Genomic DNA, 66,399 nt, shown 5'->3' with positions numbered 1-66,399 from the left:
CAAAGCTGATGAAGAGGTAGGCATAAGCATGCAAGCACCAAAAAACGGTGCAATAAGCTACTTCTGCAAGTGGTTGACTGCTGGTTTTGGGTTCTCTTTGTTCCACCTTTCTCTGTTTTGAAGTCAGTGTTCCATTCAGAACAATGCTTTAATATTGTAATAGGAACTCTGGACCAGGGTGAGGAAGAGAAACAGAAACAGAGTCAGAAGGACCTCCTGAGCCATCTAGTCTGACCTCTGGCTCCACTCATGACATGCCTACCACATGCATGTCCAGAACATACCTTTCTTCCTGGCCAGGGCAAACAAGAACTATTCTGTAGCCTTCTTGGTAAGAAGTTTGGGGGGGGGGGGTGCTTACCAAGTATGCTTGTAAGCTGCCTTGTTTGTGTGTGTGGGTGTTGGCCTTCCGGGAAGAAAATAAAAAAGCACAGCCGTTTGTATTATTTAATATGGGCTGACCTTTCTTTAAGGACCCAAAGCAAGTATGATAGATCTAGCTGGAAGGATTAAGGAGGCCCAGCAAGTAATTGCCTCATATGCCACAAACACAGGTCATGCACATAGGGCAAGATTCAGAAACTTAATTAACCATACTAAAACTGAATATCTCACAATGGAATTAGGATACATTAATTCAGACTTAGGCATCAATACACTCAAAGAGTTGCATACCCCAAGGTGTACAACTGTTCATGGTTGGTGGTGATCCCCTTCTTTGGAAATAGCACTACAGGAGGATTTTATTCTTGATTAGATTAACAGGATTTTATTTTTGATTTACAAGAAGAATCCATTTTGGTTAGATCTATTATGACTAGTATCTTGGCCAGGGCATTTTTGTTTGGTTGTGGGTTTTTTTGTTTTGTTTTTTGTTTTTGTTCTATTCATTAAGCAAAAGAGAACCATCAAATTCCCTATTCCATTTGTCTGACTCCGTATCATTCTTATTCACAGATATTATTATTAAATTACATTTATATTCTGTCTTCTTTTGAAGAACCCAGATCAGCTTACATGATCCTGATATTTTAGCTTCATAACATCTCTGTGATGTAGGTTAGGCAAAGGGTCAGTGACTGGGCCCAAAGTGACCCAGTAGATCTCATAGATGAGCAGGGACTAGAATCCAGATCTTCCTGCTTCAACGCAACACTCTGACCATCACACTGCCTCTCAGTGGCACTGTTACCACTTGATGTATATACAATACTCAACACTGTGAAGGTGGGGTGGGTGTTGTTGTTTTTTTGGTGTAACAAAAGTAAACAAAAACAAGCTGACACTTATTAGTTACCTAAGTATTTACCTGCTTCACTGTGACATGCCTGATTGAGCTCTGGTGCAACCCAATGCCTAGCTTACCATAAATTGTTGAATAGAATCCTTCTGTGTTAAATTCTGGTGCCACATGATCTCAGATTAAATACATCCATTTCTGGAAGATCCCAGAGTTGCTCGCGGACATATCTACACAGCATCATGAAGATCGAAGAGTTATCCAGGGAAACGTTGTGCCAAAACATCAAGGAAAAGCACACAGCAAACATATGGAAAAAATTTCCCTGATCTTATGAGACCAAAATTAAAATAGGATTTTATAATTTTTAGCCGAGAATGCACCGGGGGTCTTTTAATAATTTTTGTTAATTGTTACATTGTTATTGTTTATGTATTTATATATCCTTTGTGAGCCGCCCCGAGGCTTTGTTGCGATGGGGGTGGCATAGAATTGTTTTAAATAAATAAATAAAATTGAACTTTTTAGCTTTGTCACAAAATACTATGCGTGGCACAAAGCCAACAGTGTTCATTTCCTGAAGGTACCATCCTCGGCATGAAGCATGGTGTTGGCAATTATTTCAATTCCAGGTTGTTAACAAAATGTGAAGCGGTTAGCATGTTGGACTGCAGACCTAGAAGGCAGGTTCTAGTCAGGAAATTCATTGGGCTACTTCACTCTCAACTTAACCTCCTTCACAGGCTTGTTGTGAGGATAAAAATGCAGTGGAGAACGATTTAAGCTTCCTCAGGTCCTTCAAGAGGAAAAAGGCAGCTTATAAATGCAATGTAGAAAAATGTGGAAATGTCAAAGGGCAGTGTATTTGCAGTGCTTCTCCAAAGAACTGTATTAACCTTACTCCACAAACAAAGTTTAAGAGATGCCCATGTGTCTATATCCTGTGGTATAATCAACATCAAATTTAACTTGATCATTTGGGATATGTCTCTAGGGATGAGTATTCCCAAGTAGGCATTAAAATGTGGGCACCACTGAAATTGCCAATGAGCAATCTATAGATGCTTTCAATCCCTAGTCTCTTCCTCCTTCCTATAAGGCTTAGAAGCCCGATTTACATAGCTTCAGTCCCAACTGGCAGAACCAGGCATGTGCATCTTTAACTTCCTTCCTAATCACAACATTCTTTGATGTAGACTTCAAGTGCTCCTTAAGCTAACTTCACCAGCCCTAGGTGTGGATTTCTATGGTGTACAGTTCTCTGTGTAATGTTCAATATAACTAAGATCATTTGTTGTTTATGAACTGATTAATTTCCTGTTGAAATTCATACTGTCTCTTATCTATAATTCAGAAAATTTGTATATTTGTGTACATCACTGAAATGAAACTGCTCAGACATACCTCTGTCAAACAAGATCCTTTTATATATTCATTTACAGAGGATGTATATTAACAAGTTGAAAATGGAAGCTAAAGTGCCGAATCTCTTCATGTCATGCCAGAAGAGAATTATTATTATTATTATTATTATTATTATTATTATTATTATAACATTTCTATGCCGCCCCTTGCCGAAACCTCGGGGCGGCTTACAACATGATAAAATACATTGAAATACAATAGTACATAATAAATTACCATTAAATATAACAATACAAAAATACATTGATTTACAAATACAAAATTAAAATTATCAGTATAAAATAAAAATATAGGAGGAGAAAGAGAAGGAAGAAGAAGTTGCCCAGGCCAGATCATATGTTTTAACAATTGAAATGATGTTTAAATAAAAAGGTCTTTACCTGGCGCCGAAAAACCAGTAACGACGGTGCCAGGCGGACCTCTTTGGGGAGTGAATTCCATAGGTTGGGCGCCACCGCAGAGAAAGCCCTCCTCCGGGTACTTACTCTCCTAATTTCTTTCATGGAGGGTTCCCGGAGAAGGGACTCTCCCGCAGATCTCAAAGGGCGGTCGGGCATATACGGACGTAAGCGCTCGTTCAGGTAGCCAGGACCCAAGCCGTTTAGGGCTTTGTAGGTCATAATCAACACCTTGAATTGGGCCCGGGCTTCAATGGGAAGCCAGTGAAGCTGATGGAGGACTGGAGTCATGTAGGGGGGACACATGAGCCCTAGGCTCATGGTTATGATGCTAAACCATAGAGTCAGTGTTTGCCACAGAATACATGAAGTTTAGTGCATAAGATTGCATCTATCAACCTTCTGCTTACAGCATGCAACACAGCCATTTTTCTTTCATCACCTCCATGGTGCTAACCAAGCAAGCATTGTAACTATGGATACTTAGAATATGTTTTGAAAGGTGTAAATTACTGAATAATGGTGGAAACAAGACTATAAAGCAAAAGTTTTATTCCAAGTTTTAGCATTCAATCACACTGTCTTTGTGATCTAACACAATATAACACTGTCTTTGTGATCTAACACAATAGCAAAACTATTTTCACTGCTTTTATAAAGTTACATGATTGAAAATCTGAAGATCTTTACATTTTATATAGATATATTGCATTAAGTTAGCAATCCTATACCCACTGAATTATTTCTGAGTTGATATGAATAGTTTTGCAGAATTTTTAACAATTCTACCTTAATAAAGCATTATACATGACCTAATAAAGCACTATGTGTTGTTATCTCTTTGACACCAGGCAAGATCTTTTCATTTTAATTTAATGTCATTTAAATTTGCCAGGCTTATTCAAAAGCAAATGCATCACTGGATTTAGCACTGGATTTGTTTTTGTACTGTTTCATGTTTTTTGTAATTCTGTATTCAGCTTGTTGTTCCCCATCTGTATTTTCTTATCTATCAATTATGTGCTGACATGCTACCTAATTAATCCCCTGAGCATATGTTTCAGAGTTTGTTTCAGAAGTCCTACTGTCAATTCTATGCTAATAATTGTCTTTTATAGTACTCACATATTTTGAATTAGACTTTTTCCTCACCTTTTTTTTTCTTTTACATGACAGCTAGTAAATTGTATTGTGTCTATTAGAATGTCAGCAGCGACTGTTTTGTTCTTTAAGATACAATCCCACCATAATGCTTATAAGTCAGTGCAGACTGTGAGAAGCAGAGATGGAGATCTTTGTGTCCCCATCATCCTGCCTTGCAGTTATCACTAGATGACTATTTCTGTCCACCTCAGAGCAAGAAACGACAAAACTGAGGCTGTCATACTTCAGACACTTCATGAGAAGGCAAGACTCACTGGAGAAGACAATTATGTTAGGGAAAGTCAAAGGCAGATGAAGAAAAGGAAGACGAAATATGAGACAGATTGAATCCCTGAAGAAAGCCATGGCCTTGAACTTGGAGGAGCTGAATGGAGTTATTTATTAAACTTATATTCCGTTATATTGGCCCGAGGGCCCTCTATGCAGAGTTGTCATGAAGAGGGCATTTTGAAGGGCTTTCCTTCATAGGGTCACAATAGGTTGAAGACATAACAACAAAAAGTTGGGGATCTGAAATGGCTTCAGGATAACTTGTATACTGGCCTCTTAATCGACTTTCCTCTCTGTCCACCAAAATGCATCCTTTTATCCTTCTCTGAGGTCAATTTTCCATCCTTGGAGAGCAGCCCTTTCTACAGCAACAGTGAGAAAGTGGGGGAGGAAGGTTGGAATTCCAGTTCCCTGTTCTTAAGTCAGAGCACCTCTGATCTGGAAATTAAGAATAATCCTAAACCTCCTCAAGATGCTGACTGCGGGTGATGGGATTGTTCCCTTGAACCCTGTACTGGGAAGTACTGCGCTAAGAAAATGTTAAGTGTTACATCGCTGCTACTGTCCTATTTCATTGATGAAATAATGTTTGTGGGCCAATATGCTAAAATCTCTAAGCAGTGTGTATATAAAATATTAAACATCACAAAAGTATACTATTAGTAATCAATTACAACTACAGGAACAAAATAAATAAAGGAAAGCAATACGAAAACAGTAAAGCAGAGCAGTGGGAGGGTTGTTTGTTTTTTGTTTGTCTTTTTTGTTACTGGTTCAGAATGAGTTTTCAATTACCAAATTAGGGCCTTTCCAATTCCCAAAAATAGCTAGTACATTTATAGCAATTAGGATTGCTAGGGTTTGTCCTCAAATACACTTTGACACACTTGAGGCTGAAATAAGTTTATAAACACCATTGTTACTATTTATGCCTTGTCTTTCTGCCTCTTGCACAGAAATCACATTGGCCTACAAGTTCTCCTTTTCATCCTCACAACTGTGTGAGGTAAGTAAGGCTGAGAGTCTGTGACTGGCCCAAACTCCCTCAGCAAGGTTTATGATTAAGCTGGGTTTGGAACCCACATCAGCCGAGCCCCAGTCTCTGTAACCGTCATGCTACAACTAGCTCTCTGTTTACTTCTGGAAAACACATACAGAATTGCACTTAATATACAGACTGCAATCCTATACTCTATTTTCCAAGAGTAAGTTTGTATTCAGTGGAACTTTCATAGATTATGTATAAGATCCTGTTGTCTGCAGAAGTCAATCCAGTAACTGGTTCAGCCTGAAAGCTGCTCTGGAAGTTTTGGGTGGGGGCTGAAGAATGGAGGTTAAAATACTGTAAATAAGATGTTGATACCGGCTACTTTCTAAACAAGTGCATTATTAACTACACCCAGTATCCCTTTTGACACCCTATGCCCCATATTCAAGCATTATACAAAAGCTCAAACGACTCTGGACACGCAGGAGTGTGAAAAGTAGCTTGCGAAGTGGTTTGGAAGGCTGATGGTATTTAAATCCAAAGTAATTTCTATAATTTTAGCTATCATATCTTTATGCCACCTATTAACCAAGTCCTCTGTGCAGTATACAAATTTAGCAAAACCGGAAAAGGCAACACCCTGCACAGGTTTAAGTGTGTGTGTGGGGCGGAGGGTCGACTAGTCCTTGTTATGCCCGCCTTGCCCGTTACCCTGCTACTGCAGCCCGTCGCCGGCTTAACTGAACCTACGCAGGCTCCACCTTGGCCGCCTGCTGGCCGGGTCCTTCCTCCTCCTGAACTCTGACGGGAAATTTCGCACTCCCCGGAACAGACGAGAAAGCGTGGTTCTAGTCATCGGGGGCTTTCCTGCTCTTTACGCGCGGGCGCACCCAAGCCACCCGCAGAGCACGGGGAGGTGTTGCCCGCTCTCCGGGCAGGCGGGCGCCAGTGGATTCTGACGGCCCGTGGGAAAATGCGGTGGTTGGCGGCCGGGCTGCTCGTGGCCGCGCTGTTTGCGGGGGTAATAGACTGGTATAGCCCTTCGGGGCCACAGCAGGGGAGCGTGGAAGCCCGCTCTTTCGCCGCCGAGCCGGTGCCCGGAGCTAAAGCCGACAAGCTCTTTTGGATAGTTCAGGCAAGTCCACCGATTGACTAGCCCGCTACTTCCGGTAGAAATCTGACCCGCTGTTGGTAACAGAGGTAAAACCTTAGCAATGACTTAAACAATCGGGCAACCGTGATCTTACCTGTTATCCGTAATAAAATATATAGCTATCCAAAAGCCTTACTGTATTTTTCAGACATTGCTTTTAATTTTTTAAACAAGAGAGATAAGCGGTGCTTGACCTGGTTGTTTGCAACAGGAGAAAGGTATTCAATATGTAGTGTGCTGTCAGAAACAAATTTGTCTGCAAATATTGCTTGAGTGTGTCTTGCTGTAATGGTGAATATGTCAGGTGGACTTTGGTGGTATTAGTGATAAGGTAACTAGTTCTTTCCAGAAATAAAAATGTAAAGCTAATGCTGATTTTTATTTTAATATACATGCATGTAAAGGAGCTGGGTCAGTACTGCCTTTGGGTTTGTGAGACATTCAAAAGTGCTGGTTATGAAATTAAGCTTTTTTTTTGTAGGTATCGGATATTCACATCAGTAAATTTCTGGACCCTAAACGAGTTTCTGATTTTGAAAGGTTCTGTGTGGAAACAATTCCTGTAATTCAGCCTGCACTTGTTTTAGTAACAGGTGAGGTATAACTCTTCTCCCTTTACCTCTATTCCTACTCTAATTTATTTGTGGAATGTATTACAGTTCTCTGAGCTTGAATCTTGGACATAACATAAATAATGCTAGCTAGTCCTGGATTTGAAATAAAAACTCCAGCCTTGTCACTTAGGAATTTCCGTTTAGGAATGGGTGACTCAGATAACTGGCCAGGGAATTCCTAGACATAGGAATTAATCCAGACATATTTTCAGTAATCATTCCTATGCTTCTCTTTCCTCCACCCCCTCCACCTGTTCAATCTTTGCTTAAGTCTTATTTTCTATTGAATTTCAATGTCTGGGTTCCCAACCCCTTGTTGGTTTTGATGATTTGCTGAGAGGCCTTGATATTCTCAAGTTTCTGTCATAGTTCATATGGCAATCAGAAAAAAGGCTGAGACACCTTGCCTGGAGAGGTGGCACTGGCTGTCTTCCTGTACTTCTGGTTGATCCTGGACATAGTATCCTTGTGGACCTAGTCGCCTCCTCTCCTCACCTCTTTAGCCTTTCTCTGAAGTCAGTCTTACTACCACAGAGTAAGTAATAAGATGGACCTCGTAGTTCTTTCCATGCTGGCTTGAGGGGAAAGGACATTCAAGCATGGAATTCCAACTCTAATGTCAGATTAGGAATCCAAAGCATCCAACAGCTCTGTAAATGCTTTTGTGGGTGCATTGGATGGCTCTGCTTGTTGATTTATTTTTAACGTATTTATAACTTTCTCTTTCCCATGGATTTAGGGCCACTTGCAAGTATTAAGTCTGGATAGCTTGAGGAAAGAGTGTGAAACAAAAATACAGTGTTATTTGCTTAGATGTAATTATAGTTAAACATACAGTGGTACCTTGGCTCATGACTCTGGTCGCAACCCAAACTGGTCGTGAGCCAAGTCAAATTTCCCCATAAGGTTCAATGTAAATAAAGTTAAAATGTTCTGTAAATATTTTTTTAATCACAGGGAAGATCAATGCACGATCACGATTGTCACCCCATGCGAAGTTCACAACCTGCAGGAAAATTTTTATGAAATTTCTGCTTGCAACCTGATTTGGTCATGAACTGAGGCATTTGTGAGCCGAGGTACCACTGTATCTTGTTATAAGTTGGTTTGGGGGTTGCATCAAGCAGAAAACAGGATTTTAAGAAATAGACACTGAGTAAATTAGGATGCAAAATCAGACATGATACAAAAGACTTGGGTAATGATGATACTATACAGTACTTGAAAATGGGCTAACATATTATCTTGCTATATGAGACTGAATCACATCTTAGTGGAAATACCCGGAGATAAAGAACAATTGCTCACCATTTCCTGCTAATCTCAGAACTAGAAATATGTGTTAGTTAAAAGACTGTTATTAAAATGGGACTGTCACCCTCCCCTCAGGGACCTAATTGAGCCAGTGTGGCACAGTGGTTAAGAGCGTGGGACTGGGACTCAGGCGATCCGGGTTTGAGTCCCTGCTCGGCCATGGAGCCAACTGGGTGACTCTGGGCCAGTCACAGACACTCAGCCCAACCCACCTCACAGGGTTGTTGTTGTGGAGATAAGATGGAGGAGGAGATGTAAGCTGCCTTGAGCCTTTTGTAGGAAAAAGGCAGGATATAAATCGAAATAATAAATAAATAAATAAATAATTCAGCCAAGGCACCTCACTTTACATTTGAGAATATTTAAGAAACAAAACTGCCTGTGTCAAAGATGAAATATTGAATTTATTGAATATGATGACATATGGCTGCAAAATAAAAACAAGAGAAAGAAAGCCTATATTTCTCTTTTCTGTGGCTGTATTGGTTCCCTGGATAGGCCAGAGATGCTCCATGGGCCTCCAAAGTTGTCTGGGTGAGTGATGTGCCATTTTCTCTCTCCATGCTGGGAATGAAAGACAACACCTGTGGCCATTGATTTTATAGTGTTGTTTGCTTCCACTATGGCCAAACCTGTCAGTATGGAGGGAGGCCTTCCTGGAAGCATAGCTACTTCAGGGGGCAAACAGCTTCATGTTTACAGCAAGGGCATCTTTTATGTACAGAATGACTGGGAAAGACAGCTTCAAAGTAATAATCTCTGGTCTTCTCTGTAGGAAGCTGAAGTCCATAAGGCCTTGGTGTGGCTTCAGTAAACCATCTTGGCTTATACACACTGGGAAATTCTACTTGTTGTACCTTGAAGACCTCTTCGCCATTCTTCTGGCAGAGTTCATACATCCCCTTCCCCACACCATACACAGAGCTAGGCACCACCATAGTGATCTGAGAAATACTGTTGTGCAATGGGTGAATGTGCATGGGCCTGGTTCACAAGGCATGTCAATATTTACTCATCCTGCAGCATCTGGGAAAGCTGGTTGTGGCCTGTGGAGGTATAGAATATATGAATGTCTAGATAGCATACATTAAGATCTTTTGAGAGGGTTCTTGGCAATATCAGTTGTAGGTCAGCACTGCCTGTACAGGATCTAAACACTGCTGGTTACTTGATCAGTATTTTCTTTACGTCGAATTCCTTTGCTGTGCATTTCTTCCATGTATTATGCAGATTGTGTTCATTAACAGGTGATGTGACTGATGGAAAAACAAAGGATCAACTTGGGTCTGATCAGATTGAGGTGGAATGGCAGACTTATCAGACAATCCTAAAAAGGTCTAAGGTCATGGAGAAAACCAAATGGATAGACATAAAAGGGAATCATGGTAATTATTATCATTGTTATTTTTACTGCTACTACTACTACTATTATTGTAATATTTAATGTATGCAGTCCTTCTTACAGCAAAAAGCAGTCCCAAAATGACTTACATTCATTAACTCTATACTTGATATCATAGAGGAAGATGGAATTACTATAAACCATAATAAGCACACTAATAGAAATAAAACTAAATATTGTAAAAAACATAATCCAGACCAATACCTTATGAAAACTGTTCCTCCATTTATTTATCTATCTATCTATCTATCTATCTATCTATCCATCCATCCATCCATCCATCCATCCTCGGGACGGCTTCCAACATAATAAATAAACAATCATATACATAGATACATATAAAATCTGGAATCACCCTGGCTATAAAAATTTAAAACCAATAAATAATATTAACAATTGTTAAAATATCGTTTAAATGAAAAGATCTTGGCCTGGCGCCAAAAAACAAATAACGACGGTGCCAGGCAGACCTTTCTGGGGAGCACAGTCCATACGTGGGGCGCTACCGCAGAGAAAGCCCTCCTCCGGGTACTTACTCTCCTAATATCTTTCACAGAGGGTTCCCGGAGGAGGGCCTCTGCCGCCAATCTCAAGGGGCAGGAGGGCAAATATGGAAGCAGGCATTCCTTTAGATATCCAGGACCCAAGCCATTAAGGGCTTTGTAGGTGATAACCAGCACCTTGAATTGGGCCCGGACTTTGATGGGGAGCCAGTGAAGTTGGTAGAGGACTGGGGTTATGTGAGAATAACACCCAGTCCCCGTCAGCAACCTGGCTGCTCTGTTTTGCGCCATCTGAAGTATCCGGACTGTCTTCAAGGGCAGCCCCACGTAGAGTGCATTACAGAAGTCCAATCGGGAAGTAACCACTGCATGTGTCACTGTCGCCAGGCAATCGTCCTCCAGGTAGGGATGCAGCTGATTGATCAACCAAAGCTGAAGGAAAGCGCTCCTCACCACCGCAGTCACTTGAGCTTCCAAAGACAGCTCTGAGTCGAGGAGCACTCCCAAGCTCCGGACCCTGTCCTTTAGAGGGAGTGCAACCCCATTCAGGACAAGGTCCAAGTCACCTACCTCGGAGCCCAAACTACCCACCAACAGGACCTCTGTCTTGTCTGGATTGAGTTAAAGTTTATTGACCCTCATCCAGCCCATTACCATGAATACCTAGAATCTACCCCTTCTCACAGCTTAGAATGAATATCACAAAAACAGCTCACAGCAAGTGTGCCAAGAATTTAGAGCTGGGATTTTCATTTGTTCTGCATCAGTGGAGAGCACCAGATAGCCTGCTACTTACATCTCTAATATAATTATAATGTGCCTTTATCTATACTTGAACGGTAGCCCACTTTGGATGCCAATGCTTGCTGGAAGGTAGGATAAAATATAACAAAATGAGTGTAGATCAAATAGTATTTAATTGTTTTGGTATTATTCCATAGCAATTCACTTAGTATCTGATGCCTAGTGAGAAGATTCTTAATTAATAATGATCATTTTTCCAAAGTAAAACCATGTTAGTGCATTTATATTGTAGAGTAAATCTTTTTACCTAAGTCTAACGGGAACAAAGACTTGATCCTACATCTTCTCAAGTTCAAACTACCATTGTTCTCAATCTAGACTACTCCTTCTTCCATTCCTTAATATGATCTAAAACATTATTTGCCATTTTCATTGTAGATACATTCAATGTTCCAAACCTGGAGAGTGTCAACAATTACTACAGGTAGGTCAGTGTGTTATGCTGAGTTGAGCAGTCCAGAAGGCATTTCAGTTGTGTGGTGCATACAAGGAATATATACTAGGACAAGTTGCTTTATTTGTGTAATCTAGCAAATAAGCATTTAGTAGACAGCTTACCTGTATCATTCCTTTCTCTTTCCTGCTGCTTTTATAACTTCCATGCAGCTTTACTTCTTGGCCTTTTGAAGGTAGGAGAGTGAGAATTCTAATTACATAATATGTAATTTCATGTCTACAGTGTTTTAAATTATTACTGATCTCAGGACAAATGCAATTCTTTATCCCCTTCTTTCACCACCCCAGGAATTTTAATGGGAAAGTGTGTATTTATATTGTTAATTTTATATTGTTAATTTATATTATTTAATTGATTTATGTTGTGAGCCGCCCCGAGGCTTCGGCGAATGGGGTGGCATAGAAATTTTCTAAATAAATAAATATTTAATTGTCTTTCACAATTTCCTTGTTCTGGACTTTTCTAATACAATATTCCCATCTTTTTGACAGAAAATACTCTGCCTGGAAGAAAGATGGTTCCTTCCATTATATGCACCGTACACCTTTTGGCAAATATTCTTTCATCTGTGTGGATGCAACTCTCAGTCCAGGCCTCAAGAAACCCTACAATTTCTTTGGGATCTTAAATGCGGTAACATAAAAAAGACTTCATTCCAGCACTACTTTGTCTTCTTATGTGGCCAGTAAAACCTTGACGTTATTTGTTAAAAGATACCTGCATGTATACTAAATCTGTATGAAATCTTCAGAATAGTAGTTGAATAATTTGTCTTATAACACTGTTCATTATGGTTTTGCTTTCTTCCTGTTTTGATATCTCCAAATTAGCCTGTCAAATTTCATATTGTTATATAATAATTTCAAGGATGAAGTGCTTTTCTTGATTTGGGATCACTGGGCATTTATAGCATTTTGTAATATTTGAGTTTATTTATTGCTATGCAGGTGGAGGCAAACTATCATTTCAACAAAACAAAGTACACTGCACCATATTAGGTTTATGCAGAGGCACCCCTTAATCCCTAGATCCTGTTAAATAGGTTTTTTTCACACAGAAACCTACATTGGATCATCTTCAGCTAGGAAAGATTGCCCCCCTAGTCCCTTTTTTTTATTACACAACAATCTTCTAAGAATTATTGTTAGAATTCTATTATTCTTATTTACTGAATTCCTGGGTTGCTTCCCACCACCAGAAACAGTCTCAAAGTGTCTTAAAATTAGTTTCCATGTGAGTGGCTTCACCTGACTATCCAAAGCTATTAACATTACTTTGTCAGGAAAGGTTCAATTACTTTTAGGCAAGCCCACAGCAATAGTAGCAAAAATCTGATAGCAAACTCCATAACAATATTATTCTTACTGATTTGGAAATTAGTGTTTTTGTAGAATTTCAGGTCTAGACTGGAATGTTTATTTTGCATTTCTCTGTTTCCCTGCAAAATTTATTACATTTAAATCATGTAGCTGCCTTACAAGAAAGATGTGCTCAAAATAGTCAGTACTAAGGAAGTACTAAGAAGACAGACAGAGGAACATATTTGTGTTAAGTCCTAACCTTTTAGGATCATTGTTTTCTTTTTCCAATAATGGACCTCTTGTGATAGTACTTAAAGATCAGACCTACTTCATAATTTCACATGGACTCTAATATACGTACAAGGAGCTCCTGAGAAATTAGGGTTGCCCTTTCACCTTAGCAGGGAAAGTATTCATGGTCTTAATAAGGTGGGGAAAGGCAGGGGTGATGCTTTCTCTCAGCTGTGCCCACCTGGGTACTTGGTGGAGCACCAGCGTCGTCTGGAGGGCCGGGGAGGGTGGGGTGGCAATGGTCTATAAAAACACGCTTTCTCTCACCAGACTTCCAGTCCAAGCAGGCCAGGTTTGAGTGTTTATACCTGACTTTGTACACTCAGGACCGATTAGGGATTTTGTTGTAGAGCCCAAATTGCTGCCCAGCAATCTCCTTGCCTGAGCTGATAGTTGTAGTCTCAGACCTGGTGTTGAAGACACCCAGAATTTTCTGGGGGACCTGAAAATTCATGCCAAGACCACTCTGTCTGGGACAGCTCAGGACTTCTTGGTCATCATGACAACCATGGGACTGGCTCAACATGTCACTGGCCCAATGCCTAAAATGGGGCACACGTTGGACCTGGTTTTTTCGACATATCTGGAAGATGGTGGTTCAGATGTGGAGGGATTAACTTTAACTCCACTGTCATGGTTTGACCATTTTCTGGTGTGGTTTTGCCTATTGGCACCATTTTCCCTCTGCAATGGTGCAGGACCTATTAAGATGGTCCACCCCCAGAGACTGATGGATCCAGAGGATTTCCAGAGATCTCTGGAGGAATATCCAGCTGACATGATTGGCACTTCTGTCAAAGCCTAAGTTGTTCAATGGAATGCAGAGAAGACTCAGGCAGTTGACACAATTGTTCCTAAGCATCCTCTTCTTTCTCGTGGAGCCCAGCCAGTTCCATGGTATACAACTGAGCTCAGGGTGATGAAACAAGAGGGGAGATGACTAGGTAAGAGCGTAGGTGGATGAGAATTTAAAAAATTTCACCTAAATAGCACTAACAGTTTTATTATTCATTTTTTTACCAAAAAAATAGCCAGAGCTGCAGAAGTCTGGCGATACAGAAATGTGAATTTGCGTGGGTGCAGGAATGGGAAGCCTTACCTGCATGCCTGTTTGAAAATGCAACAAGTTCCAACCATGCTCTCAATGTTTTTGTTTCTCATTTTGCTCTGTCGTGACAGCTGCCAAAAGGCAAGCTGTCAATTCAAAGCAAAGGCACAAGTGATCTTTTCTCACAAAAAGGGGGTGGAGAGATTTATCCCTGATTGGCACTGGGACCCTCAGGGTTTTTTGTGTTCCCATTGTCAGTCCCAGCACCACCAACTTTTACACCCGTTTCTGAGACTAGGTAGATAGAAAGGTGCAGCTTGGGATGATAGGAAAGTGTACTAAAAGTCTTGCTGTCGTTCTTTCATTTCAGAATAAAATGGAAGAGCTGTCTTCACTGGCTGCAGGAAGTCGTGACAGCAACCACTCCATTTGGTTTGGACACTATCCCACCTCCTCAATCATCTCTAGTTCTCCAGGAATTCGAATGGCAATGCGGTAATACTTCTCTTCTTCGGTTGAAATGTATTTGTTGCTATTCTAATTTAAAAATCTAGGAATAAGTTGATTTTAGCCTATATTTTTAATTAGTTAGCAGTTAGAATTTCTTTTCCAAAATCAGCAATAACCATGATCTTTTTGATTAGCTCTGCCACTGCTTATTTGTGTGGGCACTTCCATACATTGGGTGGTCTGATGCCAGCCCTACATACTCGTCATCAGCATGGCACTTTGGAACTGGAACTGGGTGACTGGAAGTATAACAGGAAGTAAGTAAATTTTCATTTCACAAGTAATGTTAATTAACAGTACCATAGAACACCATGAAATAAATACTGGAATCTTTTTTACTTGAAAAATTGTAAGTCATCTAATTAAAAGGAACAGCTTACATGCAAAGCATGGGTCTCCACAGGAGCCCTTGGAGAACCCTTGTATGAGTTTTTAGCCCTTGCATGAGGTAAAATGTGCTACTGGTATTCTGCCTGTTTGCTTTGTGTTTCAGAGCCTTTAGCTAACATATTAAGTCATAACAATGGTTAACACACCTGTTATCTGGAGAAGAAACTTCCTGGATCAATTTTCAGACATTTGGGGATCTTTCCTGTTAGGAATTAATTTAAATCTCATTTTTAAAAGAATGTAGAAATTCAGGACTCTTGTGTAGCTGAGATTGGGTAGCAGTGTGGGTACCAAAAAACAAAAGGTATCTGGTGAAGTCCTTTTACAAGCTCAAACAGCGCTGGTGGAATTCCAGTGGAAATCTGAACCTTCCCATTGTGCAGCTGGTTGTTCATTATACGTGTTCAACTGGTTGTATAACTGCTAGTGCAAGTGGTTATATAAGTGGCTGTGAATGTGGAATGCACAGCTGGTTAGAACAACAGATATGTGCGGTTGATCACACAGCACTTTGTGCAAGTTAAATGCACAACTGCTTGTGCAACCATGCTTATGTAAAAGTAATGTTAATTGCATTCTCCATTTGTGCTAACAGAATGGTTGGATACTGCCCAAAGCTGGCCAGAAAGAATTCATGAGATTTCTAACTCAGCTCTAGGTTTTTTTTCATCTTTATAGTTGTTAAAAAGTAAACTTTAGGTATGTAGGAAAACAGAAAAGTGAGAGCCAGACCCTTTTACAGGGAACTGGCACTTTGACAGTGTTGACAGCTATGTCTGCATATCTTCCTGTGAAGAATCTGTGGGGAGCCCTTTCAAATTAAACCACTTTAAAAGAAACTAGAGTTTGACAACTAGTACAAAGATGAAAGAGAGACACAGAGAAAGAATCTTGCTGGGAAGGGGATATAAATTCTACCACATTCATTTCATGAGGCTAGATCACTTGTGCCTTTGTTTCCTTTTGACAGCTTATTTTTTGACAGCTGTCAAGAGAAGCCAAAGGGAAGAGGGGGGATTATTTGGAGACTTTCTGCATCAATGTTCAGGGTTTGCATCTATTGTATTCCCCAGGACATTGACCCAGCCAAGTCTTCCAATTGCCATACTTGTGGAACTGTGCTTCCTGGTTTTAGAAAACAGGAAAAAAACTGTTTCCCAACTACCAACAGCCTCTCCTATGTGATGTTTGGGCAATTTGAACAGATTATTGGTGTTAGTCAGAATGGAGATTGAGAAAGCCAACTGTCAATCTGGAAATTTTTGAATTGTGAAAACAAAAGTTAAAAGTAGAAAAAGCCACAGCAAGCTGGAATGGCTTGTGATCTGAAGAGGGGGCATCCAGCCAGTGCCAGGCACCCACTCATGCTGCCTGAGTGTGATTGGCACTGCTGAGTGCCCAGGCAAGCTTGGCAAGAGTAGCAAAGAAGTTTTGTCTCTTTTGCCAAGCAAGTTTCAGGCCAGTTCCTCATACCCATCTTGGGGTTTATTGCCCAGGCTCAAGCAACACAATAACCCATTGTCGGTTTGGCAATCCCTAAAACAAGCTATGGTTGTTATGGTGACTTGTTGCCTTCGGACAAGATACCCTATGGAAATCAGACTGCATTCATACAACATAAGAATCCATTGTGGGTGACAACTCATGATTGGTTGTCATGTTATGAAAACCCAGTCAAGTCATGAATTAAACTACCCATTAACAATGTCATGCTGTGCTGTGTGTGAGCAGGTGGGCATGCTGTCTTCTGACTGCTCATCACTTGCACTTTGTACCTGCTTTTTGAAAACCCCCGTTCCTGCATTTATTTCTTTATTATGCTTCAGTCTTGCCCACCAGCCATACCTTTCTGGGCAGAAAACAAAGTTAAAACAATAAAATACAGTGACTTATTAAAAATGTAGAATAAAAATATAAATTTAAAGCAGAATACAACCAAATATAACCAAATACAATTAAGATCAAAGCCAGCTACAGTGGAAAGATCCAAAAGCACAATGGAAGTCTGGGTTGTTGGGTGTTAAACAACCCAGAGATTTAATCAAACAACAACTCATAGCTTTAACTTTGGCTGGTTTAACCCTCAGTGATCCAAAATGCCAGATTTAGGCATCATTCCTAACAATCCGAGAATGGGGTTTCCTGGATTGTTTCAGACAGCAGATGCAAAGTGGAAGCAATGAGCAGGCAAGAAGCAGCGTGTTCGCACTTGGCTTCAACAATCCGGGAGTGGTTGTTACATGCAAAGCAGGCCATTTTCTCAGACTGCTGTTCTTCTCTTGTTTAAAAATAAATCTAATTGATAACTATAGCAAACAAAAATGAAGAAAAATTGGCTGGTGCAGGAGATCAGATCAAGCCATCATCTTGTAATCTAGAAAGCAGATAAGCTTCAATTAAATAAAAGCAAAGAGAACTAAAGAAATAATTTAAATTGTATAACCAGATAATAGAAATCTTCTGTCACTTAGAATATTCTTTGGTAACTAAAACGGTATTGTTCTAATTGCTGAATATCAGGTACCGGATTCTGGCTTTCGATCATGACCTTTTCAGCTTTGCTGACCTGCGGTTTGAGGAATGGCCTGTAGTTCTTATCACCAATCCCAAGTCATTCCTTTATAGCAGCTCTGCTCATGAACCATTACAAAGAATCCTCCATTCTACCCATATCAGGTGAGCTAATGTATTTTTAGACATTTTAAAGAAATGTTTCTTGCATATATGCAGCTGTTTGTATCTGCATATTAACACAGTAAATTATTTCAAATTTGAACTTATTATAAATGACTGGTTCAACAGGTCATATTGTGTTGCATCTCTTAACCTATTTCTTAAGTATTTTAACAGTGTCATAGGATAAACTTTTAAGGAATTTCAAAACTTATTTTTAAATTAATACTACAAAGTGTACAAGCAAATTCTTTTATCTGATTCCAGAGTCTCTCTCCTATTCATCTCAGAGACATATCTGCCTCCCACATTGTCAAAGGATAAACACCCTATTATGCCTCATTTGAGAGTCAGTCTTGTATGAGGAATAAGAATGTAATAGTGGTGATACCATCTTAACAAGTTCCACAATGTATACTAGGTTTGTTCTTTTTTTACTCAGAATTTTGGCCTTCTCTCCTTCTCCTATCAAGTTTGTCAAAGTCAATATTGATGGTGTTCATTTCGGGAATGCTTCTAAGGCATCTGGACCACTCTACGTACTGAAATGGGTCCCCCAAGACTATAGTCAAGGGTTTCATGAGATAAGTGTAACAGTTCAGGTGAGCTCTGTGCTACTCTTATCATTCTATAATGCTTCTCATAATCTTCAACTGAAAAATGTATTTAAGAACATTTTTGACTTGGAAAAGCTAGGTGAATTCCTGCTTATCCTTAATCACTCAGGGAACATCCTTGGGCAAATTATACTGAAAGAGCTGTTCAGAGAATGGGTGAGAGAAGGTAGTCCTTTGTATTGTTTCCCAAGATGTCTGTTGCTCTCTAGCAAATCCAAGAAAATAGAGTTAACACAGACATAATCAGGCTTGAATCTAATGGCTGAGTCTTCAGAGCCCAGTTTTGCCTTCATGCCTTTGAGTCAAAACCTGAACCATGTCTGAGTGGATCCCAGGCAAGGCGCCAGCTGTGTAGATCTCCCAGTGACTTTATCAAGCAGTAAAACAGCTGTTGAGAGCAATGATATGGACTGGTGGTAGCAGCAGCAGCCCCTTTTGGCAATACCTGGTCTGAGAGGAAGAGCAGTCATGATAAGTGGCAGCAGTTGCACTGTCAAAAGAGGCCATCTCTGAGAGTATTGATAACTCCTCTTAGTACTACCCGGCACTAAAAAGTTAAGTTGCTGACTATGTGGCAAGAACTGCCCCCATCTTAGTTGCCCAGAATGCCTGTAGACCCCAACATAGCATTGCAGAGTAACACTGCATTATGGGCAGGACCAAGAATCACTCTGGGAAAAGTAAATTGTTGATGGTTTTAGCCAGGTATCCCAGTGGTCTTCCCAAACCCTAAAATAAAATCAAAAGTAATAGCTTTAGTATTACTGTTGGGTCCTCTGGAGTTTTGGGGCTTCAGTATTTGCCCGTGGGTGGAAAGTGCTGACTCTGGGCCTTCTCTGAATATACCCCTTTTCTTTCTTCCACAGGAGTAGATTGTCTCTGATAAGGAAAAGATAAAGTGTTGCACAGTGGGGCCCTGTTGCTATGAGAACAAAACCTGGCCTCTGCCCATCTCTTGGAGTAGCCAACCCTTCACTGACAGAGACCTAGGGTTCTTGCAAAATAAAAGTCTGTTTTCCATAGACACCCTGCCCATAATAATGATAGACATTTTAATACTGATGATAGTAGTCACACTGCCTTCACATACTGAATGTCTCATTTCTTCTTTGTGTTCCATTTTTAGGATGCCAGTGGTAAGAGTACTACTCAGTTTCATAAATTTGCTATGGACGAAAACCTCTCTCTCAAATTTGGATTTCTGGAATCTTGGCTTCTTCTTACTGATCACCATATATGGGTGAGTATTCGCAGGGGGTGGGGAGAACACTATATATATAGTCATATTCTAGGAGCCACATACCAAATGTTATATGTTAGCAAAAATACCAATTAAACTTTAAAATGATGAATTGCAGATCTGCTCTGCTGAAGCTTCTGCTTTTCCCTCTCTCTCTTTGCAAATAATAAGTACGCATTTCAAAGTTACTAACATATTAGAATACTAGCATATGGCAGCTTTGTTTCATTTGGAAAATCACTGGAGGCTTATTGGCATCTTGTAATACTTACATTTAATTTACAAATTTACAAGCGGAACATAGCAGAGGCACAGCTTAAATTGCCAGAAAGCCAACATGCACTACTCCCACATTAGATCTCCAGGGAGATTCTAACAGTGCAGCCTTATACATGTCTGCTCAGAAGTAATGTCCAGTAATGTGTTCAGTGCTATAGTATATACAGACACCTGTGGATAAGTCCCTTTACACTCAGTACAATGGACTTCTGTGAAGGAATGCATAGGATTGCACTGAAGAATAGCTGACATGCACACTTCAGAGTCAGGCACTTTCTTGAGATATAAAATATTGTGTGAAGCATATATAAAATATATTTTGACCAGTCAAAACTCATGCTTTTGTTTACAGAATTCTGTTCAAAGCATGTGGGCTGATTTTCTGATGGCTGATAGTGGTTAGCAATCAAACATTAGAATCAGCTAAAACAAAAAAATCATAAACAATAAAATCCAGTAACACAGATTAGTAACAGAAACCTTAACTCCCCTCAACACATAGAAAGGAAAATTCTCATCCTATCCAGAACCGTTTTGACACTACCAGCGTTTGAAACTCAAGGAGCGCACTGGCACATTAGTTACTATATATGATTTACTTGATACAATAGTGGGGGGGTTTAGCATTTTTCTTTTCTGTTTCAGGTTCAAGTAGTGTTTGCACTAATGGTTATAGCTCAAATTGTCTTGCTGATAATTTTCCGGTATCGAGGAAAGCCTACACTTAAAAGTAAGAGCTTATTATTCTTAAATGCATCTTTGATCCCCCTTGCTTATACGTTATGTACATAGTGTTTAGTTGAAAGCATTCACTTACACAGCAATCTTATGATGCCTATACAGTTTCTAGACAACTGTAAGATTAGTCAGAGACCCAACTCTGAGGATGAAAAAGTGCTTCAACCAATTCTAGCTTCCAGGCCTTCACTTTTTGCTGTTGCACATTGTATGATCCATAGTTTGGTAGGGCAAATTGGGCTACATATTAGTTATACTGAAACTGAATCTAGGCAATGTTGAAGAGCTAATAGGCTTAGTAACTGAGATGGATATAGGATACCAGTCATAGAAAGGAAAGGCCAAACCAGATGGAATTTGGCCTTTAGTGGTTGCCCAGCTGTATACTATTCCTATGCCTGGAATTTCAGTTTTTAGTAATGGTGAAAAGTTCTTTTGGCCAATTTCATCTTGTGAAATAATTGAAAGCATTTGTTTTACATTCCTACCATGTGGAAGTCAATTTCCAGGTTTTGCACAGTTATGGAGGGGAAATAAGCCATGATGGCATATTTTGCCTTCCTGCACTTGCTGGTCATGAGCCATCTAATTATCATAATGACCCTCACTGGGCCCAGGTTGTCCTAACATCTAAGCCTAGTAAGGGTGGCTGGCTGGGGTTGTTTCCAACCTACCCTGGCACCTCAGAACAAGCTAATGATGATTAGGTGGCTTGCAACCAGGACACAGAGGGAGGCAAAATAAGTCCATCTGCCCAATATTTGTCCTTTATGGAATTTGTGGTTCTAGTGTGTTCTGGAAACTGCAGGTAGTTCAGAATAAACTGGCCTGCTTCTTGACAGGTTTGGATGCCAGGGGTGCGCTACACAACTCTTCCAAGAGGTTACACTGACCTGAGTTCTCTAGGCACATTTCAGGTTATTCAGTTGACCTAGAAAGACCCAAAAGCTTTGGACTTTCTAAGCTGAGAAGCCAACTTTTCCCAATATCTTGTTTCTAAAATTCACTTTCTGGATGCTAAGGGTGAACAAAACAGGCAGTGCTGTTGGTTGCTCCATGATTACAGAATTCTTTCATGTGAACTCTGATTTGTTTCTAGTGGAATTTTCCAAAGATGTAAGTCCTTTTCAGTTGGTCTCAGAATAGCCCTTCTTAGCTCTAAGATGGTATCAAAGGATGGTATCAGAGAAAATAGGATTCTATCGTTTCAATAAATGGGGTTTATCTTATTTTTATCTGAGTATTTTTACTTTAAATGTAACTACTCAAAGCCTTTAAGAAAATGTGAAATACACACCCAAACATCTTGCATGGGATTTGGGTACCTGTCACAGTTTCCTTGAACAAGTTCCCATTCACATCAATGAATGAACTTCCTTTTGACTTTGCTGCGGAATTTATCACTCTGTAAAAAAGCACTTCTTATGTGTTTTAAACAATAGTAAACTTTTTTTCTGAAATGGCTTGTTCTTTCCCATTTAGGACCTCTGAGCATGGCAGCACATACCACTCTTTCTCTTCACATCCTGAGCAAGACAAACTTCTTCTATTACTGGTTTATTCTGTTGAGTGTGTATACTGCTCTAGGTAAGATGGAAACAGTGAAACATGATTTCACTGACATCCTAATTGTGTTTCTAGCTCAAAGCCCTAAAGATGTTGTACTCTACTCTTTTTAATAGAACTTTAAATCTGTTTTTAAATGTTTTTGCATTCTCTAAAACTTTCCATACAACTTGAATGTGAGCAACAAACAAACAAGAAAATACACAGTACCAAAATTTTAATTTAAATTGAACAGTTTAAAATAGAGTGACAGTTATTGATCTGTGGAAGTCAATTTGCAGGTAATAATTTTTTAGGTATCAGTATCAGATAAGGGTATTTTATAATTTGGCAAGCTACAGATTTTTCTAATCAGCAGTGGTATTGAGTGGTGACCCCTGATTGTCTGTAATACTAAAGCATATGGCAAGGCCTTGTCCTACTGTGAAAGCAGCAGCATCACACAAAACTGAGAGCTGGCTGACTGTTGAATTCACATTAACTTGTACGTGATGCAAAAAATATGGCGCCTTTTAAAGTACTTATTCTTCCTCTTATTGTTAGTTTTAGCATTTCTATGGCACTTCCAGTTTAGCAACTTAGAATCTTATGTTTGTTTTCTCCTAACAACCCTAATTTTGCAGAGTAGTCCATGGCGGAGGAGGAGTCACAGATTGAGATCTAAATGTAGCTGTTCAAAAATGCCTATTGGAGAACAAGTTTTAATTTAAATTAATTTTAGATACCTCTATCTCATCTTACCTTGTGCAGTTCAGGGAAGCTAACTACAGAAATCATAGAATATCATATAAAATACCATAAATTTAAGGTCCACTTTCTGCCTATATTCACTATCTACACATTGAATGAGTTACTACTTAGCAGATATCCTTATTTACAAGAGCATCTTATCCAGTTAGCTAGTGTTATTACAATGACTAATTTGAAGCACTTGATGGTGATACTTGAACAAATAAATATTTTTTCTTTAATGTGGGACAGCCTTTGGAAGCTAGGCAAGTGCCTATTATTCTTGTATTTACATTCCATATATAAAACATTTCTTCCCTACAGGACCCTGGTTTATTGGTGCAATGATAGATGGTCATTTAGGCGCCTGTTTTTCCTTTGGGGTAGTTCTTGATGGCCACTTCTTTGAAGGAAGTATAACCTTTCTAGTTGGAATTATGCAGGTAGGAGTCTCAATATAATGTTTGAGATACTTTGGCATTTTTCTAAGCATTTAAGTTGTTTTGAAAACTGTTTGAACTGTTTTCTAAATAGTTGAAAGTTCATTTGTGCAGCTCTTGAAAAATTCTGTGTTGGCTGTGGCTATCTGACATGGATACACTTTGGACTAGTGGTTCTGATGTCACTGATGGCAGCTCATTTCTCCACTGCTGATAGCTTTTTTGTACAGGTTTAATCTTCAGAGGAACTTCCTGCTAAGCTTTGAGCTCCTTCAAGTTAGATAAAATCACTGGTGAATAGCAGCAAAGTCAATTCTCCACTCCTTTTGTAGTACATCTAACGTCTTTTCATGGATTTCTTAAGTTGAAACTTGTGACCTACCATTACGTTATAACTGCAGCATTTATAAAGACATAAATGACTTTCATTTCCCATCACTTGTCTTGCAATACACAGCTCTTAATCAGTGGACATGGGGAGAGGGTATTTTTCAAAATCCTGTCAATTTTGCTGTTTCTTGATCAAACAGCTGAACTCTGCTGCAAGGTATTCCCTGCCCTGCCTTGATCCTGCACTTTCCCTTTCCACAGGATTCTGTGGATTACAAAATTGTACTAAGGATAAGTGCTGTGGAGGATTGTAGGATAAAAATTAGGCAGGGCAACATTTTGAAATCATTGTATGGAGAATCATAAAATGATACAGTTGGAAAGGGCCTAGAAGTCTCCAATCCAGATTCTAACCATGTCTCATCCCTGCTTAGGCACTTTAGGCTATTTGGAAGATAGTGTCATTTCAAATTTCCCAGCAGTGGGAACATTGTCTACATGCCACCAGCCTTTCTTGCTCTTTCTTCAGTTACTAGTTAGTGAGCAGTATATGACACCTAGCTTGGATCCACTGGAGCAGAGCTCAGTTTATGGATTCATATACCAGTACCTAGAACAACTTTATGTACTCTTGTTCCTTTCCACATTCTAGTTTGCTCTGTACAGTTCCTGAGAAAATAGTCTAATGTATATTTTCTTTTTTTGGGACAGGTGGTGTTTTTTAATCTACCATTGATGGCATATACATGTTGGTGTTTGTCCTTGCGTTGCCAAGGGCATTGCTTTGGCTCCCATTTGTACAATATCAAATGGTACCGGACCGTGCCTATCCACCTACTCATGGCACTCCTATTTTTCTGGCAGGTACATTCCTGCTATTTCCTGCTACAGGCATATGGAATTATTGCTTTTTTCCTCTCTCCGCTGAGAACTTGGATTGTGCTGTTAACCCTCTTTCTGAGCCACAGGACTTGGACGCTCCAGTCCTCTATATTCAGAATCTTTATTGAGGAAATGAAAAACTACAAAAGTTCTGAATAGTTCCTTTTCAAGAAATGGACGTAACTTTCACCTGGAGGTGAAGCTGTGAATTACTGGCTTACAGGACTGATGCCTATGCAGCCTGAACAATTGAATGTGAAAGTTTAGAGTTGTCCTGAAATCACTTCTGTGCTGCTGTATAATCAGACTGCTACAGCTCAATATTCTAAGCCTTAGAGTCCAAGAGGATCTACAGCACTTTTCTCAAAACCTACTTCCTTATTCACCTTTGTTAATAAAAATTTGTTTTGAATGACTGTTGCTGTTAAACAAAGCTCATAAGGAAAATATGGGAATCAATGGGAATTATTTCTCCTTCTTAGCGTTTACACAGGGTATGCTACACTTGAATAAGGATGCAGCTGCTATTTGGTCAGTAATAAGTCACAGCACTGGGCCAGAAAGACAAAAATCCTTCTTTTCCCTGGTGCTTTTCCAGCCCTCTTTAGAACAGCACACACTTTCCCTTACCCATACCCAGTTTAAAGTATGCTATATTAGAATGATGAGATCTTTAAAATATGAATGTGGATGCTGCCAATACAGAATAAAAATAACAATACAACATAAAATGATAATAACAATACTACCAGCAATAGCAAGCAGTGGTTTTAATAATTAGAATTAGCCATAGCTTCAAAGGCCATATGGTATATAAAGTAGTTAGGTGGTGCCAAAGGTTAGGTGCCTGGTGATCTTGGGAAGGATTCCTTAAATGGTATACCATGGCTAAAAAGCATCCTTTCTAGTTCCCATCCATGTCTTTTCAGATAGCAAGGGAAGCCATAACAGAGGCTTACTTTCTCACCTCCGCTAATTGACGGCTTGATTTGGAAATAGGATCAGCACCAAGACCTTGAATTGTTCTTGAAAATGTATTGGCAACCAGTTTAGCACTAGAATAATATTGCATATGATGGCATCTGTATTGTTGACTATTTTCTGGGCAGTCTTCAAGAGTGGCCCATGTATGTTATATTACTGTATATTACAGTAATCCTGGAGTTTATCAGAACATTGATAATCATGACAGTGCCATTTCTGTCCAGGAGATGCAACAACTAGCACACTAGTCACAGGTGGTGAAATGGTGCTCTGTAGTCCTTGGTCTTCCAGTGACAAATCTGGAACTAGGATCAACTCTGAACTTGACCCAGAAGGAAGACTGCACCATTTAGAATTGATTGAACACCAGTGCCAAAAGCAAATGAAATTACCTATCCAAATCATTTCTGTACTCTCAGGATTAAGTTTCAGTTGATTGGTCCTCATCTAGCTCCTCACTGATTCTGCATACCCGTTCTGCTCTTCTACTTTCTCATCAGACCCAGATGAAAACTGAACTGGGTGCCATCTGCATACCAATGACACCTTACTTCAAAACCTTTCTAGCAGCTATTTATGTTAAAAAGCCTTTGGGCTACTATTAGAAAACCAAGTCTTACTAGGTTCACAAAATTATTTATAGTTTTTTGCACTGCTGCTTTGTGTGTTGTTGTTTTTTTGGACTGCTGTTTTATGTAATCAGTAAAAGAATGCTTCACAATCCATCTTATTCAAAAATAAAAGTGAAAAATGATTTTAAGTTGCTACACTTAATTTCAAGTTATTTTAAAGCACAGTTACACGTTGTAGGAAACACAGAACTGGTAATGAAAATGGCAGCCCTGTATCAAGTTCCTCTTGAGTAGCGTGCAGTACAGCTTAACCTGTGTCCTATTTCTTCATCTCATTCAGTAGTAACTAGTGATGTGGAATAGGGAAATGTACAGTGTAGTGAAAACAGGACACAAGATGAGTTGTCTCACACATTACCTAGGACAGCTTTAACTATTACTGCAAATTTCTGCAGCTTACTGCAAATTACTGCAAAGCAGCAACCCTTGTTTCTTATATTGGAGTTCTACCTTCAGTATTTAGTAAAGATTCTTCACTGTTGTAGTAATCAGGCCTGTTGTACATGAGACATGTTCCACTTTAAACTATTTTTTAGACAAAAGCTTCATTGGCATATTTTGGGTTGTTTCTCCATGCATTACCTATGCTTCTAAATATAACACATATAGAAATATTTTGGGATATTTGCCAAGTTGAGTAAATAAATGGCAGGAACATAAAGACCAGTTCACACAGTTACCACAGTATGTTTTCTATTTTCAGTGGGCCTTAAGTGTACACAGGGAGAGATGATTATATAGCCTTTGTGTGTCCAGCTGGCCCTATAGGTATGTGTTGTACATGGTATGCTCTACCCAACCATCAGTGTTTTCTTTCAAGTGTGTAAATGTATGTGTAAGCCCTAGCATATACAGAATGGTCTACATAGCCATATATATAAGCCTAAAGTGTGCACTGACAGACTATCATGTAATAACATATACAGGTTGGGCTTGGGGAGACATTATCAGTATATGAGAGTTTGCCCAGTCTTTTGATGTCCCAATATAATTGCTACCAGCATCAAAATCTTCATGTGGTATGAATCCTTTATATTTGTGGATTTCATAACAGCAAGTCCTATTTCTTCAATGGAGGTTACTCCCACTTAGAGGTATATAGGATTGCAGCCCAAAGCAATTTGAGTAAAAGGGGAAGTTAAAACAGTAATGTTTATTCATGGCCAGGTATGTCACTTTCTTACCAATTCCTATGCAAGTTTCTTTGTGTTTCTTTGTAGGGAATCAGATACTAACAATAAATCAGCAGCTGCTTAATCATTTTTGTATTCTGTTTGTGTACACTGTTAAGCTTCTGTATACTTTCTCACCACAGGCATTGAGCTTCTTAACATGAAGCACTGATTGTGCACCTGCCTCTCCCTACTCATAGCTTTTGCAGGTTCTTTAAACAATGTTGTTTGTAAACAATATTTTCAGTGAATCTTTTTAGAGACTGTAAAATGGGGTATTATTTCTGAAAGTGAAAAAAATGCTACTTCCACTTGTGCATTTGCAATATTCTGTAATAGCACAACATTATCTAATAGTTATATAGCAGAAAAGCAGGAATGGAAATGCTACTCATATAGTTCTTGGGTCCCAATTATATGGCATAACTGAAAACAGGTACTGTGGATTAACAGCCCCATGTAGAAAAGCCCATTAATGTGTGTGTCGATTCATTAATAGAAACCCACTGAAAGAACCTTTGGTTAATTGAGTATGTCCTTAGAACCGTAAATACAGGATTGTGTTTGTAAATGGTTAAAAACTATTTTAAAAGGCTTTATTAAAAATTAACTATACTTCACAAGAGAAACATGAGAGATTCATGGGAAATTTATCATATAATGCCACCCCTTAGTAACTACATCACAACAGCTCTGCTATATCTGGTAATGCAACCAGGAGTGCATACATAGATTGCTTTAAATGTATTCTCTGGAGGAAGACTGTATTAAGACTGACATTAAGACGACTGACATTAAGAAAGCCAGGCCAAAAATTTAATAGCTGTCTCAGAAAACATTCACTTTTTCATCCCATTTCCACTAGTAACCGTGTCGCATTAAACCACTATAACACAATGCTGCTCTAGAAAGTAGCAGTGTTCAGGCACTTGTGACAGGTCAGAATATGTTGTATTCTGGCTGAAAATAAGTTTCACAAAATTATTTCCTTCCTTCAGACAAAGTGTCAGAAAGAAATACATAAAGAACTTTTAGGAAGGACCTGAAATCAAAGCTAAACTTGCTTTCTGTTAGGATCACAATGAGTAAAGAGAAGGCCTTACAAAGATTGCTTGAGAGTCAGATGTTAAAGCTTGATTCTTTCAAAATATATAAAGGGTTGAAGCCAGGATCGACCTTCCATGAAAGGAACGGCTACTGTTGTGGAAGCCAGCCCCCACCACAGCGTATCCCTTGCAGCATGGTCTCTTTGCTCGGTGTAGCATTTTCGTGGGTTGGAGGGCCTACCATGGGAAGGAGGGGGCAGGAAGGTCCATTTTCACCAGTGTGCTTGATGCAGTTTAAATTTGTACCTAAGCTAAAGAATATAGAATTGGACAATCACCAACTTCTACAAACTCTGTGTTTAAACTCAAACTGCAAAATTCTGGTTATTTTATATGGGTGCCTATATAAAGAAAACAGTCAAGCCTAATGTGTATGAACAGAAGATGTTTTTCTTCATAGCTGGCACTCAGGAAATAGTAAACGCCTTGTTTTACTGGGAAACAAGCACTATCTGTTTTCCAATGTTCCCTCCGGCCATCATAGACTGGAAAGCAGCTAAAAGGAAGAAAAAATAGAAGTAAAAGGGGCATTATGAATCATTTCTGACCCAACCTACATATACAGAAGAAATGCTTTGCTATTTTACAGACAAGTAATGATGCTTATACCGTACAAAGCTGAGTGTGGCATCTGTTCGTTGAACATGCCTTTAATATAAATTAGAGGAGCAGAGCAATTGCTGCTGTCTGTGGGTAAAATTCAGCAGTATGCACTGGTGGAACAAATTCTCCCTGTGCTTCTCTGCATGCCCCCAAAATTTGCTCCAGAGGATTGGGAGAGACCTTTCAGAAGACCATCTCATCATCCCTGAGAAAGGATGTCTAAGTCATGATGTTGCCCTAAGGAATTTGAAAACATTGTTACTTTGTTCTACAAATCAACTCGGGGAAGAGGACAGAGAAGACAGAAGCTACTGTATGGCTCATTTAGATTGACAAAGAGCTATGCAGTATTGCTTTGACAGAAAGCAGCAGTGCCTCTTAGAATAAATACACTCTGAAGGCTCAGCTCTCTGTATACTGCATTTTTCTGACACACTGCTGGATGGGTGCCTGTCGATGTATGCACATACATGCGCACGCAGACACACACACACACACACATCCTGATCTTGCACAAGCATTTAGCAATTAATGGGAGTGGCTGTGGCTGTGGCTCTATGGTAGAGCACATGCTTTGATCCCAAATGTGATTCCTGATATCTCCATACAGGGCTCTAAACTTCTCTGGAGAACCACTGCCAGTCAGTATCTACAATACTGACCTAAATGGAACAGTCTGACAGTATAAGGCAGCTTCCTGTGTTCCTGACTGAATGTCCAAATGCCTTCAAGCAGAAACAAAGATTTCACAAAGATTTGTACAAAGATGTACAAATGCTACAACGGTATGCTTGTGGTGCACGTACACACTCTTCTATGTGGCTAGAGTATCTATTTTGTAGCAAGAGGTTGGCCTCGGGCATGTCCTCAGATGTCCTTGCCTACAGTCAGAACTGCAGTGGCAATACCACCAGCTGATGCTGCCTTCTTCTCTTTTATGTATCTTTTAATACATAAATACATTTAATACATGGTGGTACAAGGACTGCATTGCTTAGTACAGTCAAATAACTTGTTGCTTTGACCTCATAATTTCTTCCATCCTTAAGCAATATAGTCCCTTTCATATGTCTACTACTTGCAATTCCCTATCTAGTCTCCATCTCAATTCTGCTTGTTTTTCTTTCTACAGCTGCATTCTCTACCACTTTCTGTTCCAGTTCTCCCAACTTTAAGACACAATTTAGTCTACACCAACTCAATTATTTTTAGAAAAAGTCATGCTAGATCAGACCCAAGGTTCATCTAGTTCAGCTGCCCACAGGATCCGTCAAGCAGGATGGTTGCAAGACCTCTGCCTGCCCGAACTCCTCAGCAACTGGTACACATAGCCAGCGAGGCTAGTGGCTACTGATAGCCTCCTCTCTCATGAATCTATCCAATCCCTTGGTAAAACCATCCAGATTGGTGGCCATCACCATTTCCCATGGCAGCAAATTCCATCCGTAGTTTTGTATTTCTCAGATCTGTAGGATCTACTAGATGTACAATTTCTAAATCGCATCCACCTACTCTGCAACAAGACTGGAAAGTACACATTTCCTCTAGTATTGCTGGTCCTACAACATTACAACTGCTGAGACATTCTTGGATAATAATCTGCAAGATTGGTTCTGTTCTTAACACTTTCAGTGTCTTACAATAATACTGTTTTAAAGTAGTTCACTCTACGGAACAATTTCAGATTTGGTAGGATTTTATAAATCAGGGACAAGTACTTTTTCCTTTTAATGTTTGTTCCTAAGTTCACCAGCATGGAAATTGACCTATTCCTCCAGGTTTGATATTGCAGATGCTAGTTAGCATCTCTCACTGGAGAAGACAATAATGCTAGGGAAAGTTGGAAGAGGAGGAGTGGGCGGAAGCCGCAGCAGCACCCTACCACCACCAAATACGTATGAGATGGCTTGACCCCATAAAGGAGGCCACAGCCTTGAATGTAAACCAGTTAAGCAGGATTGTCATGGATAGGACATTTCAGAGGGCTTTCATTCATAGGGTAACCTGTCATATATGATTTGACAGTACATAGTAAGAACAAAAAATGAGTGCATAGATGAAGCTGCTAAAAGAGTTTTGAGTTAGGTATCATCAATATACTGATGATTCCAAACTCTGTATTTCTTTATCTGTGCTGCCCTAAATTTGTATCTGGGATTTATTGGCCAGAAGATAAGGATCAACCAGTCTTCCCCATCCCATTACCCTCAAGATGTTTTAAATGGGCTCATAAGAGTTGAGATCCAAAACAGAACAAGAAAAGCTAGGTTAAATAAACTGCTACAATGTAAGTAGATAACTCAAATTCTCTTGGGGTTGTTAATACCTACCTGGAAACAAGTTGAGAGTCTAAATCCTAAACAGAGCCTTCTGCTCAAACTCAGTTCTTTTTAATTTAATTGCCAACAGGATCAAATCCTCTGAATTGCTACATTTTGTCTGTTGTGTCTTTCAATTAGCTGTACATTTGACAAGTGTATTGCATTTACATTAGTGCTCTTGAGCAGCTAATATATTAAATACAATACAGTAAACCCCAATTCCCACTGTTTCAGTTGCCATGGTTTCACTTAAGCATGGTTCAAAAGCCAAGACCTGACATGGCAGAGTGCAGGCCACTCCAGGGGCGCATGTGCTGCATCCCATCACAAGCCTTGTGTATGGCTACACGGCCGGCCTCAAATCTAGCACCCTCCACGCCCTTGCTAGGAAGAGGAGGAGCATGCACTTTGCAGGGCTGGCCATGGCACTGGCTGGGAAGGAAAGCATTCCCAATGCACCTGTCTGTTCCCTCTTGCCCACCCCACCATGCCCAATCACAGCAAAGTAGGCTGCAAAACTCCAATAGTGTTACTGCTATCCGTGGTTTCAGGCACCTGCTGGGGTGCTTGGAACCTAACCTCCATAGATATGGGGATTCTACTGCATATATTATTCACAGCATTATATATAATATAAATATGGCATATTTATATCATATAATTATTTATATAATTACCATATATTAAATATATGTCTTACAGGAGGGGACACGCTGGACATATAAATAATACACAACCCAATCTAACCACTTTGCTATTAAAATCCTGCCTACCAACTATCTCAAATCCCTTTTTTACCATCTTGCATACTGACAGAAAATTGTTATAGATTTCATCATTTCATAGACTGAACTTTATGATAGCAGGGCACACCACCAGTCAAAAAATGACTAAAAACTAAAAATCCTTTGTATTATCTTGCAAAAGGTTGATCAAATTTGGTAGAAGGCAGGCATATCAGTCTACAAAAAGGTCAAGACAGAACAGATGGATTATAGCAGCAGTTGATGATGCACCTTTTGTTCAGTTAGGGGCTCACTTATACAGATGCACATTCATCCAGAACAAAGAACTGCAAACAAAACAAAACTCTAAACAAACAAACTCTGCCAGACTATTATTTCTTTTTGGGCTTCTGAAAACTAAAGATAATTTGCATTGCTTGTTGAAATTATTATAATAGCTGCTTTGAGTTTTCTAATGGGTTTCTAATTGGATTTTTAAAAGTTCCCACAGATATATATTCTGTGGAAGCAAACTCAGTTTAAATTGATAGTCCTACTTGATTAAGAAATAGGTATCATTCCATAGCTTTGCTGTACATAGGTAACCCATTTACACCAGTTCCAATTCTTGTTCATCCAATCCTGTATTGCCACTTATGAATGACAATGGCTCTGCATCATCACGTGGTACCCAGTCTTTCCAATGAAAGATTGAACTTTGGACTTCTACATGCAAACAAGCTATTATGAGCAATGTTACTTCCATTTGCACAATGGGAAATTGTATGCATGTCCCCAGCCCCAAAATGCTGCAGTCTCTTCTGGAGAATGCTCAACCTTCTGGAGCAGATTTGGAGGGAGTGCTGCTGGGAGCTGAAAGGGGAAGGGATAAACCAGTCTGCTAACAGTATTCTGCCACTGAGGTATAGTCTCTTTTTGCCCTGTGAAGAAGGGACAATAACTTACCTCCAATGTTTTCCAAGCCTTCCATCACAGTCTCTTTAGCCTGTTAAAAAAATATGTATGTAAGATGTTTGTTCTATTTTATTTCCCATCCATTCTTAAAACACTGAGGAATGAAATATTGAAGGATGTTATCCTGACATCAGTCATTCTCTGGGTCAGATTATTATATTGTCTAAAGAGGGTTCTGTGCTCTTTGCTGACATGATAAAGTTAGCTGTTCACAGTGGTAACCAACCAGAATAAATGTAAAAAGAGAATTTTCATGAAATGAATTATTGCTACATTCCATGAGCATTTCCCAGATTTTTGTCATACCTTCAGTTTTCCCTCTTTGATCCACTGACAGAGCAGCATAGTACTAGTTGCCCATTTGTCCATGTAGTTCATTACTAAAAACCTTTCCCTGTGAAAGAGTGAACATTGCTTTCATTATTAATAATATTTTATATTGCCTTTCTACAAAAATTGCCAAGGCAGTATACCACAAGTCCAAATGAAACAGTAATACTGTAAATAAAAAACAATAAAAGCATTTATAACATTAAAGACAACATGAAAGACAGTAAAAACAATTCAAAAAGCCAGAATGAAAAGAGGCATCAACCACTTCTCCAACAACTGAGAAAGTGGGAGCCAAACAGAATTGTGATGGAACACATGTCAAAATTTGGAAATGACACAAGAGTCCAAAACAGGCTTCTCCTGTGGATCTTAATCCCCGGATTGGTTACAGGTAATCTATAACATAGCTAGGCCCAAGGCCCTTTAGGGCTTTGAAGGTTAAACCCAACACCTTGAATTGAACTTGGAAAACAATTAGTAACCAGTGCAGATCTATGAATATTGACTGACTGATTAGCAGCCTGGGTATCCCGTTTTGCTTCAAGGACAGTCCCATGAACCAGAATAGTGATGCTGCTGAAACGTTAGTGTAGTGAGTGGAGCCAATCACCCCCCTCAGCAGGTATCCCAGGCTCAGCAGGACTGGGATTCTGGAGGGGAATGGGCCCTTGAGGCTGAGGTGGGAGTTTTGGAAAACGAGGCAAATGCTCAGGCTTTTGAAGCACCCTCAAGGTCACTGCCCACAGATTCCTGGGCCAACCAGGAGAGTGGGAATGTTTTGGAAGGGGCAGGAGAGGAGAAGGACAAGCCTTTGCCTTGCTCAGTCCGTAAGTCCATGACAAGGTGTCAGGAGAAGCGAGCTGCCCAGTAAGAGGGCTTGTGCTGCTCTCACAGGCTGGCTTTTCAACACTGGGAGGCACTCTTTGGGTGGAGCCCCACAGTCACTCAATGGAAAGGGTTCTAGGGAGAAGCCCCAGGTTGGGTTCAACTATCATTCCTGACATGTACAGAGGCATACCTGCCAGCTTACTTTTAGAGTTACTTGGTCTAGTAGCTACAAAGTGCCAATAAAGAACTGCTTGCAAAGAGACTGTTTTGGACCCTTTGGGCAATAAGGGGAAAGCCAGACTTAAGACACTTAGGCAGTGATTCCAGAAGGGCACTTTCAGATTCAATTTAGCACGCAAGCGGGAGCATTGCTATAATTACCAATTTAGGACAGTAATTAGATTTTCTAGCTCAATATATGCATCCTTTAGAGAATATTAGGCATACCTAACTCAAACATAAGTGCCAATGAGTTCAGTGGGGGCTTACTCCCAAGTAGGAGCACTTAGGACTGCAATCTTAGGGTACCAAGCAAATACAGACATTAAACAATCATGTCAGGAGACAAAAATAGAAGGCCAGCATCTTTGAAGTGCACTGAAATAAGAGCACAGTATGCTAACCACTTCCAGGCAGAAGTAACTATACAACATGCACAAACTTTACTTTAAAGGATAAAGGAATGCAGATACTATTGATAAAAAATATTTAAGAATTACATTGTTGATTTAAAGTTCTACAGTGGCATATACAGTGGTATTTTAATAGAATGTGGCATGGCTTTTTTGAAACAATTAGTTCTGTTAAGATGAGGTGCGCTTTTATTGTCTTACTGTTTTATTGTTATTTGATTTTTGTGTTTATATATTGTTTTTACATGGTTTGACTATTGTAACCTACCCAGGGAGCCATGTGGCTAATGGGGTGAGCTAGAAATCAAATTATGAAAATAATTTTAAAATAAAATATATTCTGACAGGGACTTTACAAGGATAAATCTGTGACTGTGGGGTAGCTAAGCAACACTTGAAACCATGTCTACATCTGTGCCAATCAGGAAAGAATTTACATTCATTTAAATTTTACTGTGACTTGTGATTCCCATTCTTTGCTTCTCTAGCAATGCAAAAGTAGAGGGCTCTGAGCAGGAAAGACTTGTTTTACTGTTGCAGTGGAATGGACAGCATTCCTGCTCTATGCCTCGCTTTGGGTCTTATCATACTGCTTTCTACATTCCTGCTCAGTTGCTAGTAAGACGCACTTAAGGCCTCAGAACCTTCTCTAGACAACAGCTCAGTCTTCTACACAGTTGTCAATGAAAAAGAGATTGTCTACCTAATTAGTTTTTTTTCTGTACGTCATATATTTGAAATTCATACTTGGCATGCAAGTGCTAGAAGCACTTTCCATGCATGTATCCACTACCCAAAGCTGCATATTAGCTGCTGCGTATTTGTCCCACACACATTTCCTGCAGAGAGCATGCAAATTATTCTCCCCAGTCTGATCACTATGGGAAACAATATTTCAAGTAAATATTTAGGCAACATTTTGCAAACGATGCATTAGCTACACATCCCTCCCAATGTGTTATCTGTATCCAGGTGCAGGCTAAAATGATTTAGTAGAAATACCTGGTGATATTCCGGGATTTCCTTATTTCTTCTATTGCAGGAGGCAAAGGTGGAGGATAGGGCACATCCTTATTGTACTGGGAGATCTGGCCACATAGAATGATATGGCTATTTGGATTCATCTGTTGGAGACAAAATAGAAAGATTCTATGGTCCTGGCATGAATGTGGAAATGTACATAAGGATAATGTATATTTCATCCCTAAGAATGGGATACTATTTTGCAGAGAATTTGATGGACAGAAAACAGACCTAGTTATTCAACATGCAACTAGTTGGAGAGATGGAATGTTTCAAACAAACAAACTTCAGGCATATAGTTTAAGGGAGTCATAATATTTCAGATCTTATCCCTGAGAACTGCTTTCGGCTGTTTTCTGTCAAGTAACTTTAGTGATCTTACACAACACCTTCAGGTCACACAGTGTAAGACTATAAACCTTAGACCAGCAGTACACAAGGAGTGGAAATGCATTGCCACAGCACACCTCACCCTCTTTCCCCCACTGTGTGCCCTCCTTCCCCTAACATTTGCTGCAAGAACCCACAAGCACCACTCCAGCTGACAACGAACGGATGCAGCGTCAGCAAACATAAGGAGAAGGGGAGGCTCCACAAGAGGAACAGAGGGTGGGCAGCTGCTCTAGAGAACCCGACCAGATGCCTTCTCAGTGGGACAGGGGTGAGGAGAGCAACACAGTTCACAGCTCCTTCTGCTTTGCTGTCTGATGCAGCTGCCTTACCCTGCTTCAAGGAAGGGCCAGCCCTTTGCCTTTGATGTGGGGCAGTCACTGCAGGAACGGAAAGAGAGATGCAGAACTGTGCATTAAGCACTGCATGGAGCCTAGGTTACAGTGCTGGTTGTGGGTGTTCATGTAAGAGCAATGCCTGAAGGATGCTGGCAGTGAAGCAATTTGTCTTGCAGAGAAATGTGTCTGCCACTACTAATCTTCTCAATGAGGAATCCCGATGGGCTTTCAAGGAACCCCAGAACACAGTTTGAAACCTCTTGTAATAGAACATTAAATGGCAAGTGGTTAATTGTGTCAATTAAGAGAACAGTCTAAAGGAACAGTGTGTGTTTATTATGTGTTTTGAAACCAAGCTGAAGAACATTCAGTTCATCTGGCATACATTCTGTTACAAAAACCAGAAAAATGTTCTTTTCTAAATGAAAAATAAATGTGCTCTCTCTCTCTCTCGTTCACTCTCTCATTCTGAGTGTGTGTGTGTGCATGCACACGTATATGCATGCATGCATGTGTGCATGTACATCTATAAAAACATCCTCTACCCAGAACTCTGATTAAGTACATTGAAATTAATAGTCATCACCAGGCCAAGTGACAACCCAGAATGGAGGAAAGCTTCCCTCCAGTTAGGGAAAACAAGCCACAAGAACACTGTGAACTATTACCTGGTGTGTTTTCTATAATTTAATTATAGAAAAATAATAAAATAATGCTGGAGATGAGGATATAATTAATAATATGATTAATGAATTGCACAAGGTCCGGTGAGTGCCCCATGTCACCTGAATGTGCTCTGCAAGATACAAAAGTTACTATATGGAAAGGCATTCTTGAAGATAAGGTTTGAAGGATTATAACTCTCAAATTATATACATAAATGTATATATGAAACAATGCACAATGAGTCTGTCTCCTTAATCCTGTGAAATGGACAGACTGCCACTTGCTGGGTGCAAGGAAAAGAAAAAAGGAAAAGCATCTTGCATGTACTCAGAGGCATTTTACTATATTCTTGCTGGCTATTAAATAACATTTTTGGCTACTAAGTCGAGATTCATCATATCCTTTCATCAGCAAGATAGACTGTGAGTAAAATCCCACTGGCTTGTGCAGTATCTGGAGTAATGAATGGTACATACAGGAAGGATAATATGTACTTACTTGACTTATCACTGCATCACTGGTATCTCCACCAACATTGTCAAAGTACACATCCACTCCAGCTGGACACAGTTCCTGTAGTCGTTGTGCTACATTCTCTTTCTTATAGTTGATAGCAGCATCAAAACCCATTTCCGAGACCAAAATGGTGCATTTTTCGTCTGTGCCACAAATACCAACCACTTTGGAACAGCCTTCCAGGAAACCTATCTTTAGAATCATACAACCATCACAATTGGTCAACTTTTAGCACTATGCAAGAACTTGTCTTGTAGGTTAAAGGCAAATCTTATTTGCCTTCCTTGTTCTGTCAGTTGCAAAATAAACATGGTTTGTAACTCCTTCATGCTCCCTGTGGATCAAGTGAAACATGCAGTACAGTTTGCCTTGACATTATTTTTTCTTCCGTAACTAGTCAGTATAGTGTAGGGTGATCAGAAAGAATTTTGTAAACCTTGGCACTGGAGAAAGAGTTTTCTAAACCTTTTGTCCCAATCACAGCCCTAGCTGGGACACAGGTGTGTCTATCTGCAGTGAGAGGAAAATGCCAATTGGAGCTTTACAAACAGCAGCTGCAGCAGGGGCTGATTCTAATCAGGACAACCATAGGACAAAACCTAATGTCCCTCAATCCCTCTGCAGCTCACCCACTCCCAAGAAAGAAATAGGGCAGAAAGATAGCTCACTTACAAAGGACAGTCCTCTGTTTTGGAGGGCTGTTGGAGAACAATCATAGAAACACGGAAACAGAGCAAGTCAGAAGGGGCCTTCCAGGCCATCTAGTCTGATCCCTGGCTCCAGCTACCTCCACTCATTGCATGCCCACCATATGCATGACCAGCCTATCCTTGAACACCCTCACCGACAGGGCCTCAAACACCTCCCATGGAAGCCCAAATACTTTATTTTAAGGTATAGTTATTAGATTTTTATCCGGCTCCATTAGATAAACACTCACTACTACAGAAGTGAATAGAAGGTAATTTACTAGATGTTTTGAACTTCAACTGCCAGAATTCATGATACAGGCTTCTGGGAGCTGAAGTACAAAACATCTGGAGATCTACATTCTGTTCACCCCTGAACTGGAAGACATATTCAAATAGAAGACTGTCCTCCAACGACTCTCCAAAATAAAGGACTAGCATCTGTAAAGTAAGATACTTAGCTACCCTCTTTCTTTGGTGAGATGTATTGCATTTCAAATTAAATCATACAAAATATTTCTACATTTCTATCTATAGACAAAAATTAGCATATGCAAATGTCATGCATGTGTGTGGGAATAGTCGCCCCAGAAAGAAAACCAAGGGCAAACTGTGTAATGAATGCCATGCCTGGTTTTACCCATCATTCCACACTTATGCTTATATCCATCCTCATATAGACTTTACAGGATGTTGACAGTCAAGTTAACAGATGAAGCAGATACATGATTATAACAAACAGGAATCTGTACCTCCACTCGTATGAGATGGGGAAGTCTGTTAGACAGCCAGTTGGAGCAGGGGGTCAGACTAGATGGCCCGGGAGACCCCTTCTGATTTACTGTTTCTATGTTTCTCTTTTGTCCCCTCCAGGGCAGTGCTACTATCATCCATATCAATAACCCTTGGCTTGAATAAAAGAACACTTCAGACTTATGATCTGTACATGTGGAGAAGGACAGGCCTCTTTTATTTTTTTCTGCTTCTTAGATTTATATCCCACCTTTTTCTTTTTAAAGAACTCAGAGTGGTTTACATCACTCTCCCACTCCTGCAACTTCCTTTGGTCTCTGTGAATACCAGCTTAGTCTGTACGCCAGACAGACCAGTATGTAAGACCAACCTCTGGTTAGGCAAAATAACTTAACCTCTCCATTTTCCTATTGAGTATATTGATTTAATTATCAGGAGGTGGAAAGTATAGAAATAGACAGTTGCTTGTAAGAATAAAAAGAAACACAGAATTAGATAATTTGAACAGGCTTAGGGAACCTGTGTCCCTCCACATGTTGAACTACAACTCCCATCAACTCTGACCACCCCCCATATTGTTTCCAAAAACATCTGGGGAGCCACAGGTTCTCCAGGCTTGAACTAAAACTTATTTATCAGGATCCTAAGCCCTTTACAGCAACTCATATTTTCAAAGTAACTTGTGCTTTAGGGAGAAAAGATGCCTACCTGGGGTTCCTTAGCTGCAGGGAGCACAAAAGCCAGCAGCACAAAAGACAAAGCAAGATTTCACAATCAAAGTTGTTCTGTGGGCAGCGGGAACCCCCGCACAAAGGTTACAAATTCAGATTGGCCAGTCAAGTCAAACATAAGCCTGAAGGAAGTAGTCTGGATCAGGGAGCTGTATGAGGGCACGTAACCTTGGCCCTTCCACAGATCAGCTCCAGGAATGCTGGTATCACACGGAGATACTGATTTAACATGGTGGCACCTCAAGATGCTAATTGCTTAAACCACTAATTCCACCCTGCCTCATGGGAACAGACCCACAGTGGCTGTGACGTGTTTCAGAAAGAACTGCTGTGACCCACATAAACCAGCACTTCCATGCAGTATCAACCAGGTTACAAGCCTGCAGCCCCATATGCTCCCCTAAGTATCTCACCAGCCACACTTGGCCTTTATTTCTCACATTCGCTCCCTGTCTGCAAGATGGATTTAAAGCAGAGGCAGACCTCAACGGGATGCTTAATGCCTCCACTGATTCTTTTGCGCCCTGCCACTTCTGTTGTGCCAGTGGTGCTCCTGCCAATTTCACTGCACAAGTAGGAGCTAAGGCTTGCACAGCAGATTAGTGCTTCCCAGGGGAAGCCCTGAAATGAGAGGAAATGCTAGTTTTTCAATAGGGACAGACTGGTAGAGCTGCTTTATATGACTTGCCCAGCTCCAGAGAGTAACATCTTAAGACTGTTTTTAGTTGCCCCAGAAATGCTGTATCTTACTTCTGCAAGCTATTGGTCCCACTTGTCGACAGGAATTGGTATTAGGGGATCAGTGCAGGCATGTGCTCCATTCTTTTCTGCCTCAGAATCCTCAGCTTCACTCACCAAGCTCACCTCAGCAAGTGTTCCATGAGCATCTGGCAGGTGTGGCATGTCACAGGTTTCCTCCAACCCTGAACAGGGGTGGGACCTTCCCAGCATGCAGGTGAGAGAAAGCCCTGGATCTGTTTTGGTCCCGCCTCTCCTCTCTGGTTCTGAGCTCAAGAAGGAGTGGCAGTGTCTGGCTTAGCTTTGCACTGCACGAAGGGCAAAAGGCACTGAGCCCACTTGCATCGTGTTAGGAACACAAACTCACCACTCGGTGGAGATTCCTGGACCTGATTATTTACAGGTTTTCTGTTATTAAGATTTGGGTATGGCTAGTAAGTTGGTAGTAAGTTGCAAAAATGCAGGCAATAAAGATATTTTTAATGAACCCTAAAGATTTGGCTGGGGTTTTTTATGTGACAGCTACTACAGCAGTTCTCCACCTAGCACCACTGCGGTAATATGAGAAGCCTGGGGCCCCCTGGAATGAGGCCATGCCACAGGCCTTCTCAGCCTCATTCCCCACGGGTTGGCACCGGCAATGGAAAAGGCCTCAGTGTGGGGTCCGTCTGCGTAGTGCAGAGCTTCCTGCCTTACTCAGTGACGCAGGAAGGAGCGGCACTGTGGGGCTCCCACATCAGAGAATCTTGGGCTGCAGAGATCAAAGTAATCAAACCACTGTGCCAGCAGCTAAAATGACTCATCTCAAAAGGCACAATTTAAGATGCCTTTGTTCACTCCTCTTCCAGCTCCTTACCTGACCAGCCAGAGAGCCGCAGGCTCCAGCAGCCCCACTGACCACCATGGTTTGACTAGCGCCTGGAGACACATGTCCTTTCTCTCTTATTCCTAGCAAAGCTGTTAGCCCAGTCAAGCCAGCTGCACCCAGAAAATGGGAAAGGTGTCCATCCACAAGCTGTGGGTCAATCTGAACAGAGACACATGGTTTTAGAAGATAGAAATATACCTTGCAGTAAGCATTATCAACCCATCAGAATCCACTCAGATCATTTGCCTCATCTATGTCATTTCAGGCAGATTTATAGCACTGCAGAACATCAAGCAATTGCCTCCAGATTGCCTCCACAATAGCCCTCCGCCTGCTACAACCTCATCCCCAATTTCTCACTTTTGGAAATCCTGCATTATCCGGAACATTTCAATTTTTATTATTAATAATATTATTATTATACCACCCAGTATCTGAAGCTCTCTGGGTGGTTTCCAACAGTTCTTAGCAGTTTTAAAATCAAGAAGCAACTTGTATGCTCTTAGGGTACATTGCTTCAGGGCTTGCCACATGCAAAGTTGCCTCATAGAATACGGGAAGCCATATCATGCTTCCCCTACAAACAAGCCAGAGGTTTGCTCTCCCCCAGATCCTGGCATAATGGAAAAGCAATTATGCCGTGGGAACCCAAGCACAGCAGAGCAAGCTTATACAGGAAGTTTCCCTTATATGGGAAATATGGAAGACCCTGCCAAGGAGTGAATGGCCTTTCTATGATGCTGTGCACCCAGCAGCAGGCCTACAAGAGGACAGGTCCACACACTGCTCTGAGCACATGGACCCCCTGCAAGATGATACTCTCATATATCAATTATTTGTTTTATTTAGCATTTATTCTAGGACACCTTTAAAGGTGCAACCCAAGGTAGTGTACAATAAGTTGCACTCAGAGGGACAAGAATTTTCAAGGAGGGAACAAGTTGCTTTAAATGTCTCATAAGAACATCTGTAGCTCAGCAGTGGAGCTCATGTTTTGCATGCAAAGGGCCCCAGATTCAGCCCTTGGCATCTATATGTACAACTAAGCAAAACTCTGCCTAAAACCCTGAAGAGCCATTGCCAGTGTAGATACCAAGCTAGAAGGACCAACAGTCTGGCTTGGAAAAGCCATTTCCAAAGCTCCAGAGAAGGGAAGGGCAACTTGTGGCTGCCCAGATGGTTTGTCTGACAACTCCGATCAGCTCAAGCCAGTATAGCCAATATTTTTAAGTCACGGGAGCTGTAAGTCGAAATATCTGGAGAGCCACAAGATGCCTACCCCAGCTATAAACCATCCATATTATCTATTTCATCCAGGATGAAAAGGAACAGTTATCAAGATATTTCTATTAACATGCATAGCGATACCTTCTCAAGTTGCTTTCCATCTAGAATGGCCTTTGTCTGCCAGGGCCAGGTGAAGGAAGTTACAAAGTCTCCTGCAGCAAAATGTACATCTTTACTTTCCTCCACAGAACCAATTCCTCCACCAGTGATGACTTCAGACAATTTCCAGGGCTCGAGGTACTCAGAACCAGTGTCTTCATTCATACGACACCTCTGAAAATGAAAATTTCTAGTGAAACAATCCTTTAAAACATTATAATATATACAGTATACTCCCGTGAAGTTGCAGTTCAGCGTTTGCGGCCAGTGCCTTGCCGTGCGGCAGCTTACTCGCAAGGCGATCATTTCCTCCAAGTTTGGATTCGCTTGGAGAAAACAATCTCTGTGTGGGCTCATCCCTGCCCGGCCCACGTCTCCCACCCGCACTGCCTTGGCGGCCGGCACCCATCATCGGCACCAAATCCGTGGTTTTTCACAATTCGCGGGTGCTTTAGGAACATAACCCCCACAAATTTCGGAAGACTACTGTACTTACTTTGAACATCTGTCAAAAACAACATTGTGTCATTTGTAGAAATGTTTGTTTCCTCCCTCCTCTCCACAACAGAATATTTTAATTTTTCCAGAGTAACAATATAATATACATTTTTTAATAATATATAAGATACTCGTATAATAATATATACATTCTGGAATCAGTTTTATAGCACTGAAGAAAATTCTATACTGTTCCTGGTTACGAAATAGTGAAATAATTTGGACTTCTCTACTCTGATGAATTATCTATAAAGAACTATATTCAGCAATCCTGTCCTGAGACACTCTTCTATAGCCAAGCACAATGTCAGAACTCCGTACTTATTAAGGTATTATATGTATATCCCACCTTTCCCCCATTGTGGAACTCAAGGTGGATACATGTGGTTCCCAGGTGGTCTCTCTTCCAAGCTCAAGCCAGTCCCAGACCTGCTAAGCTACCACATGGTGGAAGCCTTATGTGCCTTCAGACCACATTTCAATATTTATCAGTGCACGTCCTTTACACATCAGCCCATGCAAGCATAAGCTTTAATTTATAGGACAGCGAGAAAGTGGGCGACTCTAAAATATTCCCTGTAACTTTCTTACATGAAGTATATTGGAGAAACCACATTTCATGTAATTCTGTACCTATATTTGAGCTCCATGTAGAAACATCACACTGTATTCCTTGCATTTTATGTGTGACCCCAATGTTTTATTGTTTTTATAATTATTAAACTATATTTTAATTTTAAGAACTTAGAAGCAATTTACAACAATTGATTAAAACAGGATTAAGCCAAATATATATTAATATCAACAATTACAATACTGGTTAAAGAAAAGGGTTTTGGTCTGGCACTGAGAAGAATAAAGCGTCAGTGCCAGATGAGCCAATCTGGGGAACATATTCCACAAACAAGTTGCCACCACTGAGAAGATCCTTCTCCTTGTAACAGCCCTCCTCACTTCCTTCTAGGAGGCTCTCAAAGAAAGACCTGTGTAGAAGACCTTAAGGACTTGACAGGCATATATGAGAGGAGGAGTTCCTTTGGATAACCAGGCCCTAAGCTGCTTAGGGCTTTGTATGTCATTGTCAGCACCTTGACAATAAACCCAGACTTCAATTGGTACCCAATGTAGATGGCACAGGACCGGCATTATATGATCATGTCTGCCAGTCAATAGCCTGGCTGCTCTATTTTGTACCAACTGAAGCATGAACCAATTACATATGATAGTACTGATTTGAGCCCTCGTATGTCTACTTCAGAAACGGATGCTGTGGTTACCAAACTGGTTTTTTATGCTCAAGTTTGTGAACACAATTGAGCCACATTTAAGAAATTAAAGAGAAAACTTGGATGTTTATGCACAGGTTTATTGTACATACAGGCTCCAGATCTCAGATGATGACCAGCAACATCTGTGCAGGACAAAGTATCCTCAAATATAAGCAGGACAGAAGCCCTAAGCCAATATTGAACTGGGTTACTTATTAATTTCACATTAGAAGGTATGGCTAGCCAACTGCTCTTTACCAACTTTTCAGGTATTACTGCAAACACATATCCACTTACCATATAGGGGTCCACAGACAGATAAAGTGTATGAACTTTGACTTGACCCTCAGCTATTTTATCTGGTAGGGTAGCCTCCTCCACACGGAAGTTTTCCACAACAGGAACTCCATTGACACCTACAATTAGTCAGATTATGAGTTTAAACTGAAGTGGTTTCTCTCTCAATCTGGGAGTGCAATAGCTAAATCAGAGATTTTGATTTGCCACATCTGAACTCAGACAGCTCACAGACCAATGACCAAACTCCTGCAAAAGTGTCAAATGTCTTCCTTCAGCATCTCCTTTCTGCAAGATCTAGATCTTGATGCCTACCTGATCCAATTCCTCCCTACCTCCTTCTGTTGCATCTCTAGGACCTTCCATCCAACCAGTGTGTTTCTTCATTTTACCACATCCTGCCTGCCCTGTTGCTCACTCCAACCACGAACTGCATTTTTCGTCATCCTATAGGAATAGCTCAGGCCCTTGGTCCCAGGATAGATTATCTCCCATCTTCTTGCCCTGAAACTAGATTATGAGCCTAGATAAATTCTTCAGTCCAGGGGGTCCATTCTTCAGTTTTACTGCTAAACCATTATGTTTAGTCATTGCTACAAATCAAAATGCATATACAAGTGACACCACTCACAACAGCCATTTATTCTTTCAGCCACTTCTTTTTAATGCTTCCCAGATGATACTATTCTTAGAAAAGAGACTACTTGTGTAGGAACAGAACTGGATAAACAGCAAAAAATAATTCTCACCAACACATCTGGTGTAAGAAGACTGCCTGCTGTGTATGTTTTACGGAAGATTTGCAGAAAAGGTATTACCACAAGCTTTTAATATTATCATCAAAGATTATTGCATAAATCTGGCTCCTTCCTGCATTTTCCATATTATACAAACATAACACACACCCCAAAGTCATCATTGCTCACTGACAAGTAGAAACATACCAGGGCGTGAATTCAACACCACTCTTTGTATATTCATTAGCCCTTGAGCTGAAATCCTGCACAAGTGGAAATCAGTTTCCCTGTAAAATAGAAAGTGTTCAACATGGACAAGTTTAGGTAAAAGTTAGGTGAAATGCACCAAATCAAAAGGAGGAGGGATGAAAATTAAGCACCTATCAGTGTTGGATGCTCCCTCTGCACATCGTTGGCACATGAAAATACAGAAAACTCAGCTTTTGGAGTTTTGGCTAAGAACATTCATTAGGGCATGGTATTTTCTCTCAGTCTCTAATACTTGCAGGTATGTTGATGGGTCATAGCTTGGCAGGGACAGAAATGAAGAACAGATTGGAAAAAGCACACAAAGTGGGGAAAACATATGTCCTAAAATCAGGTGTGAGAGGCATTTGGGGGCAGGAGGGGCAACAACAGTCATGTGTCATCCCCCCCCGCCACCCTTGTTCAAAATGATACTGCAACATGTTGCCTAGCAACCGAAGCCTCATGTGTGATCCATTCAGCTGCTGACTGGTACTAGTAAGCATTTTCCCCTGTCCACCCTACCTAGCTTTCTTGTGTATACAAGGTACACAAGCACAGAATAACATTTCCTTGAAATTATTATCATCACTCTGCATTTATATTCCACCTGAAAACAAGAACTCTGAGAGCAAGGTTAGACTAAGAGACAGTGACAGGCCCAAAGTCACCCAGTGGAATTAATGGCCGAATGTGGGATTCCAACCTTTTTATTTGCCCATCAATTTAATACCTACATTAATAATATTAACAAATCAATTATATTTTATACAGTTGCATTTCTTTCTCTTTCTTCCTTTATTTTTGAATTGTTATTGTTGGTTGTAAAATTGCTTTTATTGGATGTTTTAACTGAGTTTTATATTACTGATAGATTTTTTGTAAGCTGTCCTGAGGCTTGGGCAAAGAATGGGTTAGAAATATCTTAAATAAATAAACAAACAAACAAACAAACTCAGATCTCCTTCCCATACAGCACCATTAACTAGTATATCACACTGGCATAGGGTAATGGTTTTCAACCAACCGTTTGTGGGCTGGTGCAGGTCTGTGGGTTATTTCCTGCTGTTAGGGGGTGGGAGGAGCATCCTGCTTGCTGTGAACTGGTGCAGGGGCTAGCTGTGCTCCACCACCTCTTCCTCGGTTGGCATCGTATTTGTGGGAGATACACCAGTGCTTCCAGGGGGGCCAGGAACGGAAGACACAGCTTGATGGGAGCTGCCTCAGAGCCATGCTGCACCAATTTCAATATTTTGCTTTTTTGATGGCATTTGTTGCTCAGTTTCTAGATGTTTTGGAGAATTTTCATTTTTCTGGTATTGTTTGGAAACTAATACACAGAATTATGTACGGAGCTATTATATGTATTGGAGCTCAAAGGATTGTGTCCTAACCAGACCTAGCCACATGTAAATTCCATTAAAATGACTGGCTTTCCCAATGTTAATAAGAGAGACCACTGCTTCTACAAATACCTGCAAATGGGAAAAACTTCTGTCAGTTACCATTACTTTGTGGATTTCAGATACTATACCATTAGCAGCCCAATCCATCCTTGCTGTACTGTGCTGGAGATTCAAGTAGAATGGAAATCTCCTGGATCAATTTATCTGGTTGGGTTGTTATAACCATGTTCCAAGGTAAAACACCATCTCCTCAGACTTCACATGGCATTCTGGCTATCACATGTGTGTTTATTGTAAATCTGATACTTTGAGAACACATCACTGTAAGTGAAATCTTCAGTTTAAAAAAGATAAATTGAATATATCCATTGGTGGCACAGGATCTTTGCAATCCCACCAACTAGTTTTAAGGAGGAGCAAAAGTGACAGGAAAGCAAACTCTGGTCCATTAGCAATACTAAGTGTCATGTAGCATTTAGAGACACAACCTTTTGAAAGCATTATGTTGCTATGTAAAGACCAGGCACTCACCTTTGGATTATGCAAGTTCTATTTCTGCTGATATATGATACTAAAATGGGAACTGCATATATGCTACCCATTACATGGAAATACATGCCATTTTTAATAACAGTTTTCACAGGTTCTGTGAAATATAACACATTCAAATATGCAGAGCTTATCATATTATTTTAATTGATCAGTTAATTAAAGCAGGCCTCCTGAATCTGGAGTTTTGAAAGCTTCCAAGGTTTTTATGCAACCTTAACAGCTGCTTACAGATGACACTTTTATCTCTCTGCTTAATTCACAAAAATTTAGAAGGTCCAGATATGAATACCTTGTATTCATGACCCTCCTGATCTGTTTCTCTTAATCTAGAATCAAAAAATACTATTTTAATTTATTTTTAAAAATCAACATCAGAAGCACTCCTTGGAAAGAATGCCAGTTGATGATTTCAAGGCATGCTCTTTTGCCGATGCATAGCAAAGTAACTTCGTTGTCCCTACCACAAAATAGAGTACTGTGTATCATTTCAGAGAACAAGCAGGACACCATATCAACAAAAACAGCTAAGGAATCATGTTTGCAGTTAATTGTAATTAATATTTAATTAGTTATGAAAAGCTGCAACTTGGAGCCCTTTTCCCTTGGAGCAGCCCTTTCCCTTTTTCAGATAACAGAATTGAAAAGTAGCATTTTTGGAGACATGGGTCTCCAGTGGTAGAAGAGAGTGGGAAGGAACCAAGAATACGAAATAATCTCAGGTAAACCAAATGGAATGTCTGCAAGAAACTTTCCATCCAGAGTCAAGGGGACTGGAACAAGTTTGATTTTGAGGTCCCTGCCACAGCCCCCGAAAAGGACTTGTGTTGAGAATTCCAGTGAGCAATGAAACAAAGCAGTGTCCAACTGTATACACTGCTCTTGCTTTGTGGTTGCAAACTACAACCGCCACAGGGTGTCCGTTCCACATTCATTGCTGAGCTTAGAGTTCCAATATAATATTAGGAAAGACCTTCTTAAAACATACGATTTGCTTTTCCAATCCTAATAGTAGAATTACACTGTACTACAGAATTTGTCTGTGTACAACAGTTCCTTATACCACCTTGCCCAGATTTTTGCTTTTCAGATAGTCTTGGACATTGTTAATCAACTCCCAGCATTCCTGACCTTTGATCATACTAGCTAGAGCTAACGGGTGCCGAAGTCCAAACCCTCTGGAGGTCTCCAGCAGGAGAAAAGCTGCCTAAGATTTACACAGTCTGCACCAACGAATTCTTCCATCTAGGTTTTCATTTCATGTCCTGTCCTCCTTTAATATCTGCGCCACAGGAAATTAGCGGCTGAACATTTTCTCAACGAGAACATACAACGAGAACCCGCGACTATATGGGGGTGAAGGGAAGCTAAAGCACGCCTGAGCTAAAAGTTTTAAGTGCGTATATGACCTGCGACAGACGCTCCGGGGGCTCGCCGGGGTGCTATTGACTAGCCCGCTCCTGCAGCGCAAATGCTCCTGCTCAAGGGGCGCTCGCAGCGGGCTTCTTCCCCGATCCTCGTTTGTCCGATTGCACAGAAATCCGCCGATCACCTAATCAATACTCACGCGGTTCCGACTCTCACACCACGTCTTCAGTGCTCCAAGTTACAGAGTGGCAAAAGGCCTCCAAAAGCTCCCATCGCGCGTGCCAAGAATGTGTCTTAAAAGGGAAACGCACGAATTTGCGGGACCAGTTAAAAGAGTAACGCAAGGGAGACTTTCGGCTTCGACGTCAGCATGTTTCCCCGGCAGTAAGGCCCATTGTCCTCCGTGTAAAGAAAACTTTAATCGGAAGCAATGGATTATTTATTTACTTTTAAGGCTGCAGTCTTTGGCACATTTCCATGAGAGCAGGCTCGGCCTTAAAGCTGAAGTAGGCGCCAAACTACGCTTCGTTGTTTAGTGTTCATGCGATGAGGAAAAGCGCTGCGGCTGCAGCCCTGCACCCGGGAACAACCCACTGGGTTCTTTGGAACTCACGTCTCAGTAAACAAAGGATTGCACAGAGCCTTCAGTGCGAAGTTCTACAAGTTGAACTTTCATCCATTGACTTTCAAGTATTCCAACCCCAAAACCACATACCAGTTTGCTGTCGTTTGCTCAAACATCAGAACAGGGCTTTCCTTAGCTGGGTTGGGCAATTCTGGACCAGCTACAACGATTCGGTAATACTGCAAAACTGGCTGTCGGTAGGTGCCTACAGGAAGTGCTCCACTCCGAGGACAATATTTTTTCTATGGCCAGCCATGCATGGGAGTTAATTCCAGTGGGGTTTTGTTCCCAGGTAAACATGCATATAATCTGGTAAAACAAAGAGACCGAAAAGGAAAAGTTTAGCCTATTTGGATGATACACCTTTTCACTTGGAAGCCTTGCATTCCCTCCAATCCTAAATGAATAATAAGAAGGTTAATGCTTATTATTACTACATGTCTGTACTGCTTGTGGCCAAAGCTGTCTGGGCAGTTCACAACGTTTAAGTCACCCATCCAGATTTAAGCAAGGCCTGGCTCTGTTTAGCTTCCAGAATTAGGTGGAATCGAGCACTTCGGACTATACTGTAATGCAATAAATGCCTTCTGTACATGCTCGGTGGCACTTTCATTCACCCAGAAATAATAAAACAATAAAAATAGTAGTAATCAGGAGAGAGTCTGTTGCTAAAGAGACTTTACTCAAATTAAACTTTATTCTGCACCTCATCTTTGAAATAAAAGTAATATTTATTCATGCATATAACTTAAATAATACATATAGATAATGTAACACCCATATTTGGCTTGCCCTTATCCCTTCAAAGTCAGAAATATCAGGGCAATTGTCAATCTAATTCAATGTAATGTTAATATACAATCTACATATGATCTATTTTGTTTTATTTTCCTCTCAGATTAACAACATTTGGTTTATATTTTATGTTTTAAAATATATTAATTGTTAACAGGTCTTGTTTCAGACTAGGGTGGCTAGTTATATATTGCAAAAAGAAAAGAAGGGAAAAAGAGGAAATGCAAAACAATTCCTCTGAATTGCTAAGTAAAATTTGCATAGTAAGTTTTCCATTTATCATTAAATTCTTTGGCCAGTCTTCTATTTATATAGCAGGTAAATTTTGCCATTACTGTATAGTCCCCTAATTTAATTTTTTCTTCACTAGTTGGCAGTCTTCTGTTTTCCATTTTGTTGCAATTATAACTCTAGTTGCTGTTATATATTTAAATAATTCTTCCATATTTCTTGGAAGCATTTCTGGCACAACACTCAACAGCATATTCTTACCGTTCATAGGAAAGTTAATTTTCAGAATTATCTGTGTTTCAGCATATATTTCTTTCCCTTTTTTAACATTACAGCACATCCACCACATATGGTAAAAGTCCCACCCACTACCTTGTATTTCCACCACTTACCTTTATAATGCTTGTTAATTTTCTCAACATCTTTCAGAGTAACATACCAACAAAAGAACATCTTGTACCAATTTTCTCTTAGTACTTGGCTAGCTGTAAATGTTATATCTTTCATCCATAAGATTTCCCATTGGTGGAAGAATATTGCTTCCTCAAAGTTCTGCACCTATCTTATCATACATATTTTATTTGTTTCATTTTCGGTATTTGAATTTCCCACACCCCTTCCAGCTGTTGAGCGCAAAGGTGAGCGCCTTTGCACTTGTCAGCAGGAGCAGGCAGGCAAACTGGGGAGCATTTGTTGGCTCAAGTGCTAGAGCAGGGTGGGCAATTAATTTTCCTATGGGGCCACATGAGAAACGTTGACAGTTGCTAAGGGCCAGACCAATACACTTACAGCTCTGCTCAATATATATCTCTATAAAAACAGTAAATGAAAAATTACAATGATACAATGAAGATGTGGAGCACAGAACAACACTATTTATGAATATTCACAAAAACATTAACATTACATGAAAAGCAATCAATTCAATTCAATTTAGCAGATCCTTCAAAATAAAAGCAGTGCAGTTGTATTGCTTGCATCTATATTACGACGATATATATTTGCATTGACTTTTAATTTGCCAGTGACCTCATGCGGGCCAGTCAGGATCAGCCATTGGGCCGGATGTGGCCTGCAGGCCATACAATGCCCAGGTCTGTGCTAGAGGCTCAGCCCGCCATCTGAAAGAAGGAAGGAGTGGCTGGAGAGATCACGGGCCCACAAAGTGTTCTTCTTCATCCAATTAATTAAATGGTTTAATTAATGGCTAATTAAATATATTAATTGTGTATATTAGATGAAATAAATATATTGCAAACAATTTATGATATGGAAATGTAATTCATTGTGCAGTCCCCCAGGTTCTGTGTCAAAGTCCTCATGTGGCCCTCGAGGTACAAAAAATTGGACCACCCTTCTGTATACAAATATGAACTGCCTGAAAGAGGTTGATGTGAAACACATAATTCACTTGCTGACTTGTCTGTTCTTCAAATCATGGAAAGGTTCTTGAGCAGGAAAACTATTTAACTGAAGGAAAGCCATTTCTGTAGGGTGAAGAAGGGTAAGATTTGCTGCACAGTTTAAAGGTCTGCTCTAGAATGTGACTTGGACTAGGACAGAACCACTCTGAAAGTTGTAATTGTCACATAGAAACTTCTTTTCATCATTATATTTTTATATAATTTAAACTTATCCTACTTACTCCCATGCTTATTGTAGCTCTCAGCTCATGGTGAGCCTATTGCCTGGATTCTTCATATAAAGTAAAACCTGATATTTATGTTTCATGATATACCTTCTATGGCTGCAGTTTTACAAATGTTCATTTGAGAATTTGGCTTGCTGTGGAACTTACTCCCAAGTAAATAAGGGTAAGATTCATGTGCACATCCAGTTAGCAATTGTATATATTTATATGTGTACCATTTCTATATCATCAAATACTAAGAAAAGGCTGTAAGTGGAATGTTCTGTTCCTGTTCCAAAATTAAATGCCCAAACAGGGTTACAAAAATGGTTATATTCTGAAAGTGACAAATGAACACTTTTAACACAAAAAAGATACAATGCAATCATTGTACCTGCTTAATTCACATGAGCGCCAGAGAAGGAGTATGTTTTTCCTTTGAGTTAAAAGTCCAGGTGCTGAGATGTAGGAAGAGACTCTCATTGCATAAAGGAGTACCACTGATTTGTACCCAGCATTCCCCCTGTTTTTCTCAGACTGATTTATCCACTATCACATCTTAAAACTGTCCCAAAAATCCATTAATATTGGATGCATCAAATATTTCATTTCTCTGTGGAAAGTCACCATTTCCCATTTTCAAGGTGAAGTTATGTAAGGTAGCAGTATGGCATGATTATTCACTTTGCCTATCGTGTGCATTGTAACTTTTACAAGAGAAGTGTTCTGTGTTTTTGTTGGCTAAATGGCGCTTGCTTCTTTATAAAATGGAAGATATTACCTGAGAAAGGGGTACACATGGAATGAATGTTATTACTGTTCATTTGAGACGATCACAGTCAAGCAAATACACAAACGTTGCAAATCATAGCAACAGGATGAACAGCATGGCAACAACAGCTGCTGCAATGAACAGGAGAATCAGACATGGGTTTGGAGGGGGAAAATGTAAGGAATGGGGAGCTTGTCAGCAAGGGAGCTATGCAAGAATCAGTGCCAGCCACGATTTACAGTAAGTAGTAAAGTATTCCATTTATCTCTTAAATAATGAATATATAAGAATAGATTCAGCGATGCGATGGTTATTTTCATCAAGGGACTGCATGTAAATGCAAGTTCTGACTCCATTTAAGGACCTGGCACTTTTGGAACAGGGTGAAATTAAACCAGCATGTTTATTTATGCTATCTCAACCCTGATCAGGAGATGTCACAGTTCATATTCCACTGGTAATGGATACCAGGGGGTCACATTGCTGAGGGGGCACCTCACTTTACTGATTTAATTTGTCATCAGCTCCTTATTCATCATTTGTTTGTTCTGTTCATGCTTCTCATACACATCACCTTGTTTCAGGATATGCTGAGATGTGGGCGATGATTTATATCCCACCCTTCCTCACAAGAAGCCTAGGGTGGGATGCACAAGTGAAGAGCAGTTGTCCATCAGTGTCTCTTATTTATCTGTAAAGTATTTCTTACAGTTGCGAAATCGAGGAACAGCACAACTGTTGTAAACCAGGGCCTATCACAAGGGGGAGTGGGTGGCAGGAGGGCCATTTGGCATGGCTCTCACACTAACGGAGGTTCTTACATTTCAGTGTGCTATAACAGGTCAAGAATTACTATCGGTCAACTGTGGGAGAAGATGCTTTGAATGGCCCTTTTATGCTTAATGTAAACTATGACATTGCAAAGGAACTATATTTTTTCTAGAATAACTGATGGCTTTGCATGGGAAAAAGCTTTGATTGCATTGTATCTTTTTGTGCTAAAAGTACTCATTTGTCACATTCCGAATACAACCATTTGATGGCATTTCTTTTTTTTTTTTTTTTTTTTTCATATACCAGGAGGTCCTTACAAATTTTACGTGGCCCAGGCCTCTCTCTATCTCTGAGAGGGCCTGGGTAAAATACATACAGTAACAGAAGCCTGGAGTCAGTAATGTTTAGGGTAGGAACCTATAACGTGGAACTCAGTCCCAACAGCTTAGGGCTCAGTTGCCTGAAGGAACACCTGATCCCATTGCTTTTGTGTTGTGCCTGTTACTGGAGTCTCCACCAGGTGCCCCCTAGAGAGCTTTCTCAGACATCCCATGTGTAGAACATCCTCCCAGAAAGTGCCAACATTCTGGATCTTTTAGCACCAAAGACTTATTTGTTTTCCCATACCCTTTTAACGTATTATATTTTTATTTGCCTTTTTCTTGCAAGCCACTCTGGAAACTCTGCTGAATGGTGGCATATAACTCTTAAAAATAAATTACTGATGAAATCATCTCTGCTCAGGCAACAGAAAGTGCAAGGAAACAAGGGCTGTGTTCACAGTCCAGAGTCCATTTCGCAGCTCCCACTTGCACAAGTGATCAAGCAGGAGTGAAAGAGCAAGATACACCAGTACATGAGCAAGCCTGAATTCTTTAGAACAAGGCCAGTGAGTTTTGTCCAAAGATTTGATAGTGGATGTAAAATTCAATAGCAGTGTAAAATTACACTGGTGCAAAATCTTATGATTGTGGTTGTGCTGTTTGCATGTTGCATGAAAACGTGTTACTCTTTCAGCAGGCAACACAGTGTTTGTCATAGATGTACTTTGCTGATAGGTATCTACATCCATTCCCAGATCCTTTAAGTGTAGGTAGTGTGAGTCAGATGTAGAGGTGTGTGTTTAAGAATCTCCATATTGGCACAGATGAGCAGTAAACAGCTCCTGGAACAAGGCCTCTGCAGAGAAGAAGAGGCAAACACACTCTGGTCCTCACAATATCTGAAATTAGCACAGCAGGAGCAGAATATTTCAGTCTTGATGTTATTTCCATATCACACTCCTGCAGCTTGCATCACAGCATGTAGAACACAAATATTTCACTTCTAGAAGCCAAGCAAAGGAAGTGCTAAATACTTAGTTTTGTTAGGAGGTGAGTTGTGTTCTCATGCATTCCCGAAGGTAGCACTCTTTTGCTACCAAGCAAGTTTAATTCAGCTTCCTTCTATTTTAATTGGCATCTCTGACTAAACTTACCAGCTCTCTGGCACTTTTAGAAAAGATACTTCAGCATTACACTTGCATGTTTATAAGTTTTCTACACTGCTCCCAAATAATTAAGGTTCTCTAGGAGAGTTTCCAATAAAAATTAAAGCCATAAAAGCAGTAAAATACAAACACAAAAAGTAACTTTCTAGGGATCATGTCAAATTCAAGGCCATGTCAGACATGACATGTAGTCAAGTCTGAATATGACCTGTGAGTGAACACAGATGTAGCTCTTCAGACATTATGGTCTGTATCGGGCTTCTTTAATGGACCACATCATCCTTAGCCAGCACATGGTCCAATGCAATGAGAGGGTACCAAACTGGGGGTGGCTGATATATATGCTTTCCTCTGCAGAAATGCTCTAAAGAACAGACTCTTATATGAGGACAAAGAAGTATAGCCAGTTTTAAAATAAAGAGAGTTAAAACTAAAATAAATGTTAATATTGCAAGTTGGGGTTAAAGGTAGCTTTCAGTTCTGAAAAGGCTGAGGACTGCTGACAAGGCCATCATGACATTTTTTCCATCAGGCTCCTACCTGTAATAAAGAACAGTACAGATAAGTCGGGTGGGTGTGGAAGTGAAATGGATCATTCACCACTTACAAAGCCCTGCTGGCTCTCACTTCTTAGAGTGCTCTTTGCAAGGAGGGAGGGGGAATTCTCTTTTTTCTTGCCCCCCACATTTTGAAGTTTTCTCAACATATTCCCTCCTTTGGTTCCACCAATAGAAAAAATACCTCTCTCATCCTGATGGCCTTCCATGGAAATACAGGGATGTTGGATATCTGGCTGCTTGTGCCCTATCCCCAGAAAACCTCATGTTTTGGTTTATCACTGGTGGGGACACTGCTAGCAGTGGACTGACATGAGCAGAATGTTCTGCTAACATAACTGGAACCATTCTGCAAATATGATGTCTCTCTGCTGGTGGTGGGGCACTGCTGCCCTAGTTTATCCCCTGTCAGATTAGGATTAGGATGTGCTGTAAAATTCCAAAGACATCTAACTGGCTATTGTTGAAACTGATGCTGATCCTGATGGATCTTTAGTATTATCTTGCTAGGCAATTCCTGTATTTTTTACCTGAAGAACCATTCAGAGGAGCAGGAGAGTTTGAAGCAAAGTGTCATTTATCCTCATCACCACCAGCACCACCACTTTCATCCTAGTCTTGAGTGTCAGAAAGGTAAAATTTCAAATGATACAGGGAGGAAATGGAACGATACTGTGGCTTAGTATTCTTAGGGCTGTTGCATCAGGAGCATAAGCAACCCAGAGATTGGAGGAGGTGGAGCTGAGTTTTAAAGGGCCTGTTTCGGAATCCACCCCTCTTCTATTTACCGCTCTAGGAAGTGACGCCTTCCCAGAATCCTACCGAAAGCCTCAAAGTTGGCATTAGTTTGGCTTGTTGATCGTGGCTTCTTCCTCCCGCTTGCAGAGGTGAGCAATCCTTCAGTGCTGGTTTTCGACTCTGGATATGCTTCTGTGTCTTTTGCTTATTTTGGGTGGGAGATTTCCGCATTTCTGCTACTCCACCTGTCCCCGTCCCTAGAAAAAGTTAGAAAAGTAAGTTTATCTCTGGATTGGCCTGCGTATGCAAAACAGGGTGGAAAGCATTGGGATGAGAAGCAAACGGCTCGGCATTGCTTCTGCAGAAGTGACAGGCGCAGCCGCCTGAACGTGTGTGTCTGTGTGTCTGAGAGCGAGCGAGCGCCGGCGGGGTGACGTTCTGCCTTCGGGACGAGGGCGCAGCACGGCAACGGGTTGTTTTTCCTCCTCAAACTAACGCAGTCTTTTCGCTTCTGTGTCCTTTTTACCTGGAGCAGAAGCTCTGCAACTTACTTTGTCTCGGGTGAGGCGGTCCAATGACTCAAACGAGCCCTGTAGCTGTTTATTTGTTTTGTCTGTTCTTCAGCCCCTTCGCCAGCGATTCAAGTTTATTCCACAAGCAAAGAGTTCTTTTTAATGATCATTTGCTGCTGACATTGCACGGGGCTGGGAGTAGAAGGAGCTGCTCCAAATATGGGACGGGCTTTTAGGAAGGAAACAGAAAGAGCCTTGCCTGCCTTGCAACGAATAATGAAGCGGTCTCTTCGGTCTGCAAGGATCAGACGTCTCTCTTGGGAGTTAAACAGGTTTTCCCCACGCCTGGCTGCCTAAGCGGAAAATACCCACCCTTGTCGGACAAAAGCTGGTTACATGGCTTCTGACAGATGCTCTATACTGCATATTTCTAACAACTGAAAAGAACGGGTTCTTTGGCAGTTTAGCGACTAACTCGGCTGAACACCCACTTACATATGTGACTGTACCTTACATAATACTCGCAAGCTTCTGAGTAAACCTGGAAGGAGGAGGTTTATTTTTGCTGTTGTCGGCTGCACGCGATCATTTTTCCCATCTGCAATGAATTCTTGCTTTGCTGTTCTTAAAATCTATGAACTTTTAAGTTTAATTTTAAATATAAGCTCACTGAGGTACTGGTAGTTCAGAAGTACTCTGCAAAAAGAAAAGAAAGTAGCAAAGCTTACATTGGAAAGATAGAAAGAAAAGTGTCGGTTTGTCTGAACACCAGTATCTCCGCCTGATTATGGGCAGGGCTGTTTCTTCCAAGGCAGGAACTAAGGAACTTCCAGGTTATTATGCATAGGATTGCTTCCTGAACAATGATTAGGGGTTTTCTGGCTGTATTTGAATCACACATTAGTACTCATAATGTCAGACAATTTAATGAAATGGAAAATATGAAATCTAGCTGAAGTGACTTTTGCATTCACACTGAATCACTAACTCAACAATATGTGAAAAAAGCTGCATGTATGTGACTTTATAATGTGTCCAATACTTTATTGCAAAATTGGTGTCTGGGCATGAGCAAAATCTTAGGAAAAGTTTCATCCAGTTGGTTACGTATCATGTAAAATTAGAAGGTTCTCACAAGAGCTAAGCAACTCCTTATATTATGGGACAATTGCATAAGGATGCTTTGAACATGAAGGAGATTGTGCAAAAGTTCTCTGCCACTGAAAGAAAAAAGAGGTTTGCATTACAGATAGAGAATAGAGAATTTGCTCCATAGGGAGCTGCCAAATTCCTGCTTGACCTTAACTGCATAATCCTCCTTGGAGTCTTCCCAAGAGTAGAGGGAAGATGTGCATTTAAGGTTGTACTTCTAGTTATTAAAAAGAAATGGAGAAGAAAAAAAAATGGCAGAAGAAACATGCATGCCTATAAAGCCCTTATCCTCAGACAATAGCCATAAAAACCCTAGAGGAAAATGTAACATTTCAGGAAGCTTTGACAGCAGAGCCTTTGATCTCTCAAAGCAATTGTGCCATCTCAATTAAAGGCTACACATACCCCAATGTTTGGTGAAATTAGTGCAGCCTTGGGAATAACGTAGAAACTCTGAGTAGTGCTTAATATTTTTACAGGGTTGGTTAGAGGATAGATTGCAATATTGCAGTATGGCTTTATAATGTGGTCTTTGTTTTGGTTGGGTCTACAAGCTAAAAGGACATATCATTGTATCCAGTAATATCATTGGTATGAGTCTGGCAGGAGGCCTGGCCTGGAGCCTGAGGGCTACCTCTCATGTTGCATCATTTAAAACATTTATTTATTTGACTTGTTCTGCCTTTCTACCATGAAAATGGCATCCAAGTGGCTTAGAATCATAAATAAAATGTGATTAAAACAAGAATAAAATGAATTAAAGCACAACCAAACAGAGGAAAAGCAAAATAAAAACAGTATGCAACCCACAGACCTGCTTACATGCAAAAGGCCTGCTTGAATGAAGTGGCCTTCACTGGCTGGCAGAAGGCCAACAAAAGAGAGTGAGCCTCATCCCACAGCTTGAGAGTATTTATTTATTATTTATTTATAAAATTTGTATGCCGTCCAATTACTTGTGTCTTCTCAGAGTAGCCACTAAGAAGGCCATCTTGCCACCCAGCATGCCTCTGAAGTGGCAGTCTTGAAAGGAGGACTTCCCCTGAACATGCAGGGGAAAGGTGATCTTTCAGGTGCCCTGGAGCCAAGCTGTACAAGTTATAACCAGCACTTTGAATTTTGCCCAGAGACAGATGGTAGGCAATGACACTGTTGTGACAAGTGGCTCCTATGTTTCCTGTAACCGGCCACAGTGTTCTCAAGCAGCTAACTTTTCTGGACAGATTCAAAGGCAGACCCATGTAGTGTACTTGGTCAGTAGTCCAAACTGGATGTACCTATGGCATGCATGAGCATGAGTAGATTAGCAGCCTCTGGGAACAGGTGCTATTGGTGCACTAACCTCAGCTGCACAAACGTTATCTGTTGCTGAAACCGAAGTGGTTTGGTTCAGGGCTGTGTCCAGAAATACACCCAAACTGCAGCACTATGTACCCATTAAAATGTAATATTCACAGCTGCCTCACATCTTTGAGGCAGGATACTGAATAAGTGGGAGCTGTTAGCTGTCATCTCTGCCATTAACTCTTGACTTGTCTTAGGCATGCCAGTATTCGCTCAGCCTTCCATCTACAGATATGGGATTGCACTGGCTGACCCTATAGGGCTGTTGTAAAAGCATACTGATATGTATGTGGATTGTTTGGAACATTTGAAAAGCGCTATATACGTGAATAGTACATTAGCTGTACATACTTTGTGGCTACATGCAACAGCACCTCTAACGTGTGAAAGACAGCCCAAGGATGGATGCTACCACTGTGTAATGCATCAAGTTGGTGATCAGGAGAGCAACTAGCTGTGGAAAAAAAAACTACTCTCACCATGTAACTACCATCATTATATGTTTAAATGGATTTCTAGTAGTGTGGTAATACACTTGGCTTGTCCACTTAAGAACAGTACTTTCTATCATGCATGGTAATACCTGACTGTGCAGTAGGGTTATTACTGACTGGCTAGAAAACCCCAGGCCCAGCCTGCTTCTGTTCCTTTAGCAGAAATAAGCACAAGGCATGGAATGAATGCTTGCATACTGATGCAAAGAAAAAACATTGTTAAAGGGATAGCTACAGGGGCCAGTTCAAGAGACTGTGATCTACCAGGCTGAGGCACTACAAAGAAGCTGTGGTCCAACATAGGGCATGGGTTGGTGAAGGCTGTTTGGAATTGCAGTCGAACAAAATCTAAAAGATCATAAATTGCTCACTCCTGCCCTATATACATTTCAAGGGAGAAAGGGGGTGTCCATCAGTGTTGTTTCTTTATGGTGAAGGCAAAGTCTTTAAGAACTTTAAAGGAGATGTACAAATGCTTCAAAATGGAGAGGCAGGACTGCTGGCTCAGGGTAAAAAATAATGCTTTTCCATTCTTTTTCTTGTTACATGGTGGTAGAGATCAGAATTGCCTTCTCAAGGGATTTCCTTGCTCCATAAATGCCTTAGGGGAATAAAACATCCCTAGGGAATGAAGATTTAAAAGTTTCTGATCGCCCAAACGTAGAGAGGAAAGAAATAAGGCATTGAGTAAATGGTGAAACATGATAACCAGTTAAGAGTTCTAAGTGCCAAACAGAGGTTACACATTCCAGAGATGCCTAGAGAGGTATACTCTATATAGGTGCTTCTATGGAAATGCTAGAAGCCTCCAAGCCAAAATAGGAGAGCTGGTAGAATGGTGGAAACTAGTGGGATACAGTAATCTGTGGATAACAATTCTACAGGAAGGACCTAGAAGGGCATATGGGAGGAGGTACTGCTCTGTACATAACAGGGCATAGTGTCCAGCAGACTCAAAAACCTTAACAGGGAAGATTTCCCCACAGAAGCACCATGGGTGACAATACCCGGTCCAGGACAACTTTAGTAGTAGGAACATGGTTTCATCCCCCAGACCTAAATGCTCAAAGAGATCTTAAGATGGGAAATGAAATCAGGGAGGCTTCCAAATGAAGTTGTGTGACTTCAACTACTCCTGCATCCACTGGATAACTACATGTTATGATAAAGAAGTTAAAATTCTGTGTCCTAGTACAACTGGCCATGAAACTAGCTAAAAGGAAGGAAATACTGGATTTAATCTAAAATGGGATTGCAGAGGACCTAGAGCAAGTGTTGTTGAACCAACTGGAAACAGTAACCACAATGTCAGCAGATATAATATATATTTAACTGGAATTTTGTCAAAGAGGTCCAACAGTCACATTTGACTTCAAATAGGAAACTTCTCTAAAATTAGGGTACTAGTATAAGGAAATGGAAAGGGGGAGTCAAGTTGCTTAAATCTCTTCAGAATGCTTGGAGATTACTGAATCATAATAACAACAGATCAGATAATACGTATACCATGGGTTAGGAAAGGTAGCACCAAATCCAAGTGTCAAGGAAGGTCAAGGAAGGTATTAGAGGTAAGAAGGCTTCCTCCAAAAATGGAATCTTGCCCAAATGAGGACAACAAAGATGAGCACAAGTTTGTGACAGGAAAATATAAGTAGACAATAGGAGATGCAAAAAGACATTTTGCTAATGACATCAAGGCTACCAAAAATAATTATTTAAATCAGAAACTGGAAACCAGTTAGGGAGGTAGTTAGACCACTGATTGATAGTTAAAGGAATATTGAAGGTGGATAGGAAGATTATGTAGAAGCTGAATGAATTATTTTCATCTGTTTTCACTGCAAACAGTGTAGGATAGATGTCTGAGGAACCAAGGCAAACAGTGGTGACAAACGATGGAATTCTCAGCCTTATTGACAAACTGAAACTTAATAAATCACTGGGTCCAGATGGCATCTATCCCAGAGTTCTTAAAGAATTCGAATGTGAAACTTCTGACCTTCTTTAAAAAATAAATAACACATTAAGAGCAGTCTCTGTACCAGAGGACTGGAAAATGACTGATGTAATGCTAATTTTTAAAAAGGGATCCAGAGGGATTTTGGAGATTGCAGACCAGTTAGTTTAAGGTCTGTTCCAAGCAAATTGCTTGAAAGCATTCTTATGTATAAAGTTAGGAAACATACAGAAGGATACACCTATTGAGAAAGAATCAACACAGACTTAAGTCCTGCCTTACTAAACTTCAGGGTTCTTTGAGAGTGTCAATAAACATGGTGGCAAAGGTGATAAAGTAGATATTGTTTATTTGGACTTCCAAACAGCTTTTGACAAACTTCCTGACCAAGGACTACTGAGCAAACATAATAGTCATGGAATGAGAGGAGAGGTCTTCTTATGAATCAGTAACTGGTTAAAGAACAGGAAGTTAGAGTAAAAACAAATAGTAAATTCTCTCAGTGGAGGGATGTAAACAGTCCCACTGGGATCTCTTGTTGGGACCAATGCTTTTCATATACATGAACTGGAATTAGTAGTGATCAGTGCACAACAAAAAGGGATTATGAGGAGTGCCAAAAGAATTTTTCCAAACTGGGAGAATGGGCATCAAAACCGCAAATTTGGTTCAATGTAAGCAATTGTAAAATAAAGCATATTGGGGCAAAAGTACCATTACTTCCAGTATAAGCTGACAGAATCAGAGGATCAAGATGCTGGGGAGCAAAAAAAGAGATCTTGGCCTTGTGATAGACAGCTTGATGAAAATGTCAGCCCAGTGAGCAGCTGGTGTGAAAAAAGGCAAATGCCATGTTAGGCGTAATTAGGAAAAGAACTGAAAATAAAACTGCCAAGATCATAATGCCCTTATATTACTCTATGGTGTGCCTTTACTTAGACTATTGTATACAGTTCTGGCCACCACATCTTGAAAAGGGGTATTGTGGAGTTGGGAAAAGTGCAGAAAAGGAGGTGGGCTGCTTTTAGGCTACTATAGTAGGGATTATTTTGTTTAGGGGACAAGGCAAGTAAGTAGAAATATGATAGGAGTACAGAATTATACATGATGTGGAGAACGTGGAGAAGCATGTTAGGGAGTAATGGATGGGTTTCTCCCAGTGACAATGGCGAAGTCCAGCAATTGCCTCTTCCCCTTTAGAATCTAGGTGCATTTAGGAATTATTTTGGGGGTGGGGAGAGGACAGGAAGGGAGAAGAAAGTCCTGTTGCCATTTGCACAACCCTGGATTTTGCCAGTTGCTTCACACTGTTTTCTCAGGGATGTTTTCTCAGCTATCTTTCACTAAGAGTTTTCCAGAGTAGTCTACAACCATTTAAATTCTGATACTGCTGCCCATTCAGCTTGTGCTGGAGGAGTAAGATGTGACTGGATCTGAAAAAGGAAAGCACATTTAGAGTTTTAAAACATGTTGCTTGTTTTCTGAAAATAATGCTTTAGAGCAGTAGTTCCCAATCTTTTTTTTTTTTAACTTGTGTACCCTTTGGCAGCCCATTTCCATAAATTGTATCCTTCATATTAGCAAAACATTTGTAATTAATATCATTACTGTTATTTCCACCATCATTCAATTTTTTCTGCAATCCCCTAAATGTGCTGGCTCATACTACTGGGCGTACATGTACCCCAGGCTGGGAAGCACTTCTTTAGAGGACTCCAGGGACAGGATTGTTAACCATCTAAATGGTGAACTGTACATGAAATTTAGCATATCCAGAAACAACTAAAATACATCAAAGTCAAATAATCTAAAGTCACTTATAATTTGCTATAGCATATGAGCTCACTGTCATTACCATTGAGTAAATCTTGCCAGCCGGGCCGTAGTACTGTATCTGATATTATTGGACAGACTCTTGGGTCAGAGGGTGTAGATTTCAGGCAGGCTAAAGTCCTGAAGTGCCTCCTTAACAAAACATATTAAGGAGTTAACCATTGTCTTAGAGACACCACCCTGTGTTCTATTCTGGTGCTGTAAATTCTACCAGTCTTTCTAAACTAAGCTGGGGGAATGGTGCTTGCTGAGTAATGCACTGTAACCATGAAAGCATCCCTCCTGCCCACTAGTCAAATAGTCACAGTTGTTGCATGTCCCATACATTTGAGGACTTATATGCAGCTCATATGTTTTGAATATTTCCTCTGGTTTTACATGCGGGAAAACCAGAAAGTTGTTTTTTTTATGACACTTTAAAAAAAGAAAAAGCAAGCAAATATGTTTGTCAGCTGGAACAATTGTCCAGCTATACATAGCTGTCTATATACTTACCTTAAATCTCTACTAAAAAAGAGAAGCAATTTATATGACTTTTAAGGGAGGGGCATTGATTTCAAAGAAACTTAACATGTGTCTTCTAGGATCATGTGTATATTGACTTTATCCTTATATTAATATATTTAATGAAAGTCTGATGGACCATTCTGTATGCCTTTGTTAAATAAAATATATGTCACTCCAAATGTATTATATCTTGCCCTTTTTCCTCACGTGAAGAAAAGAACACAGCCTACTTAATCCATCTCCTCCTCTCCATCCTCACAACAACCCTGAGAGGCACGTTAGGTGGAAAGTCAGTGATCCAAAATCACTCAGAGATTCATGGCAATGTGGCAGTTAGAACCCAGAACTTCTGAGTCCCATTCCGGCACCCTAAACATTGTGCCGCACTGCAGCTGATGTAGAAGAGAACCACATATAACCCTCTATTTAATTCTAGTTCTATAAATAACTTGCTCAGTATTGCATTTTTGTACCACTACCATGGTATGACTCCTTCATGGATCACTGCCTTGTCGTGGCAAAGGTGCTTGCGTAGTCAATGAAGCCATGAGCTATGCTGTGCAGGGCCACCCAAGACGGACAGGTCATAGCAGAGAGCTCTGACAAAACGTGATCCACTGGAGAAGGAAATGGCAACCCACTCCAGTATCTTTGCCATGAAAACCCCATGGACAGTTCCAAAAGGCAAAAAGATATGACGCCGGAAGATGAGCCCCTCAGGTCGGAAGGTGTCCCATATGCTACTGGGGAAGAGCGGAGGACTAGTACTAGTAGCGCCAGAAAGAATGAAGCGACTGGGTCAAAGCTGAAAGGACACTCAGTTGCAGATGTATCTGGTGGTGAAAGGAGAGTCTGATGCTGTAAAGATCTATACTCCATAGGAACCTGGAATGTAAGATCCATGAATCAGGGCACGCTGGATGTGGTCAAATAAGAGATGACAAGACTGAACAACGACATCTTAGGAATCAGTGAACTGAAATGGACAGGAATGGGGGAATTTAATTCAGATGACCATCAGGTATACTACTGTGGGCAAGAATCCCTCAGAAGAAATGGAGTAGCCTTCATAGTCAATAAAAGAGTAAGAAAAGCAGTACTGGAATACAACCTCCAAAATGACAGAATGATCTCAGTTCGAATCCAAGGAAAACCATTCAACATCACAATAGTCCAAGTTTATGCCTCAACCATTGGTGCTGAAGAGGCTGAAGTTGACCAGTTCTATGAAGGCCTACAACACCTTCTAGAATTAACACCAAAAAATGATGTCCTTTTCATCATGGGGGATTGGAATGCTAAAGTAGGAAGCCAAAAGATAACTGGAATAACAGGCAAGTTTGGCCTTGGAGTACAAAATGAAGCAGGGCACAGGCTGGTAGAATTTTGTCAAGAGAATACGATGGTCATAGCAAACACTGTTTTCCAACAACCCAAGAGACGAC

General features: G+C 40.4%; 3 protein-coding genes and 1 long non-coding RNA gene across 12 annotated transcripts in view; 2 read left to right on the top strand and 2 right to left on the bottom strand.

Moving 5' to 3' along the window:
- The first annotated feature begins 6,346 nt into the window (after window positions 1-6,346).
- Window positions 6,347-26,510, top strand: TMEM62 (transmembrane protein 62). Of its 2 annotated transcripts, none has more exons than XM_044435777.1 (14): window positions 6,347-6,620; window positions 7,120-7,231; window positions 9,814-9,951; window positions 11,654-11,699; window positions 12,224-12,365; window positions 14,743-14,867; window positions 15,017-15,139; window positions 17,793-17,948; window positions 18,388-18,547; window positions 19,689-19,802; window positions 20,727-20,811; window positions 22,302-22,406; window positions 23,439-23,557; window positions 24,596-26,510. In XM_044435777.1, exons 1-14 carry the CDS (start codon window positions 6,459-6,461, stop codon window positions 24,923-24,925), a joined length of 1,917 nt encoding a protein of 638 aa, XP_044291712.1. In that variant the 5' UTR covers window positions 6,347-6,458; the 3' UTR covers window positions 24,926-26,510. The 2 variants fall into 2 exon arrangements, with proteins under 2 accessions (XP_044291712.1, XP_044291713.1); XM_044435778.1 differs by lacking the exon at window positions 6,347-6,620 and adding an exon at window positions 6,649-6,685.
- On the bottom strand, window positions 8,808-50,324 carry PTGR2 (prostaglandin reductase 2). 7 transcript variants are annotated; one of them, XM_044435783.1, is made up of 12 exons: window positions 49,744-50,059; window positions 46,183-46,262; window positions 45,574-45,748; window positions 45,239-45,357; window positions 43,158-43,349; window positions 41,778-41,948; window positions 37,993-38,202; window positions 36,080-36,201; window positions 33,591-33,678; window positions 33,276-33,315; window positions 11,834-11,895; window positions 8,808-9,822 (listed from the first exon to the last, which is right to left on the bottom strand). In XM_044435783.1, exons 3-12 carry the CDS (start codon window positions 45,623-45,625, stop codon window positions 9,751-9,753), a joined length of 1,128 nt encoding a protein of 375 aa, XP_044291718.1. In that variant the 5' UTR covers window positions 45,626-45,748; window positions 46,183-46,262; window positions 49,744-50,059; the 3' UTR covers window positions 8,808-9,750. The 7 variants fall into 7 exon arrangements, with proteins under 7 accessions (XP_044291718.1, XP_044291715.1, XP_044291716.1 ...); XM_044435780.1 differs by lacking the exon at window positions 45,574-45,748 and adding an exon at window positions 46,356-46,502 and having other exon boundaries at window positions 49,744-50,048; XM_044435781.1 differs by lacking the exons at window positions 45,574-45,748; window positions 49,744-50,059 and adding an exon at window positions 50,260-50,324.
- Window positions 50,325-56,279: 5,955 nt separating this feature from the next.
- LOC123026358 lies at window positions 56,280-57,914 on the bottom strand. Of its 2 annotated transcripts, XR_006415281.1 has the most exons (3): window positions 57,707-57,914; window positions 56,948-57,412; window positions 56,280-56,400 (listed from the first exon to the last, which is right to left on the bottom strand). It is a non-coding gene; the product is annotated as an uncharacterized LOC123026358 (long non-coding RNA). The 2 variants fall into 2 exon arrangements; XR_006415280.1 differs by having other exon boundaries at window positions 56,948-57,914.
- MIDEAS (mitotic deacetylase associated SANT domain protein) overlaps window positions 57,241-66,399 on the top strand; it is a 71,553-nt gene continuing 62,394 nt past the window's right edge. The window contains exon 1 of the mRNA XM_044435876.1: window positions 57,241-57,304. The gene's annotated coding sequence lies outside the window, so the exon portion shown is untranslated. The remainder of the gene's footprint in view (window positions 57,305-66,399) is intronic.

This window comes from Varanus komodoensis, unplaced genomic scaffold, assembly GCF_004798865.1.
Source record: "Varanus komodoensis strain SLA01 unplaced genomic scaffold, ASM479886v1 scaffold3, whole genome shotgun sequence".
NCBI classification, from domain to species: domain Eukaryota; kingdom Metazoa; phylum Chordata; class Lepidosauria; order Squamata; family Varanidae; genus Varanus; species Varanus komodoensis.
This window is presented reverse-complemented; position numbering and strand designations above follow the sequence as displayed.

What these genes read in the sequence shown, in the direction of transcription:
- PTGR2 (XM_044435780.1), bottom strand. Translation starts at nt 46,396, where the DNA reads ATGTGCCAACGATGTGCAGAGGGAGCATCCAACACTGATAG. An exon ending in GGAGCATCCAACACTGATAG is followed by an intron (nt 46,263 to 46,355) that starts GTGCTTAATTTT and finishes TCTATTTTACAG; the next exon opens with GGAAACTGATTTCCACTTGT. An exon ending in TCAAAGAGGGAAAACTGAAG is followed by an intron (nt 33,316 to 33,590) that starts GTATGACAAAAA and finishes TTTTTTTAACAG; the next exon opens with GCTAAAGAGACTGTGATGGA.
- TMEM62 (XM_044435777.1), top strand. Translation starts at nt 6,459, where the DNA reads ATGCGGTGGTTGGCGGCCGGGCTGCTCGTGGCCGCGCTGTTTGCGGGG. An exon ending in AGCTCTTTTGGATAGTTCAG is followed by an intron (nt 6,621 to 7,119) that starts GCAAGTCCACCG and finishes TTTTTTTTGTAG; the next exon opens with GTATCGGATATTCACATCAG. An exon ending in GACTGGAAGTATAACAGGAA is followed by an intron (nt 15,140 to 17,792) that starts GTAAGTAAATTT and finishes GCTGAATATCAG; the next exon opens with GTACCGGATTCTGGCTTTCG.